At 36.6% G+C, this 72,089-nt stretch overlaps 1 protein-coding gene across 1 annotated transcript; it reads right to left on the bottom strand.

The window, feature by feature from the left end:
• Nucleotides 1-14,077: 14,077 nt before the first annotated feature.
• LOC129247152 (uncharacterized) lies at nt 14,078-43,125 on the bottom strand. The gene is made up of 6 exons (XM_054886112.1): nt 42,984-43,125; nt 42,575-42,667; nt 42,041-42,132; nt 19,103-19,273; nt 18,835-18,987; nt 14,078-15,251 (listed from the first exon to the last, which is right to left on the bottom strand). Exons 1-6 carry the CDS (start codon nt 43,081-43,083, stop codon nt 15,177-15,179), a joined length of 684 nt encoding a protein of 227 aa, XP_054742087.1. The 5' UTR covers nt 43,084-43,125; the 3' UTR covers nt 14,078-15,176.
• Nucleotides 43,126-72,089: the final 28,964 nt, after the last annotated feature.

Below are 72,089 nucleotides of genomic sequence, written 5' to 3'. Positions count from 1 at the left end.
TTCCGATGTATTGGTCAACTGCGGATCAGCGGTTCGCCCACAGGGACCGGAGCCAATAAACGGGATCAGTTCTGCAGGAATCATGAAGTGGATCAGCGACTATGTATGCAATGTACATGAAGAGCGATGGTCCAGTCTTGAACGCTACAGAGCTGCAAAGTGTTTTGTGACAAGCCCGAACAGAAAACTGTCGAACTTTCTTCTAGATCGGTATTAGTGCTTGTGCCCTGATCAGCACCATGAGATCAGCATATGACCATCATTGGAATAATTGCGGCCCCGTTTTGACTGTCTTGCTTAGGAGGAGGCGGATAGCACTGAGCATTTTCTTTGTGAGTGTGTTGCATTTGCTAGAGCAAGACTCTGAATTTTGGATTCCGATGTAATAAGAATCAGTAAATTTCGTTCTCTCGAACTGATTGATATTTTCAGATTTACCAAAGAATCCGGAAAATTATTAGAGGTCTATCTACCTCTATTTCTCTATTCTAGCCAATCTTTTTCCTACTGTCACTTCTCTCATTTCCTTCTTGACTATCTACCCTTTCACTTTCCAGAGCTTTAAATACAATTCGCTTTTTAGCTTGAGTGTTTTAGGAGTTACCAAATCTCTTGGTGCTTCCTGGCTCGTCTTTTCAAGTTTCAAATTATCATTTCAAGTTTTAAGTATTTTTATTCCTTTAAATGCGCAAAACATCCCTCTTTAATTTTCTTGACTTATTTGCCTCCTTTTTTTGTTTTTTTGTTTGTACAACACAAACCACAAAACGGAAACCGGAAAAGGTGCGAAGTCGGTTGTATTGGCGGCACCTTAAAATGCCATTTAGCGTCATATAACCAACAGCAGTCAGCAAGAAAAAACACAAAACAAAAACTTAAAAAGAAGGTAAACAGAAAGTCAAAGACACACACACACATACACGTATTTCCTCACTTCTTACAGGCAGGAGGACTCGCCTCTACCAACTTGCAAGCCAATGGCGCGGTCAAAATCCAGTCAGTAGTTGGCAAGAGGGCCTGCACATGACAAATTATTGCTGCCGCGCTTTGGGACTTTAGCGGCACGTTGATGAGACTCATTAACTTTTATGCCGCGATGGTTAGCAGTGACGCGAAGCAGATGTCAGATAGGTATGTAGGTATTTGTGTCTAAAAACTTTTTTTATTTTACTTTATTCAAAGGTTGGTGTGAAAGCAATCTGTCGCGAATGACAGGATATAAGAGAGTCAATGGGAGCGAGAGTGGTTATCATAGACAAGTTGGTTATTAAAGGGGTAAAATTACCGTTGGCAAGTTGTGCTTTCTAAACGAGGTCAGAACACGCAAGACAACAATTGAATAAATTTACTAGAGTAGTGCCTCAGTATTAGTGGAAGAGAAGCGCAGTGTAGTATCGCTGAACCGTAATTACATCGCACATTTTAGTTAACTTTAGTAAAAGAGTAAATTATTTAGTGCGCGTGGCTCATGCGCCCACACAGTTGCTATACCAAAATATTGCGCTTTTGTTTAACTTTTATTATAATTTTTTTTATATATTTTGTTCATTCACCCCCTATGCTGTCAGTTTGTTTTGTCATAATTTTGATTGAGCAGCAAAATAAACATGACAAAAAAAGAAGCAAAATAAACAAAATTCGACACTTGTGATTAATTACTATTGGGCCTTCTGAAGTGACTTCACTTAGTCACTCTGACATTGCACATTATCTGTTGCAAGTACAAGTGAACAAATATGTGTATGTACATATATAGTGATATTTTTTTGGAAAGGGTTGTAAGTGCGCTTATTAAAATCGATTTGCTCAAACTTATTCATTTGGGTTGTGAGTTAATATGCAGGCATGATTTTTGCTTCACAAAAGTGTATATTTACTAATATTTAATGGACTTGTATTCAATTTTTACTGCTCGGAAAGTTTTACTATTTCAGAAAATTAATATCAGTGATTTCGTATATTTTTAGATCAAATACTTTTCAATGCTATTCCAACTTGTGAGCGAGAGAAGTATGTAATCAATGACCCACAAGCAATATAGTAAAATATTTTCATCAATACAATAAAGTTAATTTCACATCCATAAAAGGTTTAGGCTAGGCACCTGTCGCATGCCCCACAAACTTTAGGAAAGTAACTCCACATAAACTGGTGGACGTAGCAGGTCACACAGTAGGAGGAGAACAAAGCATTACATGATTTTTAAGGAATTCATCACCATTGTTAAGTAGCGATTACAGCCCAGGATGAGGCTTAGCCTCGTCGACAATCCTCCTCACGATGCATAGCAACAGGACTCCATCTCCTAACTCGTAGCTTTTTCAGGTCGGCTATGACTTGGTCAGGCCAGGTTAACCTTGAACGTTCTCGGGCCCGGGTCATTAAGGAATTTGTTGCTAAAAAAGATTTTTGAGAGCGGCTGTCCTCCACGCGCACAGTGGTTTCAAACCATAGGATTGGTATTTTAGGTGTTTAAAGGAATTAAAATTTGAAAAAGTCGAGCCAAGAAGCACCGAGAGATTTGGTAACTCCTAAAACACTCCAGCTAAAAAACGGATTGTATTTAAAGCTCTGGAAAGTGATAGGGTAGATGTAGAGGAGGAAATGAGAGAAGTAACAGTAGGAAAAAGATAGGGTAGAATAGAGAAACAGATAGACCTGTGATAATTTTCCAGATTCTTTGGTAAATCTGAAAATATCAATCAGTTTGAAAGAACGCAATTTACTCATTCTCATTACATTGAAACCCAAAATTAGGAGCCTCACAGTGAAAATACTCAATTCTATCCGCCTCCTCTAAGCAAGACATACAAATCGGGTCCTCAGTGATTCCAGTGGTGGGCATATGTTGACCCCTTGAATTGTGTCCTGTTATAATTTCGACCATCAACCGAACGTCTTTCTTTCAAATTTTAGAAGTAAGTTCGACAGTTTTCTGTTCGGGCTTATCACAAAACCATTTGTAGTTCTGCAGCGTTCTATACTGGACCATCGTTCTTTATGTAAATTGCATACATAATCGCTGATCCACTTCATGATTCCTGCGGAATTGATTCCGATTATTGGCTGTGGTCCCTGTGTGGTAACCGCTGATCCACAGTTGTCCAATTCATCGGCAATTTCATTCCCTTGAGCACCGCAGTTTCTTCGAACCCATATAAGTGCAAGCTTATTCTGTCTTCCCTAAGTTCAGCAATTAGTGGTTGTATCGTGTTCTGTATAGTATGTTCACACTCCAGCACTCTTAACGTAAGACAGCGCCGACTATCGGCTATTGACTATTTAGATTTGCCTTCATTTAATCATTTTTGATGATTCTCAAATTGTCATTTTATTTTACGTGCGGTTCATAAAGACGGTATTTTGACAAGGGTCTAAGGTCTCAACAAACAGATTATAATTTGATTCATTTGAAGCTAGAAATTTTATTAGTCTCCACGAATAGCCTGCTTTCTGTCGCCTTCAGGTGTCGGCTGATCTTCCACGTCTGCGACTCCCTTGAGGATTCCAATCCAACGCGACTTCTGTGATGTCGTCCAAGGGTTTAGCCATATGTCGGTGTTACTTATGGTTTTAGCCCAGAATATTCGCCAGATTTTAAAAAGGCTGCTTTTCTAAGAGTGTTGCCACCTGTTGGAGAAATTAAATTAAATTAATAAATTTGATCAAACGTTACAAACCAGGTGTCAAATGAAAAATGGCTTAAGAGAGTTTAATTTTTAAAGTATTTTTTAAAAGTGTTGCCACCTATTGGATGAATTAAGTTCAATTACAAATATAATAATAATATAAATTAAATGTACCAACATGAATGTGATAGGAAAGAGGTTTGAAAGATCTTCGAATAAATTTCTGAATGGGACTGCCATCTGTTTAAAAAATAATTGAATATATTAAATAATTGATAAATAAAGTAATTCAGAAAAGCAATTTAGATAGCTTAATTTAGCAAATATTTTTTAAGATGGTTGCCACCTATTAAAAAAGTTAAATTAAATTAATTAGTTCAATAAAATACTAAAATAAAGAAGCCAACTGATACAAGTTTTAAGAGCGCTTAATTTCAAAATAATTTTGAAGATGGTTGCCACTTATTAAAAAGTTAAATTAAATTAATAAGTTCAATTAAATACCACAATACAGAGGTCAAAAGAAAAAAGATCTAAGGGAGCTTAATTTAAAAAACATTTTTGGGGGTGGTTGCCACTTGTTAAAAAAATAAAATTCAATTAATAAGTTCAATCAAATACTAAAATACAGATTTCAAATGAAAAAATATTTGAGAGAACTTAATTTCAAAAAGATTTTCGGAGAAGGTTGCCACCTATTAAAAAGTTAAATTATATCAATAAGTGCCATCAATTGCAAGAATACAGGTGTCAAATAAAAAAAATTTTAAGAGAGCTTAATTTCAAAAATACTTTTGGCGATGGTTGCCAGCTGTTTGAATGATTTGTTAATCCGACTCAAGAAATAAGTTAACTGAATTGCTACCATATGGGTGCCAAGCGAGAGAGGTATGGAAAATTTTGATTTTGAATATATTTTTGATTAGGGTTGCCACCAGTTAAAAAATTAAATTCAATTAAATGAGCATACTAATGAATACGATTCGGAGGCCCCTCAAAAGTACTGAGGATATAATACCTGATGTATAAGAAAAAGCATTTTAATAATGTCGTAGAAAAAAATTCTGGTTAAAAAGTTGAAAATTTTAATGAAAGTTTGAATTTTTTTTTAATTTTCTACAAAATTTTAAACTTTGTGTTATATGGTTTTTGTTGTAGTGTGAACTATTTTCTTTATAAAATATTAGTGGTGTGTTTATTATTTTGCAACGAGGTGTATATGAGAAGAAATCCTAGTGGTACGAATTTATAGTCATTACGGCAAGTCTAGCTAGGTAGGTAAAATGGCAAGACTGCCACAGGCACCCTTCAAGTAGCACTTACGTGCCGTTTTGATACCATAATGTGGACCTGTGCAAAGAAAAATTATTGGAAAGAGAAAGCCTTCTACAGCCATCCAGCGCTGTTGATGTAGTGGAGGAGAGAAAAGGGATCTAGGCTAGGCTGCTCTACGGCAAGTCTAAAAGAAAAATAAAAAAATTGCTATACGAAAAGTGAACGGTAATTTATATTTATCATTGTATTGTATTTTGCTTTTATATTTATATTTATCACTTTGCTTGATTGCTCTAAGATGAACATCTGAAATGACAGGTATAAGAGCCATTTATTCATTAGGTTGAGTACTTTTGCTCGGGAAGTTTAGGGAAAAAGCGCTAATCGCAAGCTATTTCAATAAACTATTTAATATATCATTAATTATTTCATAAGAAATTAAGGTGCATGAAATAATTACAATACAACGATTTTTTTCTATTTCCAATTGAACTACTATAGATTTTTCCTATAAGCTCTGTATTAGCTATTTAGATAAGGCCTCTTGCTTCCTTAAAGGAATAAAAAATTATAGTTTATGAAATATCAAATTTACTCTCCAAAATCAGCTACACATTGCCATTAATAATCTCTCAGAATAACATACATATTTCGAGTGTTTATCAAACCCTTCATTTACGAAGTGTGTCTACCCCAAATAAGTGCCATCCCCAATCCAACTAAAAAAAATCACATTACACACATTCCACAAAAATCGCATACAACAATACCACAGCATTGATTAAAGTGCAAGTATTTTTCTCATTCCCTTAAAATGTTTATACTTAATTGCAAGAGTAATAATAATAAGAAAGTGAGTCCTTCAATTACGAGTGCTACCGATTGTTTGCCTTCATTAAAGCGAAGTCAAAATTAAACCAAACAATAGACCCGTGGCGACGGCACGACACACTGGGACTATAGAAATCGAAACAAAGAAATTAAAAGATGAAGGCGAAAATAAAATGGGAAAAATAAGAAAAATAGGCGTTTAAAATACAAGTGAAAAATTATTTAGAGAAAAAAAAGCGGAAAAACGGAAAGGACAATAAATCGTGTCCTGTGGTGAGCAACGCGACAAGTGTACCTTGCCTCTCACCTCGCCACAACATACATTCGGCTTGGCTTTGTTTACGTTCGCTTTGTTGGTTTTTTTGTTTGCTTGCTTACTGCGCTGCATGTCATCAGAAATTGAAAGTGAGTGAGTCTACAAGTACTTCATAAATGTCATCCATAGGCCATCACCAACCCTTCGATGCGAATCCGAATTCATTTCGTAATTTCATGCACATTGTGGCTGTTTAACGGTTTAGCACATTGCAATCACGATACGTTATTTTGATGGGAAGGCAAGTATTGAGCAACAACAACAACATTGAAATGCTAACATAAACTTGTATCCATGTATGTGTGTATGCATATGAACACCATAATTACTAAACTGAGGAGAATGGACTTTGGCAACCATACTAGCAATTTTGATATTTTTTTAGTTTTTTATTTACATTTGACTTTTTTTTGTTTTTTTTTTTTAATCTATTTAAATTTCTCATTTCTTTAAACTTAAATTTAAAAAATTTATTTTTAATTAAAATATGATAAATATTTATTAGTTTTAGTTCTCGCTTTACTTTATTCTACTTTTCCTTCTTTTCTCTTTCATTTTCTATTTTTATTCAACCATTTTTGTTTTTTTTCTCTTTTTGCTTTTTTTATTTTTTTACATTCATTTAATTTATCTTTTTTATGAAAAAAAAGCATTAATTTAATTTTTTTATTTTTGCTTTTCGCTTTCATTTTTGTTTTATTCATTTTATTTTATTTTGTTTTAATACTTAACTTTTTAAATTGATTTATTTCTATCCTTAATTTATATTATTTTATTTTATTTTATTTCATTATGTTTTTTTTTTTGTTTCCCTTTTTCATGCATTTATAGAAATTGCTGCCATTTTTAATAAAAAAAAATATTTTGTTTTATGTTACTTTATTTAGTTTATTAAGTTTTGTTTTTTCGTGTTTTTTTTTTTTGTTGGTTTTATGCCTTTCTTTTTCAATTCATTTTATTTTATGATGTTTAATTTTTTAATTTTTATTATTTACTTTATATTATTTTATTTTATTAGGTTTAATTTTATTGTGATTTTCGCCCTTTTTTAATCATTCGAATTCATTTCATTTTGCCTTTTTTCTTTTATTTAATTTTTTTATTAAATCATTTTTCATTTCACTTTATTTTCATTTAATTTTGTTTAAACATTTGCAATTTCAATTCTTAAATTTTTGTATTTTGCTTTTTTTCTTTTGCACTTTTCTTATTCATTCATTTTTCATTTCATGCTTTTCATGTTATTTAATTTATATTAATTATTTTTTTAGTTGTTTATTTAATTTCCTTTCATTTTACCATTAATTTTTTTTTCTTATTTATTTATTTTTTTATATTTTTTTCTTCTGTCCTTTTTTATTCATTCTTTAACTTTTTATTTTATTTAAAAATCTTTTTAGTTTACTTTACATTACTTGTATTTTAATTTATTTATTGTACTAGGTTTTTTAGTTTTTTATTTCGTCATCTTATTTTTTAATCATTTTTTATTCCATAATTATTATTTCATTCTATTTTTTGTTCTTGTTATATTTTGTATTTTGAATTTATATTTAATACTATTTTTTAATTTTTTTGTTTTGTTTTATTTTATTAGGATTTTTTATTACAATAATTTTTTTATTTCTTCGTCTTTGCCTTTTTCGTGTTTTTTATTTTTGAAATTTCATTTCATTTCTTTAAACATTTGCAATTTCAACTTGAAAATCTTACACTTTTTTTATTCATTAATTTTCCAGTTCGTTTTTTTTCATGTTATTTAATTTGTATTATTTATTTTTTATTTATATTATTTTATTTTATTTAGTCTCATTTTATTTCATTATGTTCTTTTTAATTTTCGGTTTTTTCTTCTTTTCTTCTTTTCTTTTTTCATTTATTCATTTATCTTTTCATTTGATTTGACATTTTTTTAGTTTACTTTATATTATTTTATTTACTTTTATATTTTTTTGGTCTTGTTTTTTTTATTTTTAACTTATATTTATTATTATACATTTAATTTTTCTTTGGTTTTGTTTTATTTTATTATGTTTTGTTTTAATTAATTTTATTTTTTTTATTATTGCCGTTTTCTTCTTTTCTTTTTTTATTCAATTATCTTTCACTTCATTCTGTATAAAAATTTTAAATTCTTATATTTGATTTAATGTCGGTTTATTTTAAATGTGTTTTTTAAGTTTTTTATTATAGTATTTTTTATTTAATTTAATTGAATTCTGTTTCCTGGTTATATTATTTATATTTAGTTTTTCTTGTCATATTTTTCATTTTTATTTTATTTTATATTCATCGCACACCACAGTATCCGATCTTTCCTGGTCTTTACGCCAAGTAAGTGTTATTGTTGTTGTTTTTGTTTATTTTTTTCTTGCATACGCACTTGCCTTACACTTGGCTTCTTTATTATTCACTCATTCTTTATTATTACTGACGTCAACATCTATTCTTTTGACTGCGAGTTTTAGATTTCATTGTCCTGCCCCAAGCATAATTCCACATACTTCCTTCCCCTGCCTTTACAAGCTTTTTATGACATGTTCGTTCGCCTGTCCACACAATTAGGACTTGAGCGGGACAATATTCGCAAATGCCTCACTCACACACTCACACACTCTCCCACTGTCACTTTCCATTCGAGTTGAGTGATTTCAATCTGTCACATGAATTCGTATTATTTTGGACATTATTTGCTTGATTCCACCCTTGAGATGATTTCTTTGAATTAAAGTCCATATGGCAGGATTAAAAAATCGTGAAAGCAGAAAAAACACACACACACACAAAATATTTAAGAATAATAGTTGTGATACAAGAGCATGAAGGCATTCATTGCGGGCGACATACGGACCCCTGCTGCTAGTTAATTAATTGGGAGGGGTTAAAATTACGCCTACAGTCAGGGCACGACGATCTGTGATAATTATTCTGTAGTTATACTTACTTACATAGCTGTGAAATACACAAATACCAACTTACTGAAAAATCTGTGTGTGTATGCCATGTCATTAAAATGGTTTTGTTTAAAGTAAACACCATAATTTTTGTAACCACCTGTGGGAAAAATACCAGAAAAATGTATATGGGGAACACACAGTTTCTCAGTATGATAAATTCCTCTGCCCGATATATCTGTCACCTATGGACGAATGGGTGAACGCAGATTTCGAATCCAAGTCCTAACTTCGAATGCGATTAACGAATGCGCCATTCTCATGGCTCATTGATACTAAATTCCATATACTATGAACGGATATTGGTTTGTCAGCCGGCTATTGCGAGCAACTGAAGGTACTAATAGTTAATGATTCTCATGGCTCATTGGCACTAAATTCTATATTGATCCTTAGAAAACTCCTTGCGATATACCATATTCGTTGGTTCTACAACTGAAAATTGCTGATTTTAGCCGCTGTGCGAAGACCATGTGGTCAGAGTCATACCTTAGATTTCATCCAATTGTGATGATTCCCCCTCTACAAGGCATAAAAGGAAGATGCACCTAAGCTCTTGGACCTAATATGATGCCTTACTTAGTTTTCTTTGAATATCCAGTTTATCAACTTTTGATGATTAGATTTCTAAAGTTCAAAATCAAATAAAAAAATATAGCAGGTACTTACCCTGGTGTTAAAGCTAGAAGCGTTTTTCTAACTCGGAATAATAAAAACACTTTTTAGTTGCGTTTTACTTCAATTATATTTTCAATATACCAAATGTGGAATATATACTCTTTTTGAAAGCATCGGTTGGTTTAGCAGTAAGTAGACGATGACGATGACGAAGATTGGTGAATGGCGAAAACGAAAACGAAGAGCAAGACGGTGATATATTGTTGTGTGATCTTTAGCTGCAACCATTGAATAATATATAATTATAATATAACGTCTCAAAACTCTTACGCAGAATCTTTCTCTCAAACACTTCAAGGGGCGCCTCATCGGATGTCGTCATCGTCTAAGCTTTTGCGCCATACGATGGAACGGGGCATGATGAGAGCCTTATAAAGTGCTAGTTTTGTTCGTTGAGCGAGGACTTTACTACTCAATTTGCCTACTTAGTCCAAAGTAGCAGTTGTTGGCAAGTGTCTGATGCATATTAGCTCGACTCTCTGAAGATTGGTGGATCAAGGTGAGGCACACAATTTAAGCAATCTAAGAAGTGTTTTGCTGTTTTATGTTGATAAAAGTTCAGATCGGATTCAGAACTCTCCCCATACTGAACCTTATCATATTTCTGAATATTAACTAACTAATTCTTATATTTTATTTAAATTTAAACAAAATCCTTCCTTACAAGAAAAACTAATTCAATATTTTATGAACTCAAAATCCGTACCAAACTGAAATAGTTTTGCTTTTAATCAACATTCTACAAAATTCAACTAAACAAAATACATTTAATTATTCTACACTCGGAATAGGGCAATAGGTGCATATGAATTGGCCACCACTATATGTCTTGACAGTTATTGCCTGCTGAAAATGTCATTGACAATTTTCCACTTGAATAAAAAAACTTTGTGATTGTGATCCATGGTGAAAAGATTCTTAATGGTGTGGCCAATATCAGACCGTTAGCCGGCTCTCAGCAAATTTGACAGAATCAGCTGATGTTTTGACATAAGCAGGGTAATGAATCTGTTTGTTTACGAACAAACTAAGAATGTTTTAGTGATATCCAAAAACAATTAACACAATATAACTTCGTTGCTATCTGGACAACGACTGGTTTGACGTGTGTGTGAATACATGTGGCATGTGAATATTCGGATGGCGAATCCCCCCGTGACGTGGCAATCGAAGTTCACCTCACAATTTCGTTTTTCACAATAGTTATTGGCCAAACCTGGTAAAGCTATCATCCTTGATTATGACCCTTTCGGTCTCCCTATGCGTTCTCGGAGCTGATTCACCACGTTTCGTCTGCTGTTAGCCGCCGTTGTTATACTTACAGCTTCTTGTCGTTGTTTGCTGTTGCTTACCGCACGTGCGTAACATGTAGGGGAACATTTCAACAGGTTTCTCCTTCCAACGAAATTGAAGGAATGGTATTATTTCAGTTCTCATGGTTGGCTTGAGGGATGAAGTGGTTCGTTGGACAGCAAATGACTTGCCAACCAGAACTTTATGTTATTTAAATGTAAATTGCAATTTTAGGCATATCTATGAAGTAGTGTTTGCTACATTTTAGATATTTTCAGGCTTACCAAATTAACCTAGCCCAACTTTTTTGCTGACTCCATTTCTCCAAGTTTTATTGAAACAAAACACATTTTAAATTTGTTTTAGCACAATTTTATATTTATTTTCATTTTATTTTTGATTTGATTTAGTGAAAAGTATAAAAAATATCAAGTGTGTATTCTCTTACAGTAAGAATAAAAAAATATTAGATCATCAATTAGTATCGATTATCGATTATCGCATAAATTTTTTATTTTTTTATTTATTTTTAATTTTTTTTTTTTTGTTTGAATGAATTTCACAAATTCATTAACAAGAAAGTGTAGGTATATATGCATGTGTGTTTGTCAATATTTTATAGTTTTTAGCGGAAACAAATAACTTATAATTAAGAAACAAATCAATGTTGACAATTACATTATAGGAAAATAAAGTAAGTAATAATAAAAAAAATAAATAATGACAATAATACTCGATGCAAAAAAAAGGAGAGACAAAATTTCGATAGCAAATACTAAGTAGGCACAAATGAATAATTAAATAACACATACACATGAATAATAATATAAATAGGAAGGCTGTATATAGGAGACTTGAAGATGAGCAAAAACATCACATACAGACAAAAACTTATGAAAATGCTTAATATTATATGTAGCAAGAAATGTGTGAGCAATAAGTAGTTAAAGCAAATATTTATTACTTTACTTATATATAAACGTTGCGAAATATGTATAGCACACTACAAGTTGATCATAACAAATGTGTTATTAAAAAAAATTTTTTTTTTTGAAAAAGAGCTTTGCTCTTGGACCACTCCTCACGTGCGCTTAGGTTCCTATTTCACGCACATTCTGCATTGAGGCGGAATGAATGAAAAGATATTTCTCTACAACTACATATCTTTGGGCTGTTGATAAAATAACTTATCTGACTTTATCAGGTTGTTGCTTTTGCATTAATAATTAGTGGTCTTATATTGTAATATTTTGCCTTTAATTTCAAATTTATTGAGATGAACTATTGAGCTAAGACTAGGCATAAATAATAGTGTGAATTCTGCACTAGAACTTAGCTCTGTCGTGCTTAACAGCTAAAAAGCGCTAAATCGAGTTAAGCCATTTTAACAAAAGTTCACTGATGTATGTTTTAAGTATTCATATAATCAAGAGTAATTACCATAAGCAATAAAAAGCATATAACTTTTAACAGTTAATGGAAAATTATGTTTGCAAGCTTCATTTTTTTTAATAAAAAAGAAGTTCGTCAGTTCTGATGTTAACGACATAAATTTAAGTTATGTTTCTTGAACCAAATTTAATAACGAAAAAATTTTTTTAGGAAATCCTGTTTCTTTTTTTAGTGACAGAAATAATTTTTGTTTTTTAAGAAGAAAATTTCTTTAAAAAATATTTTTTAAGGCATTCTTTTAAAGATAACTTAAAAAAAATACTTTTTTGTCAGAAAAATATTTTTTTCTTTTTATGAGAAATAATTCTGTTTTTTTTTTAAGAAAATATTTTTTGTTTCATTTTTTTTTTTTGTAATATTTTTATTTTTAAGAAATAGTTTGTTTTAAGGAACTTATTTTTTAAAGAACTATTGCTTTGAAGAAATATTTTTTTAAGAACTATTATTTTTTTAAGAAATATTTTTTTATGAATTATTTCATAAGAATTATTTCTTCTTTTCTTATGGCCAGATTTTTCGATTTTGGACGTGAATTTAAAACATTTCTATTATAGCTTACGACTTGAGCTTCCCTTCTTATTAAAATTTAATTCTCTCTCGATTTATGGATATAACCATTAAAAACGGATCCTCGAACAGGACAAAAAAAGGCCAGACACGGGTGCCCAACCCAAAGTTTTAAGGAAGGTTTCCAGCGTAGGTTAAAGAAAAAATTTTGTTTACGAAAATACTTTTTTTTTATGAAATAATTTTTTTTTAAAATAATTTGTTTTAAAGAACTAATTTTTTGAAGAAATATTTTTAAGAAATAGTTTTTTTTAAGAAATAACACTTTTTTCATAGAAATCATTTTTCTTTTAATAAAATAAAAATTTGTTTTAAACAAATAATTTTTTTTAAGAAATAATACTTTTTTAAGAAATAACACTTTTTTTAAGAAATAATTTTCAGGCCAGACTTTTTCGATTAAGGATGTGAATTTAACATATTTCATAGGTAACGACTTGAGCTTACAGGTAGCTTCCTAAAATTTCATTCTCTTTCGATTTATGGGCATAACCTTTAAAAAAGAATCCTCGAATAGGTCAAAAAAGGCAAGACCCGGGTGCTCAACCGAAGGTTTTAAAAACGGTGTTCAACGGAGGGTTAAAGAAACATTTTTTTTAAGGAAATAATTTGTTTAAAAAAAGACCTTTTTTGTAAGAAACAAATTTTCTTAACGTAATTTCTTTTTAAGAAATATTTTTTGAAAGAAATAATTTGTTTTAAAAACTAATTTTTTTAGAGAAAATATGTTTTTAAGGAAAATATTTTTTTGAAAGACATAATTTTTTTAAAAAATTATTGTTTTTTTAAGAAATAATTTTTTTAAAGAAATAATTTTTTTAAGAAATAATGTTTTTTAGTGAAATGTTTTTTTCTAATTTTTTTTTTTAAGTTTAAGTGAAATATGAAATTAGTGTCAAACTTATATGTATGCTATACTTTTTGCGTGCAGTGTATACACTTATAATATTTATTTCAAGAAAATATTCCTTTAAAGACATAATTTTTTTCAAGAGATACTTTTTTTAAAGAAAATATTTTTTAAAAAATATTTTTTTCTAAGACATAATTTTTATTTAAGAAATATTTGGTTTTATAGTTTTTTTTAAGAAATATTTTTTTAAGTTTAAGTGAAATATGAAATTGGTTTCAAACTTGTATGTATGCTATACTTTTTTCGCGCAGTGTATATTCATATATCGATTCGAGAATGAGCAAAATTAATGGTTTGAATTAAATGTAGTCTTTGTTAAATAGCGTATTTAGACATGCAAACATAAGGCGTATAAAAAATATTATGAGTAAAAAACTACAGTTATAATTATATTTCTAATTTAGTGCATAAATAATTTACGTTTTAGTGACTTAAAAGCAAAAACAAATAAACAGGAATCGAATGTTACAAAGTTCAAGTACTTATTGATTGCATTCTTCTTATTCTTTCTCGTCCTTTCCTTCTTCTTTTTCTTCTTCTTCTTCCACTTCATTACAAAAAGCTGTACGTAAAAACTTTACTATCACGTCATTCCGGGTATGTTTTGGTTAATGTGTGTATATTTATTTGTGTAAAGCAAAATTCTAAGATGTCAATAATTTTTAAATTTTATCGCTTCTTCTGCATTTTCATTATTTGTTATTACTGCTTAAATTGGTGCACAAAGTTTTTTAGTAATATTTAAATTATTGCGGTTATTTACGAGCCTACAAATTTATTTTTCACATTTTTGTTTGTTCTACATGTCGTCGCCCCCTATGCCAGAGGCAAGAATGTGCAAATTTCACTAGCTTTTGGATGTTCTTTGTTATACCAAAACTGAAAACATAAATAATTTTCGTCAACAGCAATTAAAGTCTTCTAATTTTCACAGTGCAATAAGCTTTCAAACTTGATTGCCCAGCATATCCATTTTTGCACATTCAAGTCTATGCCAAAAGGGGGGCGATGCGTAAGTATGCATGTTTGTGTCATTTGGTAGTAGAAGTGGTAAGTATTTCATTTCTTTTTTTTTTCATTTTACTGCTACGAATACGTGTAAGTGAATGTAAATTTTGTTTTTCTATCAATTGGGAAGGCAGTCAAGGATCGTTAAAAATATTCTTCACAAATGACACTCGAAATTGTCAACGCGAATATTTCGATCCAGTCATAAGCGCCGTGTATATGTATTTATTGATTTTTTTGTTTTGTTGTTTTTGATACGTTTAGGTCTTCTCTTTGAGCAAAGCGATTAGATGGTTCTTCTTGGCTTTCTCTGATTTACTATACTCATCCAGAAACTGTATGCAAATGGGTTAAAAGGAAATATATTAGTAAAGGGTCATATTTTTATTACAAAAAAACAACAACAAAACCAGAAATTACAAGGGAAGATACATACATATATACGCGGTATATTGTGCTTTGAAAACTGAATTTTGCTTTGATTGCAAGTTCAAGTTGAGAGCTAATATACAGTGAGCAAAAAAAGTTTTGGCACAGTGCGTTTTTTGCATGATTCGCAATATTTTGCCAAATTTTCCCCCTAAATTTTGTATAAAAATATGACTAATGTCGCAACAAAAGCAGCATACTTTTAAGTTTCACATTTTATACCACTTAAAAAAATTCTCCAAATTCTCAACAAAATTTCATACTTTTTACTGAGAATTTTTCATTTTTATGGTATGCAGTTTTATAGCTCATTGAATTCTAGTGTGATTTTTATTATTATTTATTAAAGGAAGGTAATTTAAATAAATAATTTTCTTTTAAGAGATATTTTTTTAAAGAAGTTTTTTTTTAAGGAAATGTTTTCAAAGAAATAACTTTTTAAAGAAAATTTTTAAAAAGACAATTTTTGTGAAAGATATACATATTTTTAAGAGATAATTTCTTTTAAAGAACTCATTTTTTTAAGAAATTTGTTTTTTCAATAAAATATTTTTTTTAACGAAATAATTTTTTCAAAAATTATTTTTGTAAAATATATATTTTTTCAAGAACTAATTTTTTTAAAGAAATATTTTTTTCAAAGCAATAATTTTTTAAAGAAATACTTTTTTAAGAATTTTTTTTCTTTAAGAAGTATTTTTTTTTATAATTTTGCTTTTTCAGTTTCATAGCTCATTAAATTCTAGTGCAACGAAGTGCCAATCTGAAGTTGGTGAAAACTCCGCTTGATTTTTTATTAAGGGAAGGAAATTTTAATAAACATTTTTTATTTTTTTCAAGAAAATAGAAAATATAGAAGTGTTTTTTTTTTAAGAAATATTTTTTTAAACAAATAATTTTTTCGAAAGAAATATTTTTGTAAAAAAATAATTTTTGTAAAAGAAATATTTTTTTAAAGAAATAATTTTTGTGAAATAAATATTTTTTTAAAGAAACAATTTTTGTGAAAGAAATATTTTTTATAGAATTATTTTTTTAAAGAAATATTTTTTATAGAAATATGTTTTTAAAGAACTACTTTTTTTAAGAAATATTTTTTTTAAGAACTAGTTTTTTCAAGAAATATTTTTTTTTTAAATAATTTTTGTAAAAAAAATACTTTTTAAAAAAAACTATTTTTTTAAATTAATATTTTTTGTTTATTTGTTTTAAGAAATTTTTTTTTTATAATTATTTTGTTGCAGTCTTATAGCTAATTCTAGTACAAGTTTGAATATTTTTTTAAAGAAATAATTTTTATGAAAGAAATATTTTTTAAGAAAAACTATTTTTTTAGAAACTATGGAGGTTGAATTAGTTTTAAAGGTTTTTTTCGAAGATTTGGGGCTTTATTGTGAAAAAACGGTACAAAATATTTTATTCGAAGTATTGGCCATCGCTAGCTACAACTTTCGCCCATCTTTCGGGCAATTTCCGGATGCCGTTTCTCCAAAATTCTGGCCGCTGCTTAGCTATCCATGACTCAACCCATATTTTGGTAGCCTCGTACGAGGAGAACCGCTGGTCCGCCAAATCGAGACTCATATGCCGGAACAAATGATAATCGGAGGGAGCTATGTCTGGACTATACGGCGGGTGGGGTAACACTTCCCAGCCAAGCGTTCCAAGGTATTTTTTGACAGGTTGAGCAAAATGCGGCCGAGCGTTGTCATGTTGCAAAATAACCTTGTCGTGCCTTTTTACCGTTTCCGGCCGTTTTTCTTTCAATGCCCGGCTTAAACGCATCAATTGCAGTCGGTAACGATCCCCCGTGATTGTTTCGCCCGGTTGGAGCAGCTCAAAATATACGACGCCGACCTGATCCCACCAAATGCAGAGCATGATTTTCTTGCCGTGAATATTCTGCTTGGCCGTCGACGTTGATGCGTGGCCGGGCAAACCCCATGATTTTTTGCGTTTTGGGTTATCGTAGTGGATCCATTTTTCGTCGCCAGTCACCACCCGATGCAAAAAACCCTTCCGATTTTGTCGCTCGATCAGCAATTCGCACGTAAAAAATCGCCGTTCGACGTCGCGCAGCTTCAACTCGTACGGGACCCAATGTCCTTGCTTTTGGATCATTCCCATCGCTTTTAGACGCTTGCAAACGGTTGATTTATCAACGCCCAATGATTCAGCAAGCTCTTCTTGGTTTACCAATTCCCCCAATTTCGCGTCCTCGAACTTTTTGGGCTGGCCAAGACGCTCCTTGTCTTCGGTGTGAAAATCACCACTTTTGAATCGTCGAAACCAGTACTCACATGTTGAAATCGACAGAGTATGGTCTGGGTAGGCCTCCTGCAGCAATTCACGGGCTTGGGCTGTATTTTTTTTTCAAATTGAAGCAGAAAAGCAAAGCTTCCCGCAAATTGCGTTTCGACGGCACGAAAGTTGACATACTCGGAGCACGAAAACACTGCGTTGTTTATACTTCAGCGAAATGACAGATACTGATAAACAAAGCCTAGGGATGAGGCTTTGTCATGAATATATATTCAGTATTGCCAACGCGATAAAGTGATAAATAGCGCCATCTGTGTGTCACCTTTAAAACTAATTCAACCTCTAGTTTTAAGAAACTATTTTTTAAGAAAAACTATTTTTTTTTCATTCTTTTTTTTTTTGGGAAAATTTTTTTTATAATTTTTTTTGCACTCATTTAGCTCATTCAATTCTAGCGCAAGTTTGAAGTTTTTGAAAACTCCGCCTAATTTTTATTATTTTTTTATTAAGGGAAGGAAACTGGTGGCCATCAGCAGTAAGGATAGGATAGAATAAATAGCTGGGGCCTACTTGGACAAAGAATTAAAAATTCGTCCATTGTGATACCACACAGGAGAAAAGCACAGGGCAAAGAACCAAACAGGTGGAACAAGGAAGAAGAGGTTTGAATTAGCGGATGATGACCACAGTGGTTTATTACATTTGCGTTAACCGCTGCAAGCTACTGAAGAAGTTCACCAGGTGTGTGATATTTAAACCAGAAATATCCGCAGGTGTAGCTAAAAAGTGAGAGTTCAGTGTCTGAATCGTTGCCCAACGAGAGCAGGGCAGCTAAGAAGAAGGTGCTGAAGAAATGATTCCATCTCATAATCCAGACAGCTTCTGCAGAAGGACTTTGGCACATCGGCACAAGAAGCACCCAGTTAATATCTACAACTGGTCTGCAGATTGAATCTCAACAAAAGTACTTACAAGAAAAGCAAAAAAAAAATCGCGCAAATGTTGAGTCAAAGACAAGAAACATAGCCGGTAAATGACAACAAAAAAAAACAATTTTAAATCGTGAGTAGCGTATTTTCCATGCGCTACCATAGCTCATAACAGATCTTCCCTTATAATAAAAAAAATATTAAAAACGCGTATGTGTATATGTATCTTCCCTAGTACCTATAAGGGCATACATAAATAAGTATGCACGTATTATTGGTAATTATTTTCATCACTTACTTCTAAATTAAAATCACGTGCTATCACATTGCGAGCATTCTGATTTTGGAACGTTATGGTGACTAAGCAGGGATAAACGACCACATTCAAATGTTCAGGTAATTTGGTTAAGCTCTTAATTATAATGGAACATTGCTCTGAGGTGAGTAGATCCTTTTGCGTTGGGAGGAGATAATAGTAACGAAAAAAAGGCAAATGCCGAAAATCAAATGTAAGTAAAAATTTTAAATATTAGCAAAAAACCAAACAGCTAAAATTAACTACTTACTTGATTCTTTTTGTTGTTGGCACAGAGGAAACCAATTGTCGCTATAAGATCAATAATCACAGCCTGTGTCTCACTATTTTTAGCCGCCGAACACTTATTGCCGCAATATTTGAGCAAAATGGTGACAACATCGAGGAATTTAAGTGAGAGCGTTTCACTGGACATGACATCCTGTGGGGAAGAAAAAAAGAAAAGAAATGGTAAATGCTAAATATACTAAATATGTATGTATAAACATATAAACAATATATAATTGGCGCATACACCTCTCTTAGGTGTTCGGCCGAGCTCCTTCTCCTATTTGTGGTGTCCGTATTGATGTTATTTCAAAATGTAACATAACATTCCACATACATTCATATGTTAATAATGATGTTGGAGATATTTTGTATGAAATTATTCGTCATTATTGAAATATAAACTCTCACTTAAAAGCTAAGAGCAACCTAAACTAGGTCTCAGAGAGAATCCAATTGCAGATGTACATATGTCTGTAAGTAGCGATAACATTAGGATAAACTACAGTGGGAACGTATGCATGTGGGTATAAATAAAATTAGCATTAATAAAGGTTCACGTTAACAGAAGATTGTATTAATTAAATGACATAAGATTAACAAAGGTGAGTATGTACTAAAGGTAAGTATTAGGTGCGCATCTAAAACCTCGCTGTTTGTCAATAGATGCCGCCAGCAGTATGTGCTAGTCGATTCTAACATAACCTAAACGTCATAAACAAAGCTTAGACATTTGGCAAATAAACTGCTTCGACACATTAGTGATTTTTTTTTGGTATCATATACTTTTGGTTTTGTGAAAATGTCTGATTTTGTGCCGAATAATCGTCATTGGCGGGAAGTGTTGATTTCCTGCTTTCATTCGAAAAAAACGGCGGCTGAAGCGCATCGAGAGCTACAAAAAGTTTATGGAAATGCTGCTTTTAAGTGAAACAACGTGCCGAGATTGGTTCCGTCGCTTCAAAGACGGTGATTTTAATGTTGACGACCGTCCGCGTGAAGGAAGGCCAAAAACCTTCGAAGACGCTGAATTGGAGGCATTGCTCAATGAGGATCCGTGTCAAACGCAACTTGGGTTCAACTTGGGTTCCTTATGAGTTAAACCCAAGAGATGTTGAACGTCGTTTTTCGCCTGTGAACAACTGCTCCAGCGGCAAAAAAGGAAGGGTTTTCTTCATCGCATCGTGACGGGTGATAAAAAATGGATGCATTACAGCAATCCAAAGAAAAGAAAGTCATGGGGACTGCGCAGTCATGCTTCTACGTCGTCGCCTCGACCGAATATTCACGCTGCGAAGGTTATGCTATGTATTTGGTGGGACCAAGTTGGTGTTATTTATTATGAACTGTTAAATCCAAGCGAAACTATCACTGGGGATCGGTATCGACTTCAATTGATCGATTGAGCCCAGCACTGCGTGAGAAGCGGCCGTAATACGCGGAGAGGCATGAAAAAGTGATTTTACAGCATGACAACGCTCGGCCTCACGTTGCCAAACCCTTTAAAACCTACCTGGAAACACTGAAATGGGAAATCCTACCCAACCCGCCATATTTTTCAGATATTGCGCCGTCCGATTATCACCTGTTCCGATCGATGGCACATGGTCTAGCTGACCAGCAGTTCCATTTATATGAAGACATCAAAAAATGGCTTGATCCGTGGATAGCCTCAAAAGAGGAACAGTTTTACAGCGACGGTATACGAAATGTAGGGAAAAAAGTAGTATCCAGCGATGGACAATACTTTCAATGCGTTGCCGACCAGTTTTCCCAATCCATTTTTCCCAAAACTTTTTTCCCAATGCTTATTTTTCCCAAAGGCAAATGTTCCCAAATTTTTTCATCCAAACTGTTTTTCCCAAGACTTTTTTCCCAAAAGTCATTTTTCCCAAAACTTTTGTTCCCAATAAAATAAATTCTTTAGAGGAGTTCTACGCAAAAATATGGTGGATTGCGTAGCCGGAGTCGGACTGATGAGGGTTATTTTTTTGAAGCGCGGCCAAAGGCCGCCCACGCGAAAAGGAGTTCTACGCAAAAATACGGTGGATTGCGTAGCCGGAGTTGGACTGATGAGGGTTATTTTTTTGAAGCGCGGCCGAAGGCCGCCCACGCGAAAAGGAGTTCTACGCAAAAATACGGTGGATTGCGTAGCGGGAGTCGGACTAATGAGGGTTATTTTTTTGAAGCGCGGCCGAAGGCCGCCCACGCGAAAAGGAGTTCTACGCAAAAATACGGTGGATTGCGTAGCCGGAGTTGGACTGATGAGGGTTATTTTTTTAAAGCGCGGCCGAAGGCCGCCCACGCGAAAAGGAGTTCTACGCAAAAATACGGTGGATTGCGTAGCCGGAGTTGGACTGATGAGGGTTATTTTTTTGAAGCGCGGCCGAAGGCCGCCCACGCGAAAAGGAGTTCTACGCAAAAATACGGTGGATTGCGTAGCCGGAGTTGGACTGATGAGGGTTATTTTTTTGAAGCGCGGCCGAAGGCCGCCCACGCGAAAAAGAGTTCTACGCAAAAATACGGTGGATTGCGTAGCCGGAGTTGGACTGATGAGGGTTATTTTTTTAAAGCGCGGCCGAAGGCCGCCCACGCGAAAAGGAGTTCTACGCAAAAATACGGTGGATTGCGTAGCCGGAGGTGGACTGATGAGGGTTATTTTTTTGAAGCGCGGCCGAAGGCCGCCCACGCGAAAAGGAGTTCTACGCAAAAATACGGTGGATTGCGTAGCCGGAGTTGGACTGATGAGGGTTATTTTTTTGAAGCGCGGCCGAAGGCCGCCCACGCGAAAAGGAGTTCTACGCAAAAATACGGTGGATTGCGTAGCCGGAGTCGGACTGATGAGGGTTATTTTTTTGAAGCGCGGCCGAAGGCCGCCCACGCGAAAAGGAGTTCTACGCAAAAATACGGTGGATTGCGTAGCCGGAGTTGGACTGATGAGGGTTATTTTTTTGAAGCGCGGCCGAAGGCCGCCCACGCGAAAAGGAGTTCTACGCAAAAATACGGTGGATTGCGTAGCCGGAGTCGGACTGATGAGGGTTATTTTTTTGAAGCGCGGCCGAAGGCCGCCCACGCAAAAAGGAGTTCTACGCAAAAAAAAAACAAGTTTGGGAAAAATAGGATTTTAATTGAATTGGGAAAAATGGTTTTGGGAAAATTGGTTTGGGAGTTATTTTATTGGGAACAAAAGTTTTGGGAAAAATGACTTTTGGGAAAAATGGATTGGGAAAAGTGTACGGTAACCCTTTCAATGATTCACTTGTAACCATTTTTTCAGAATAAAGTTGTATTTTCATCAAAAAAACAGCTAGAACTTAGTTGGGCATCTAATATTATCCGAGAAAATTGTATTAAAATGTATGTAAAGAGCGAGTCTTTTACTGATGAGTGCGAGAGTTATGCAAAATGTTAGTGGAGTTAATAGTAAGTAAGTGAGAGTTAACAGAACCTACAAGCATTGTTAGAGGGCTACAATGGGGATTTTCCCACCGATTTTGCTCAGAAATCCTAGAGAAGGTAATTTTCGACCGATTTTAATAACGGTTTTTTAATGCTCCTAAATGATTTTGGACCCGAATTTCAATTTTTTTCTTATTGAATCAAAATTCACCTTTGAATGAAAAAAAAAAACACACAATTAAAAGCGGTCGAAAATTGGATGCTGTAGCCATTTTTGAACAAAATTGGTCAAAAAACCCCAACTGTGCAGCACTCTAAAATTTTTTTTTTTAAATTATTAAAAATCTGATTATGAAATAATACCCTGTTGAAAAAAAATATTTTTCTAATAAAGATGAAGACCAAATTATAAAATCACCAAATATTAACAAACTTTGACTATTTACCTATTTTGTTTTTTATTTAAAATTTAATTTTTTTTATGAAAACAAAGTTTATTCCATTACGAAGGCCATATTAAACCAAGTTTCAAGATTTAAAAAAAAACTTCAAAATATTTAAAGATTTGCGCTATGCAGTTTTAAAGCTCATTAAATGATTTTGGTGGATTTTTTACAATTTTATTTTTTTGGCTGTGTTGCACATTGTCTCCCTGTAAATGTTAAAATTGTTGACTGAAATTCCAGGCCGACACTACCAAAATACGACGAAATCCAGGACAAAACTAACCGACAACTACTGGACCGGACAGTGTTCAGACAAACACTCAACGACATTCATCGCAGGACATTTACCACCTTTCTAAACTCCTGACCTACGAAGGCCGCCATCGGAGTCCAACCACCTATTGCAGATGAAGAGCTCCAGCTACCCCGTGAGACGGGCGTAACTTTGGCACAATTACATTCTGGATATTGTAGCAGACTAAGCTCCTACTTATCCAGAATTGACCCCGCCATAGCAAAGATATGTCCAGCATGTGAAGGCACCCCGCACGATACTAACCACCTTTTCACAGGCCCCATCAAACCTACTCACAGTATGTCAGTTGGGCCTACCGTTAGATGAGCTAGACGAAGACGACCGGTAACTACATTGTACTGACAAGGTTTAGTAAGCCGTTACAACAGCAACAACAACGATATAGTGCCTTAAACTAGAAAACGCTGTTCTTACGAGGATCAGGAAAGCAGTAGTGGTAGCCATCGGACCCATCCATCGTTGAACTTTTGCTTGTCCGAGAAAAAAAACACACTGCCACTCCTTTTCCAAGCCAAATGATATTTACAAAACAGCAATCACTGAGACTTACATTGAATGTTAAGTAGTGCAGGTTTTTTTTTGCAGCTACGTCTATTTATATGCTTAGATTTGTTAATTAAACATTTGAAAAATATCCTTTTTGTTGTCTCAATTAATTAAAACACATCTTGCAGAAATTTATTTCTACTACTCTTTGTTTTACAGACATCTGTGTGCGTTTCACTTCAGTCTGGTTATTTTTGCCAATTAAATGTTTACATCGGCAAATCCCCCACTCCATGCCTTCGCATCCGCCTGGCCCCAAATCCTTGTGCTAGCAATTTTTCCGTATGTACTCGTATTTTATTAAATAAACTTTGGTATTTGTTTTAAATTACCACAAATAGATAAGTGCACAATCGAGCGGCGTCCTAACCAAATTTTAAATGCCAAACAAAAAATGGAGAGCTTGCGCGCGCGTCCGCAAGCAACCCTCACCCACAAGGCCAGGCGTTCCTACCCTGCCTCTACCGCGTATAAATTGGAATGCGTTGAGATTGATATTTGTGTGTGTGTGTGTGTGTTTTTTTTTTTTTTTTTTGTTGGTACTGCGTGTTGGGTTGATGGTATTTGTTTAGCAGAGGCAGAGATAATTCAACGCTTTCTAGTTTTCATTTTCTGTTAGTGCCCTGCAGGAAAAGCCGTCTGCGATTATGAAAGAACTGGTGTTACTTTTGAAAATTCAGGCCAATTTAGTGAAAACCCGTTGAAAGGAGAACGCAATTGAATTACTTAACCCTGGATTGAACACCGTTGGGCACCCGGGTCTGGCCTTTTTCCGTCCTGTTCGAGGATTCTTCTTAAAAGGTTTTATCCATAAATCAATAGAAAATTAAATTTTAGGAAGCTTCCTGGAAGCTTAAGTCGTTAGCTATAATAGAAATATGTTAAATTCCCGTCCAAAGCCGAATTGCCCATTTTGCGCCTCTTTTTTCGGATAATATCATCCACGAAATTCGCGAAGGCATTCCATGCATCTTCGCCTATCATCATTTCCTCGATTACACAGTCCTGCGAGGGTAAGTTTCTAGAATGGCTGTACTTGTTTCTTGTAGTTTTTTATGCGCTGAAAACGAATCTGACCTTCAAAATGCTCCATCACGCAGGATTTTTGGTAAATGAAGCCTAAAAGGTAAAAAAATGGCCATTTTAGCCATTTTTGATAATTTTTTTTGGGATAGAAAATTTTTTTTTTCAATTTTCGACGAAAAGGTCGCATAGTACAACTCTTTGGCTTTAAAACCCATTTTTTAAAATTATTGTACAATTTTAAAAAAAAAAGTTATGACATTTTGAAATTAACAGTTTCAGTTACGCCAATAGACGTTATACCCAACGTATAGACGTTATACCCGCTTATAACTAAAACCGCTGGTTCTGATACAGTTCTGTATGAAGAAGCCACAGTGAGAGCGCAGTTACGTTGCACAGATTGTAAGGTTTTTCGTCGACATTACATCCTTAGCGAAGAATCAAGTTCTTATTTTGGCAACGCAGCATGATTTATGTGAGCTCAATAAGTTAATCTTGAGTCTGTTGTACTCTTAGGTATGCGACCACTCTTCTCGTCAGCAAACTGGCATCGAGAACTTATATATCTACTTCTAATGGGGCAAGTCTGTTGGTTAGAAAGATTAGCTCTGTTTTCGCTGTGCCCAGTTTCAATTCGCAGTCCTTTAGCCATGTCTGTACTCGGATCATCACTGATTTACCTTCCTTTGGCTTGGCCATTGTTTTAGGGTCTTAATAATGGAAGTAAATAAAGAGAAAATTCGGTACATCTTATATTTTTGGTACAGTTTGATAGTACCAGAACCGATCGGTTAAACAACTCTATATGTAACTGAGCTCTAATACCTAATTTTTTCAAGAAGAGTTCCTCTACTGAAACATGCAATTAGGTCACCTTATACCTCAAAGCGCTGACAACTTCATCTAAAGTATGAAGTTTCAGCCTGGTATTGGGTTTCTTAAGAAATGCAGATTGTTCCCAAATTTTCCTGTCATTTTTTATACGGCAATCTGCATAATGAAAACTGAAATTCAAAAAATCTGTAGGTATCACAAAATTGTAGCATTCAAATATCAAATTCATAATTTTTCCAATTATTCACTCCCTTTCAACACTTTCGCATCTAAAACCAGATTTTAATTGCATTCGTTTAGAGCTATGAAGAAAAAAATGCACAATGAAATGTCAATCGACACACTTTGACGTACATTGCCACCAAAAATACACCCGCTGCTTAAATTGGCAATTGGAGTTCACTAGCAGAATGTATAGAATAGAATCTAACGAATTTCTCTACAGGCTTTTTGTTTTGTACGCGCATGTGTGTTGATTTATGTACATAAGCTCATTGTTCTAGTTGTTGCTTTTCTCTTGTTGTTTTTAGTTGTTGTTTTTGCTATAGTACTTCTGCAAATAACTTTATTAGGTTTTAATCATGAGCAAGGCAAAGTATATTCAACGCAATTCAACTTTTGAATGGCTGACTGAATGCTTGTGCGGCTGTGTGTGTATGTACGAGTATTTGTGTGCTTAGTTCAGTTCATTTTCTGCCACAAATATTAAATATTTACACAATCAAATGAAATTTTTAGAGATGCTGCAATTATTTGCTTAGCACATAAATTTCAAATTAAAGCCACGATTACAGTTGGAACGAAGGATTGCACGCGAGAAAGTGGTTATAAAATAGAGATGTATGTATTATGTACTTTATAAGTATATATGTATGTATAATTGTATAAGTACACAAATAAGCTTGCAAGAATAATTCCTTTTTATTGGGCCTTTTGTACTTAAAAAAAAAATATTATAATATTTAATTTCATTTTTCTAATTGGAGGCGTCGCCCTTTGTCTAATGTCCTTGCACAATCTTTTTTTAATATTTTCCAACCCTCTTTTTCTATTATAAGCAACACTTAGTTTGAAAATTCATTATTCTTCAGAAGTATATCCACCTTTACCCTGCCTCATCAATTGAAATCTCTATGCGAACGCATCATACGAAACGATTTCCTTATAGTGTTTTGTGAAATTGAAAGCCACCATCCACATAATTTTTTTATTTCATTTAGACCGACAGAAATCTCACCCAGACGGATATACCCACACTAAAAATAACTATGCAAATAGAATATATTCGAAATGACAGCTTGGTTATGGCTCGCCATTGAAAATAGGGAAATAGACCACCTTCAATTAAAGTCCCTGGTGTTGATGAAACCATTTATGTACATTTGCCCACCCAGTAGTCATTTAGTCAGCGTATTTGAATGAATCAGCTGATTGACTGACGTCGCATGGGTCGCAACAGCTGTTTGTTTACGAAAAAACTGTTATTGTGTTGGTGATATACGCAAAAAAATTAACACAGCCTACGTTATGTTACTTCGGTGCGGTCTGAACGACGACTGATTAGACATGTGTGTGAAATGAGCAGGCAGAATTCTGCTGTCGAGTCCCTTGTGAGGTGGTAGCCGAAGTTAATTTCAGAATTTTGTTTTTCAATAGCCTAGTTGAGCAATATAATTAAAAAACCGGTTAAAAAAAGCCACTCTGACCTAATCTACAATGGAGAGAATAATAAGGTGGCACCGATTGTGATGCCGTTACTTTGCTCTCAGCGAATTTGACAGAGTCGCTGTGTGTGTAACGTAGCAGTTTTGCATTTTATTTATGGGTTTTAAGGGCATCTTGGTACTGACGAGGCTGAAGTCTCTTTTGACCGATTTGTTTTTTCCAAAATCAATTTTTGTATTTTTTAAATATTTACAATAAAAAGGTTAAAGCTTCCGTAATTTTGTGTCAAAAGTTCAACAAACTCGAAGGAAAACTGAAGGAGATATAGAACTTTGATCGAAATAATTCAGCTGGGCCAACTTGGTACAAGTGAGGCTTTAGGCTCATTTGACCGATTTTTTCTTTTTTTAGACCGATTTTTGTGTGTTTTGCATATTTAGAAAGGTTAACGCTTTCATAATTTCACCAAAGCTAAGGGAGTGTTTCTTTCAAGTGAATTTATCGAAAAGAAGTTTCGAACGAGGTTATTAAATTATAAAATTTCCTGATCTGGAAAAAGATTAAGCATTTTTGCAAAAATACTGCAGAAAACGCCATTTCGATTGCAACCCATTATAACCGGCTTTTTCTGACCTGAATCGAAGGTATGAATTTTGTGAATCGTTTGCTTTAACAAGAATCCTATTGAGATGAATATCGTCAGAGACGGTTAAAATTATAAACAACCACATACAGACATTAAGTCACCGTTGTCCTACACTTCGCACTTCCGGTGCTCAGCCCACAAATGAAATCGATTTTTGCGCTCTGATAGCTCAACGAGTGGTCTGGATGGCTCTGTATACTCTGCAGACTCAGCTGACTGGTCATCTGCCTCTCTTTGTTCGACCTCATTGTGTGCCATCTAAATTAGTTTGCACATTGGCCACGAGATTGGCAATTGCACGACGCATTCGTCAAAAAGATACGCAAACAAACATTTGGCATAACAAGCAAATAAACAATGCCAGTAAATATTGACATTTGTTGAAATTGGAAAGAGGTATTGAGCGACAATTGGGAGTGGAAAATGCGTCGACAGAGGAAGTACGGTTAAATTGTAGAGGAAATGAATATTGTGGGGATGAAGACTAGAAGGTGAACTGCACACGACAGCTTTGACCCCGAGGTGGTATGCGCGGTTTTGTTTTTGTTTTTACATTAATATATGTATATATTTTTATTTTTATTTTTTCTATTTACATTGCATAATTAAATCAACGCGCAACAGTAAAGTCGTATTTAGTATTCTAATTATAATAAAAATCGTGGCATGGGATGCAAAGCTTGTGAAATTATGCTCATTTTTTATAAAATTTCAAAATTGGCCTTTTATGGTTTTTGTTAGAGAATAGGCTCGACTTTTGTACAAAAATAATAAACATTCAAAAAAATAAAGAAAACTAGTCCACCAAACAGCTTCAAAAATGTTGATGTGCTATAATTTGTCGCGATCTGTATATTCTGCCACGTTCTTGCCTTTTTCATTCTGTCCAATCAGCTGTGCTGATGGCAAAAGGCATCTTTATAATCTTTCCAACGATATTCAAAACATACTACAGGAGGCCGCTTATTTTGATAGCATGGTGAAAAGATTCAGAAGCTGTGGGCAACATTAGACCGTTAACCGGCTTTCAACGAATTTGACAGAATTAGTCGATTGGCTGACATAACCAGGGCCATGACAGCTGGTTTATTTACGAAGAAACTGAGATTACGTTGGACGAGGGTGTAAATGCTTGTGAAATGATCGTGCAGAACTCGGCTGCCGAATCCCCGATTACAATATTCTTTTTCAACATAGTTATTGGCCAAACCTGGTAAATCTAGCATCCTTGCGAGTACCAGGTGACGTGGCAGCCGAGGTTGTTCGCGCAATTTTGTTTTTCACCACAGCAGATTTGCCAAGCCTGGTAATCTATCATCCTTGTTATGGTTCTTATGGTCTAATGGAATTATTGTGACAGTCATACAGCGTTGGAGTTGGACAGATCTCGTGTCTGAACATTGAGAACACATATTGCATATAAATTCTGAAAATCCACTATCGAATTTCCCCACTTCTACCCGGACAGTAAATTTTGACCAAAGATTAATATTTGTATGCTCACAACACCAGAAAAAGAACTGTAATTTTTTAAAAAATTTACACATTTAGGGAACTGACAGGGCAGAAGAGATCCTTTACCGTCTCATGCAGCTACCGTAAGCCCCTGCTTTATGCGCAATTTTAGTAAGTGGAATAATTAATGCCATCACCAACATTGGCGGCTGTTAAAAAATCAAAGAGTGCCATCAGTCTCGAGACATTCATTTGGCGGCTACTGCGCTCTATGCACAACCTCCATACCTACACTCCTTACTATACACCCCCCAGCGGTGCAGGGGTTAGAATATGGCCGACGTAATGTATGCCTGTCGTAAAAGGCGCCTAAAATCTAGGTCCACCAGTGCCTGAGCAGTATAGAAGCTCAACTGGCAGTGTGTTCGGGTACGATGTCTTACCGAAGACCATAACTCGGTACTACAGGGAACAGGAGCCCTCAGAGTTCGCTCTGACCTGTTCTTTGGGAACGGCCCTTCGAGGAGGATTTCGTGATGGACGTGGTTAAGACCTAAAGCGCGGGTAGGCTTTAGACCGATGAGGAGTTTCATTGCAACCGGGTGTCGGGACCCATAGAACGGCAGAGGTATGAGTAGGCCTCGAACCTTAGCAAGACGGTTAGTGTGTCCATACCACACTGCCAATTGGTACCTAAGTTATTTGGGTTATGAGGAATAATTAATTGATCCGTGTACCTTTGGGTGCCGTGGATTTGAGCTGTCGCCAGCAGGTACTCGTTAAAAACACAGGACTCTTTACTATAATAAAAATATTAGAATTTTTCCAATAAAAGTTGCTTTTTCTTTTCAAATTTCATTTTTGACTTAGTTCAGTTCTTAGAAACCTCCAACTCATGCCTCCAAATGGATGACCTTCTCACTCTCAAGCCATTTAATTTAGCAAAGTCTAATATTTGGAACCAAAGTCACGCTAGCTTTACTTAGATGGATAAAAGTTGCATAAAAGGATTAAAGGGGAGTATTTTATTATGAACTCTCTATCTATCTTAACCCGAATGGGTTGGTGCGTGATCACCATTCGGAATTCACTGAGAGGTCGTTGGTTCGAATCTCGGTAAAAGCAAAATTAATAAAAAAAACATTTTTCTAATAGCGGTCGCCCCTCGGCAGGCAATGGCAAACCTCCGAGTGTATTTCTGCCATGAAAAAGCTCCTCATAAAAATATCTGCCGTTCGGAGTCGGCTTGAAACTGTAGGTCCCTCCATTTGTGGAACAACATCAAGACGCACACCACAAATAGGAGGAGGAGCTCGGCCAAACACCTAACAGAAGTGTACGCGCCAATTATTTATTTTTATTTATTATTTGTAGAACTGGGGTTTACTTTGAACTCCCACCGCCAGAGCTAAAAATAATGAGACTCTGCAGTAGTTTGAGGGAAAATTTTCATTGCAAGAACTCACCACAATAATGCATGGCTCTCACGTCACATCTCTTTGGGTACAATTGGACCAAAATAAACTTAAAGACGTTCGTAAGCTTCATATTCAACTGATTAGGCTGCATTTGACTTTCTCTAAACCCACGCGTCAAATTATTACTTCGCGCAAAACTTTTTTTACTTAAACGAAACGATGAAATACGAGAGAAGTGCGAAATCACTGACGTAATAAAATGGAGCCGCAAGAGAAGAAAAGAATGGAACCAGCATGTAAAGTGAATGGGAGATGATGGGTTGGTAATATGGTGATGAAAGGTCAACTTAAAGAACAGAAAGACTGACAAAGCATTGGCAATAGTGTCGGACGCCTAGATACCGATCCGTATGATAACAAACAAATAAATAAACAATAACATATTGTAATTTTCTTCGTTGAAAAAACAGCACCTAGTCCTACAATAAAGATGAAGAAGAAGAATTAGAAGAAGGAAAGCTTTTTAAGGTGATTAATAAAGGAGAATTTGCAGAAGAAGCTGTAGATGATCGCAAAATCGGCTTAGGAAAAGTGTTTTGTAGATTGGAAGAAGCGTTGGAATATTTGTATAGGTTATCAGAGATATTACTTCTAGGGATTTATACAAGGTGGCGCACAATTAATAATCTAATTTCCTTTCTTTTTGTTAATAATTTTTTATTAAATCATATAAATGCTTCGTGGGAATTCGACAAGGTGGCGCAAAATTAATCATCCAATGTTCTTCTTGTTTTTTTTCAGCTCGTACTTCAGCTGTTTAGTTCACCAATATCAAATATAATTGACGTTCGACGGCATTTGCAAATCTTCTAATAAGGTGATTAATTTTGCGCCACCTTGCATACTAAAAATATCAGTAAATAATTGCAGCGGTTTTATTCTGTTGAACAACAATTTACACAAATTATAAATTTTTCGATAGGGTGATTAATTTTGCGCCAACTTGTATTGTATAATAAAAATAGCAGTAAATAATTGCAGAACTTTCATTCTACCTTCATTCAGCAATCCCTTTAAATTTGCACAAAATCTCTTCAAAATCTGCACTCTTCACATTTCTACTTCAATTTGATATCCCCACCTTACTCTCACCGCCAATAGTTATGCAGTCACTTCGAGCATCACAAACTGTACTCGCACATACCCTCACACACCCTTTCAAGCAAACTCACATTCATTAGCATACTTGGGTATCTCTCTTTGAATTGTAGATGCGCGCCGAAAACGCGAAAAAGCAAAATTAAAAATTTAAAATTTAAATATTTCACTTATTCGAATCTGCATTTTCAAGTGTCAATCGTGCGAAATAGTAACAAGGAGTATAATGTTTCGACAACAACAACAAATAGAACAAACTGCTGTCATTCAGTTGTATTAGAAACTTTAGCTTACTACTTATTCCGAAACAGAGCTAGAGAGGGAACCTTCACACCAAGCAAGAGAAGAAAGGAGGAAAACAGTATGCCCATGAGGAGGAGGGGCAAAAGGCGCGACAGTTGCTATTCGCGGTTCGATCGCTCGTTTACAAAGGTAAATATTTTGACATTTTACTTAGAGATGCCGCGAACAAGTGTGTTAGCATTCGACGGCATTAGACGACATTTGACATTTGATGGGATGGCACAGCAGTGAGGGATAACTACGCAGTATACGAGCTCTACACACACACACACGGGCAAAAATAAGCACCATTACTCCTGTGTGTATGTATGTGTGCACATGTTTGTGGCGGTAGCGGTTAACAAACAGCGTCAAGTATATCAGGATTATCAGTTTGTCAAGCAGTCAGTCAATCAGTCAGTCGATGTTGCATTTGGTAGCGCAATAGTGCCTTTGGTTAAGTTTAGCTTCTCAGTTCACTAACTCGTCAAATATTCAGGCTACAAATTTCCGTAGGCAAAAGCGACACTCGAGTTGCGGTGCCGGAGAAAAGGTGCTCCGTGGAAGTAGAACATAACTATTACCACACAGAATAAATTATTAATACTGCCACGAAATGCGAAATGTTGGCAGCTGAATGTAAATCAACTCGCGAAATGTACATCCGCATACAGTGCAGCATGCAAATTGTGTATGTATTTAGAAGCTAGATTTTGAACACAAAAAATAACAAACAAAACATTTGTTGAAAATCTTAAAAAACCAAAAAAAAAACACAAAAAAAAAAAAATTAGTTGAAAATCTTTTGAATAAAAAACAAAAAAGCAAAAAAAATTGAAAATCTTTTGAAAGGGCGAAAATGAGGTAACAATGTTTACGCAACGAGTTCTTCAAGCTTATCCACCTTTTTTTTTTTGTTTTTGTCGGGACAACTAGCAAGTGCAGCACTCAGACATTAATTAAGTAAATTGCACTACACTTGGATTTTCTTTAAATCTACCCAATCTCCGAAGAAATCTGAGTAGATCTTGTGGTGCCAAGGAGCCAAGATGGTCGCTTCTTAACACATCAGTGCCAAAGACCTCAAACCTGATTCGAGCGAAGGCGGGGCAGACACACAGGAAGTGGTCCCCCGTCTCATCCTCCTCTTCACAAGCTGAGCAGAGGGCACTGTCTGAGATGTCTATCTTTTCCATGTGCCTATCTTTCGCACAGAAAGTGGCCCATCATCAGTCCAACCAGCTGTCTGCAGTCGCTTCTGCTTAGTGACAGGAGGATTTGTAACAGTCGATCGGACATGACAGGTATCATCAGTTTAGTCCATCTGCAGCCTCTCTCAGCCTGCCAAGCTCGCTTGTGGGTGGTAGTTACCCATTTGCCAATCGTGACTGTGATGGACTCCACCTACTATCTACAAGATAACACAAAATTAAACATGCAACCTTTCTCTGATCTCGGAACTCAAATTATAACTTCGCGGAAAGCTTTTTAAGGCGATTAATAAAGGAAAATTTGCGGAAGAAGCTGTAGATGATTTCAAAATCGGCTTATGAAAAGTGTTTTGAAGATTGCAAGAAGCTTTCGAATATTTGTACTGGTTGCCAGAGATATTGCTTCGTAAGAAATTATCCAAAGTGTCACAAAATTAATCACCCAATTTTGCTTTTCAATCACTTTTTTATTAAGGGGGCATTCTAGTGCCAGAATTTTGAAAACATCGAAATTTTTTTTGCATATTTTCAAAGTTTAGACATTTAAGAATATGTCATTGAGAGGATTTTTTTTTTAATTTCTATTATTTCACGACTTTGGTGCCATAGCATCGGATCCGATTCGTCTTGTCTGAAAACTTTGAACGCGTTTTTCACAAAGCTACTTTTTTCGAGCTGGCGGTAAGGATATCTCGAGTTCTAATGAACCGATTTACTTCAAGTTTGAGGAGGATGTTCTTTATGCAGTCCTTCATCGGATGACCCTAGTTCGAAATTATAACTTTTAATTTAGTATTTTAAAAAAAATCGGAATTTTTGAAAAAATATGCAAAACAAAAAAAAATTTTTTTTATTTTTTTTTTTTTAATTTTTTTTCAGTTTTTTTTATTATAAAATTTTTTTTTTTTTTCAAAATTTGTTTATTTTTCAATTTTTTTTTGATGTAAACATTTTTTTTTAACTTGTCCAAGGCTCATTCGATAACAGCAACTATACTAATTAAGAATGCGTTTGATTTTTATTTTTCAGATCAGCAGGAGGGTTGCAATCATGCACGCCAGGACACCGTGTTTTTTTTTTGACCCCCTAATTTGGCTGCGCATAATTTTGTCAAATTTTAATAAATTTTTTTTTTTTGGTTAGTTCTAATGTAATAATTAATAATCAATAAACAAATGATAAAAAATGAATGGTAAAATTTTTTTTGTTTCCTTCATACGACGCTTCAAAAACTGGCGACATTCATGCCTACACTCCCTTAAATAAAAAATTAGTTTGAATGTTGGAAATCTTTATATTAACCTTTATGCGCTCCAATGCTTGACTGTTTGTATACTGATTGGCGCACGACGCCATTTCCAGAAATTATAAACCTTGCAATAGGGTGATTAATATTAATTGGGTAGCCTAAAGGTTTGGACAACAAGGTCGTACGGTCACAGTAAGATTCTCCTACAAGGACTCTCGCTGCTCAAAAACAGATCAGACTACACTGTCCCCGACCATAACTTTAAGAAAGACTTTACGGTGCGCTTTCTACCGAGAGCCGAATGGAGCAAAGGGAAGGTGATTGAAAGATACGATATCGAAATCTATACCGATGGTTCTAAGATGAACTGTGGTGTGGGAGCTGGCTTAAATTCGAAGCCGCTCAACCTATCTCAATTCGACTTCCTGACTATGCAGGCGTTTTCCAGGCAGAACTTTTGGCGATCAGAGAAGCATGCAAATCACTAAAACTCTACAAGGAAGTTGGTGCAAGAGTAGCTATCTTCTCAGACAGTCAAGCAGCTATAAAGGCCTTAGACTCCAACTCCATTTCATCCAAACTAGTCTTACAGTCTAGAAAGGAGCTGGAAATGCTTAACCATTGCGTTGAAATCACTTTGATATGGGTTCCCGGTCACAGGAACACACGGGGTAATGAGATAGCGGATGAGCTAGCAAGAAAAGGTGTGACACTGTGTGACACTAGACTTAGCAGAGGCGATGGCAGTCTCCACCCCACTGAACACAATAAAAGCATCCATTGCTTCACACTATCATGCTTTAGCCGAAAGAAGATGGAAGCAACTAACTACATGCTTTACAACAAAAAACACATGGCCGTCATACAAAATCCAAAGGACGAATGATCTGTTAGGATGTTCTCGGCCAAACAGCTCACGTATCACTGCAACACTTACAGTCCATTGGAAAGTAGGGGATCATGCAACTAGACTCAACCTACCCTTCAATCCTATCTGCAGAAGCTGTCAAGCGGAAGGAGCGAAGGAAAGTATTTTTCACTACTTATGTGAATGTCCAGGGCTATCTAGGGCACGACTCCGCTCCTTTAGTAAGCCTTTCTTGCAGCAAATTAATGAAATCTCAGGCATCGAGATAAAGAATTTGCTGCTATACTAACAACAACAACAAGTTAACAGCGAGACTTTTTATGCAAAACGATGAATTTTGATTTCACTTCGCTTTTTATCATTTTCAATATATTTATTTTATATTTTTTAATATACACCCCTCCTCTATCTCCACAATGCACAACGCGAATCTTTTATTATACGCTTTTTCTTTCAACAGACTGAAATTTGGTTCCTTTTAATGCAGATTTGTCTTTGGCAAACGGATAGCAGTCACACGCGGCAAGATGCACCGCGAATAAGTTGAACGGTATAACACATGGATTGAAAAGTCTCGGGCCTAACAAAGAAAACACGTTTTTTTTGTTCAAAATTAGCTTCATTCATCAACGTAATTTCCATCAAAAACAGTCATTCCAGCTCGTCTCTGATATATTGACATACCTTTTGCAGAACAATTTATCTTTTGCCTCATAATTCTCAAAGGCCACAGAGTCAGCGATAACCTTTCGAGCGAAATTTCCTACCGTTACTATTCACATAGTTTTTTAAAGTTGAAAAATTAAATAAATACCCACGTGGTATACCAACTCAGTTCTTCCCTTACTTCAGCAACAAATCAAGCTCATGCAAATGAACAAACCAACCAACCAATAAACCAACATATTGACAAAGTCACAAAAAAACAAATCAACAAACAAACAAAGAAGTGAATGCAGAAAAAATTGTTCAAAAGCATTCATTCGCTTCTTTGCTTTGCACTCGGAAAGTTTTTCAAACGTAAAATCGTTACAAAATTAAAATACAGAAGCAGACGATGAGGCAGAAGGAATGGCAACAAAAAGACAAATAAAATTAAAATAAAACACATATGAAAGGCATGAAAGTGAATATAAAGTTCAGGACAAATCGAAAACAGTTCAAAGTTACAGATGATAAGCACACGCACACAATCACAGCTATGCTGGCAAATAAACAGCAGCGTCTATTGAGGCAACAACTCAAACGAATTGAATTTAGGAAAAAGTTTCGAGAGTCGCTGTGGGTCTACGGGTGATATTGAATGCCACAGGTCCTTTGCTCTGTTTCGAATGGCAACCAACTAAATTGAAGTTGCAATTTCCGGAAAATGCAAAACTTTACCAAACACATTTGGTTTAAAACAAATAAAGAAATAACGATAACTTCCAATAACGGTGTTGTGGGCCAACACCAATAAGCGTGGCGTTGAAGTGAAGGACGAAAGTAAGCAATTGAACTGTCAGTGGAGCGTGTCGTGGGACGATTTTTTCCCTCGCTTGCGGAGCTATGTATTTAAATTGGCTGCAAGAGTTTTTAAAATTCAGTTGTTTTGAAAAGAAGAACTGCTTTTTGTGCCATGACAGACTTCGTATTTATGTAAAGGGCAAAATTGTATTCTGTTTTTAACGTATTTTTATGCTCGAGCGCATTACTGGATAAGGGTATTTGTATAATTTTGTTCAAATAACGGTTGCAGTTAACAGTAACACTAGAATTGATTATTAATTTGTACCCCCAAGATTTCTTCTCATCACAACAATTTTATAAAAAAAAACAAAACATATAATGCAAAGTTTAAAGTACAGGGTATGTCGATATGAAAACAATGAATAACTTTGAAATATTTTTTTTTTACATTTTTTTTTATTGTACAATTTTTTTTAACTTGTCCAAGGCTCAGTCGATAGCGGCAACTATAGTAATTAAGAATCCGTTTGATTTTTATTTTTCAGAGCTCCAGGAGGGTTGCAATCATACACACCAGGTCACCCTGTTTTTTTGGACCCCCTAATTTGACTACGCATAATTTTGTCAAATTTTAATAATTTTTTTGGTTAGTTTTTAATGTCATAATTAATAAACCGACGGCCGCCGTAACCGAATGGGTTGGTGCGTGATTACCATTCGGAATTCACAGAGAGAACGTTGGTTCGAATCTCAGTGAAACACCAAAATTAAGAAAAACATTTTTCTAATAGCGGTCGCCCCTCGGCAGGCAATGGCAAACCTCCGAGTGTATTTCTGCCATGAAAAAGCTCCTCACAAAAATATCTGCCGTTCGGAGTCGACTTGAAACTGTCGGTCCCTCCATTTGTGGAACAACATCAAGACGCACACCACAAATAGGAGGAGGAGCTCGGCCAAACACCCAACAAGGGTGTACGCGCCAATTATACAATATATCAAGTGACCACCTTTATTAGCTATCACAAACTGCGATCTTTTTTCTGCGTTTGTCATCACCTTGTCAAGCATTTCGGGTTTTATAGCGTCGATTTCGGCACGAATGTTTGCCTTAAGCTGGTCAATAGTCTGCGGCTTGTTGGCGTAAACCTTACTTTTCAGATAACCCCACGAAAAGAAGTGCGGTGGCGTTAAGTCAGGTTATCTGGGGGGCCGAAGTCGCCTCTTTTTGACACTAGCCGTCCCGAGAATTTTCGTTGCAGAAATTCAATTGTTGCATTCGAAGTGCGGCATGGCGCACCGTCTTGTTGAAACCAGTAACCGTCTAAACCTTTCTCAAACATTTGCGGGCAGACATAATGAGCCAACATCCATCGATATCGGTTTCCATCGACCATTTTATTTTCTCGGTAAAAATATGGCCCAATCATGGTTTTGGCGCAAATGCCGGCCCAAACAGTCACATCCAAAAACGATAATTTTGTTTATTCACGCTGCCAGAGAGGTTAAAATGTGTCTCGTCAGGCATTCAAATTCGCTTCCAAAAATTGGGTTCAGTGTTAAACATTCGAGCGACTGTTGGCCGTATCCCAAGCGTCGAGAATGGTCTGTCGGCAATATTCTTTGTGTCAATTGCAATTCATACGGAAACAAATTTAAATCACCCTTTAAAATGCGCCACATTTTGGTTTCACTGACGCCAAAATGCTGAGCGCGACGACGATACGACACTGTTGGCTCCTGGGCAACGCTCTCCCTCACTGCTTCAACAAGTTCATTGGAACGTCTTAGTCGTTGATGAACGACATTTTGACGATCTCCTACTGTCCCATGCTCAGAAAAATTCGACACCAAACGACGAATAGTATTGTCAGACGGTGCCTGCTTGCCGCGTTACTTTTTGCCATATGCTCGTTGAGTTAGAACAATAGAACGACTATTTTCGATGTATAGCGTCACTATTTCAGCGCGTTGTTTCGGTGTAAAGCGATCCATGGTGGAAATTGTACTGAATTGACGTATCGAAAACATGTATATTGAGGTCGATCGGTTGGTAAACGACAAAGTTCTTCAGCGTTTACATACCGAAATAAAAGATGGCGCACCCTGTATAGCATTCACCTCTTTTTCATGGGGACTCCGCTCCATTGGAAGCAACAATAAAACGATGGGCGCTGCCAAATGAGGCGGGAGCTCTAGAAAACATCAAAAAATCCACAAAATCATTTTGAATGATAGAAAAGTAAAGTTGCGTGAGTTAGCGGGCATTGTAAAGATACCAAAAGAACCTGTTGACTTTATATTGCATGAGCAGTTGACTATGAGAAAGCTCCATTCAAGGTGGGTGCCGTGTTTTCCCACTGTTGACCAAAAACAAATCAGTCACAAGCCAATCAAACCAATGGTAAAACTACATGAACTCAACTTCGAATTCTTTCCACATCCCGATTTGGATCCCAGCACTACTAGCTGTTCGCAGACCTCAGAAAAATGCTTGCTGGTAAGAAATTTCGCTCAAATGAAGAGGTTATTGCTCAAACTGAGGCCTATTTTGGGGCAAAAGATAAATCCTTCTACAAAAGTGGTATTGAAATGTCAGAACGGCGCTGGAATGATTGCGTTGTTCTTGATGAAAATTACATTAACGAATAAACCTAATTTTGAATAAACAAAAAAACGTGGTTTCTTTATTAGGTCAGGGACTTTTCAGCCCATGTGTTGCCTATGAAATAGAAGTTCACATACCGCAGATGGCTCTAGCTAAAACTCCACCTGATTAATATGACATGCAGCAAAGCGTGCAACGAAAATGGTAGCGGTGTTTAGATGGTAGCTCTATATACAAGGTGGCGCACGAATTAACCATCTAATTCGATGGTCTGCTCTGAGAACAGGTGTATGATTATATCTGTTTACAATATTCTTAATATTTTTGGTTAATTTTGTGTAAAAATTGGAATATATTATAATAAATTGTCTGTGCTTAGGAAGTCAGGTCACTGTAGAAATAAAAAAAAAATTGTTTTTTTTTTCTTGTTTAAAAAATGTCATAATACAATATGTTAAACATTACGTACTCAATTGATTAAAGTAAGAGGAAAGTAATTTTTATTGTTAAAAAATTATACTATTTTTGGGAAAAACGCGCCACTAAATTGATAAAATTTTATTTGGCTGCATTGTACTGCGTTTCTTTCAATTTTATTTTATTTTGTTTTATTTTAATTTAATTTAGTTTAATTTAATTTAATTTTATTTTGATTTATTTTAATGTTTCTTTGATTTTCTTTCATTTTAATTTTATTGTATTTAATTTTATTTTGATTTTATTTAATTTTTTATTTCATTTAATTTTAGGTTTTTTTATATAAATTTATTTATTTTTTTTAATTATTATTTTTTTTATTGGATGTGAGTTTGATTAAATTTCTTTTTTTTTCAATTTTATGTCATTTTAATTTAATTTAATTTTATTTTATTATATTTTATTTTCTTTTATTTTATTTTAATTTGGTTTTATCTTATTTCACTTTCCTTTATTTTATTTTATTTCATTTTATTTTATTTGAGCTTAATCCATCTAGGCTATTGCCGGAGATTACACATCCGGGATAAAATTTTCAAGGGATTGTGCTCTGGTGAAGCGTAGTCCAAGTTCTACGCCCATGCGATTACTATTGCTTAAATATTTAAAAATCTACGAACTATGGCACATGTGTCCAGTATGGTCGACTTCTGCATGTCCAATAAAAGGTGTTGGCAGTCATACTTCTTCAAGTTGTTTATTAAATGCTTGGGCACTAATCCAGTAGAAGATATAATTATTGGTATTATATTAACTTCCCTCGCTTTATACATCGGTGTAAGTTCTATGGCCAAAGCTACATACTTCGATATTTTAGCGGAGTATGTGCTTTGGATGTTGCGATTAAGGGCCACCGCTATATCGATTACTTCGATTGTTTTATTTATCTTGTCGAACAAGATGACGTCAGGTTTGTTGGCAGCTGCGGTTTGATCTGTGGAAATAAATCTGCCCCAGTACAGTTTAAAATTTGCATTTTCCAATATTGCCTTTGGTTCATATTTAAAATACAAGACTTCTGCTTGTAAGAGACCGTGTTCTATCACAAGTTGTTGGTGGGGGATCTTTGCTATATTGTTATGTCTCATGACATATTCACGGGGGGTAGTACGCTGCATCCAGCAAGTATATGGTCGATTGTTTCACCATAAATGCCGCACCTTCGGCACCTATCTTCTATTGCCTCGCCATGTATTGACCTTCGGAAATTTCTTGTTGGAATAACTCGATCCTGGATAGCGATTGCGAAACCTTCTGTTTCAGAAAATAATTTTCCTCTTTTTAACCACAAATTGGATAATTGTGCGTCTATTCATTCCATTTCAATATAATGGGGATGGGCACCGTGAATTGTCCATCCAAACTGGTAGGTTACTCCGGCAGTAAGAAATTCTGGGATGGCAGCTATATTCTTCAGTAGCTCGTTGTAGCATCTTGCGAGTGCTTCATGCATTACTGAGAGCTTTTTAAGCCTTTTTAGCTCTTTTCTTTTATTTTCTTTTCTTTTATTTTCTTTTTTTTCTTTTCTTTTCTTTCAATTTAATTTAATTTTGTTTTATTTTATTTACTTTTCTTTATTTTATTTTGCTTTTCTTATGAATTTTTTTTCTTTTTCTTCTCGGTTTTATTTTTAGTATTTTTTTATTTTTTTTACATAAACAAGTATTTTAATCAATTTTATATTATTTAATTTTTTATGCTTATTAATTTTATACTTTTCAATTTCGTTTTAATACAATTTAATTAAATGCTTTGTAATGCTTTCTATAATCCACCTAATTTCTTACATATCATTTGCGTCAAATTTAATTTAAGTTCTTAATTGAAATTTCTTCTACTCTATACCAAACTAATCCACCACCTTTGCTTACCTGAAACGTCGCCAAGTCCAGCACCGCCATAGAGACCAATAGATTGAAAGTAGCTGCCGCCAATGAAACTGTGCGCGATGGAATGCATTCACCTGCAAAGTGTCCGAATTTCAGAAAAGAAAAAAATTTAAACAGAAGCATTACAACAAAACATTGCAGTGGAATGCAACTCTTTCAAGCCCTTCATCCACAGGCAACATTTGCACTGCCCGGATATGAAGCTAATAAAAACATAAAAGGGTTAAATGACTAATTTCCGCCTTTGCTCGTATCTCACGTTCCTTTACAAACATTCGACAAAAAGTCAATCAACCGTAAAATGCACTTTGCACTCGATTAGAATGTACTGAGACGAATGATTGTGCGAAAGATGTGAGGCAGTAGAGATACGACTATCAAAAGCAATGCTGAGTGAGTAATGAATCACAGCCAAAAAGTGTAAAAAAACGTATCGACTTTCCACTATCCAAAAATCTCAATTAATTTCCCAATTTTTGTTTTTTATTACTTTTTTTTATTGCAGTCGCTACTTACCGATTGGCACAACACACGCATAAAGCATTGATACTGAACCAAAGAGCTCCGTGGATTTTGCCGCGCTGAGGAAACGCGTCGTATCTGTGGGTCCTGCAAAAGATTGAAACCGCAGACATTAATGTAAGTGTGTAGGAAAAAAGTTATTCAAACATGCATTTATAGAAAACTATAAAACAAATTTGTACGTGAAATTAGTCAGTAGATGTTAACAAGCACTAATCGCCGCCATAAAGGCTCTTTTAGCAGTTGCAGCACGTCTCCAACTACATGCAACAAATGTAGAAAATTTATTTATGTATTTCTCGACTGCTTGAAACCACGTTGCAGCTACTGGTGTTTAAAAGTGGTTAAACGATTTTGATTGTTTGTTGTTGCGCATTCTCTGCCGCCTCCACTTGTGACTCACCTGCTGGACAAACATCAATGAAGCGCGTGAGGAAGCCAAGCGTGGCCAATAATGAGAGTACCACACTTTGATGGTTCTCAATGGACTCGCGTATCTTCATACAGCGGCGCGACAGGATTTCTATGAGGCCAATGATAACGGCATAACTGGAAAGAGGAGAAAAGAGGAAAATTAAGTAGACTGCTGAAGAAATTTTAAAGAGAAATGCAATACGGCAAAAAATTGTATATAAAGTACAACTCGCAGAAGGCTGGCAAAAATCCTCCACTGAACCCGCCCAGAGGGTGCCGGCTGGTAATAGGTACCACAGTAGTCCTGAAATAGGAGGTACCTAGCTAAGTTAATTATACAAAGTTTGGTGTTCGCTACTCCTCAATAGTACAACATCATTCGGAGTATCTTTAGCATGGTCGGGGGTAAAGGGCTGGATCAAGGTGTAATGCGACCCGTGCCGAGGATCTGTCAGGCTGGGGGCCCTTTTCAAAAATAACTCAGTCGTAAACGGAGCTTACGGATACCTGGCGCCCTCCGTAATAGCTAGCCTTACCTACGTAACTGGAGCTATGCGTAGGCGGACTTCTCCTTCTCCAACACTCGTGGGTCCAAAATGAATATTGGCAAATCAAAAAATAAAAATTCCAGGGAGACCGGTTCCTCCACTAAAGGACCGGAAGGAGCTTCCAGCTCTGCAATAAAGGCAGCGTCCTTGACGAGCCTCTCTTCAGCCCCAATTGCGACTGAGGCCAAGCCTAGTCAAAATTCGGGGGCTAACAAATCTACGGCTGGTAATTTGGTCCAGCCAAACAAGCAACTGTTGCGACAACCGAAAGTTGGTCGCCAAGATGAGGTGACTGCGACCTCAGTCAGCGCTAAAAGCAGTTCTCAGGTCCAGAAATGGCCTACAATAAAAATTTCCGACCCGTCAAAAGCTGGGTACCAGGAAAGGCGCAATGCGGCCAGGTTACTCACTAGAGTACACTCAACGCCACCAGCTGGGGAAGAACTCACTAAGGAGTTGCAAGAAGCGATCGAGTGGGCGAAGGCGGTACTACCCAATTTCCAGATTGAGCGTCCGGTGCATCCGGACATATCTAAGCGTCAGAGGTCAGCCGAGGGGGACAGCTCGCAGGCGAAGAAAATGAGGCTGCACAATGTCACGCCACACAAGTCTTTTGCGGAGGTTGCAAAAAACCGCATCATTATAGGCGTTGTAGACGAAAACGACCCTGAAGGAAAAATCCCCAAGAACCAGTGGAAATGGGTGAATGCTGCGCTGACGAAAGTAGCGATGGAAGTTATGACCAGCAACCCTGGGCCTCCTCCTTCCTGTACAGATGCAGGGTGGTATCAGGGGCAAATAAAGATAGTTGCTTGCGACGACGAAAGGTCGGTGCAGCTTTACAGGATTGCCATCTCTAAAGTTGGTGAAGTATATCCCGGTGCCAAGCTGGCGGTGGTCGAGAAGAAGGAAATTCCGTCTCGCCCAAGAGCAAGAGCTTGGTTACCAACTACTCCATCAGAGCCTGAGGATATCATGCAGCTGCTAAGAGCATGCAATCCTAATCTTCCAGCTGACAAATGGAAATTTGTCAAGTCTTTTGAGGAGAAGTCAAACACCGAGGTGGAGTCGAAAAGAGCCACTATGCAAGTCATGCTACTGCTGACTGAGGACTCACTAGAGCCATTGGCGAAGAGCGATGGCGAAGTCAATTATGGCTTCTGTAAGATCAAAATCAGGACATACAGAAGCGACATGTTAGGCCAGCTTGCTGATGATGAAGAGTCGTCTAGCGAGATGGACGTGCACGAAAAGGAGTCAATAGGCGATGTCGACAGTATTGGACACGCTTCTTCTGGGGCGGATTTGTCAGAAGACTTTGCTAACCTGTTGTCGGAGAAAGAGCTCCTGGGGGAGGTAGACGCAGACGTAACCAATGAGGCTCCTTCAAATAAATCTGCACCACAGTAAAGCAGCTACAGCAGCCCTTGTTGAACTAATGGCGGTAGAAAATCCTGACATTGTCCTCATTCAGGAGCCATGGGTGAGACAAGGGCGCATATGCGGATTGAGGGCTCCGCACTACAAGCTTTATGCTGCCAGCTGTGCAGGTAAAAGTAGGACATGCGTATTAGCTAAATCTAAACTTAACGTTTTCTTAATCCCAAAATATAGCAATGAAGACTTCACGACGGTAAGCTGGGAAGCAGGTGACATCGAATTTCGTATGGCGTCGATGTACTTGGCCCACGAAGAACCCGTACCACCACAACTGTTGGTGGATTTGATAACGGACAGCGAAAACTCCAAAAGCAGACTAATACTGGGTGGTGACGTGAATGCACACCACTCTGTATGGGGAAGCTCGGATATCAACGAACGTGGTGAGTTACTTTTCAATTACATTTTATGTACTAAATTGCTGTTATGTAATCGTGGGAACGATCCTACTTTTATAATCAGGAATCGTCAGGAAGTTCTTGACATCACCCTAGTCTCAGATTGTTTAATAGATAAGGTGGTTCAATGGAGAGTATTAGAGAAGCACTCCTTCTCAGACCATCGCTATATTGAATTAATATTAGAAAAAGAAATCCCTCAACCTACTAGTTTTAGGAACTACAGGAAGACCAACTGGCAGATGTATAATTACGAGTTGGAGAGAAATCTTCCCGAAATTCCCCCTTACTATCCAGAAAACGAGGAAGAATTAGATAAGCTAGTCAATTTGTTTACCGGAACATGTTGCAAAGCGCTAAATAAGTCTTGCCCTCTTGTCAGGCACAAGGGGAAGATAAAACCCCCATGGTGGTCCTCAGAACTTAGCCTTCATAAGAGTGTATGTAGAACACTATTTAATAAGGCGAAATACTCTAATTCGGAAGACGATTGGAACTTCTATTATGAGCAACTCAAAGTCTATAAAAAAGAGTTGAGGAAAGCAAAAAGATCTTCATGGAGGTCGTTCTGTGAGGATATAGAAACTACAGCGGAAGCTTCTCGCTTAAGAAAGGTCTTGGCTAGATCAACGACATCTATTGGCTTTTTACAGAAGCCAGACAACGGCTGGACGACTTCTACCAAGGAGTCGCTAAGTTTACTATTAGATACTCACTTTCCGGGGAGCTCTGAAGTCTATAACTCGGGTCCTACCCGAACTTGCAACCCCAGAGTATCAGAATTTCAGATTAACTCAGATATCTCAGACATAATCAATGGAACTAATATTACTTGGGCTATAGGAAATTTTAAGCCGTATAAATCGCCAGGCCCTGATGGGATAATACCGGCACAACTTCAGCAGCCTCTGGCTCATATCACAAGGTGGTTAGTAACCATTTTCAAAAGTACTCTTCAGTTAAATCACATTCCCTCAGCATGGAGGGAGGTTAAGGTCATCTTTATCCCGAAGGCAGGTAGAAGCTCGCATACCAAACCTAAGGATTTCAGACCGATTAGTCTATCATCCTTTCTACTGAAAACATTAGAAAAGCTGATCGACTCAGTTATCAGGTACAGCGTACCCCACTCACGTATTTCCAAATCGCAACATGCCTACTGTAAAGGAAAATCTACAGAGACGGCATTAAACTCGCTGGTCACATCAATTGAAAGCTCATTTGAGGTTAAAGATTATTCACTGGCAGCCTTTTTAGATATCGAAGGAGCTTTTAACAACATCCTGCCTAAGGTCATAACGAACACGCTGTCAGACCTGCGCATCTCCGGAACCTTTGTGAATTTCATTGAACAGTTGCTTACGAGCAGGTTCGTGAATTCGACGTTGGGCTCTTCGGTGATGCGCAGATCTGTCTGTAGAGGTACTCCTCAAGGCGGGGTGCTTTCTCCTCTTCTGTGGAATCTAGCTATGAACAAGTTGTTGCTGGATCTGGAGGAGAGGAGAATTAAGGTTGTGGCCTACGCGGACGATGTAGCTATAGTAATAAGGGGGAAGTTTCCAGACACCCTCTGCAGTCTAATGCAAAGAACCTTAAAATATGTGGATACTTGGGCCAAAACATGTGGTTTGAGCCTGAATGCGGCCAAAACGGAACTAGTGTTGTTTACAAGGAAATATAAAATTCCCGACTGCCGGCCTCTGACACTCAACGGAACTCTTTTGCTGGTCGGTGAAAAGGCCAGGTACTTAGGTTTAACCCTTGACAGGAAACTTTCATGGAAGCTGAATGTTCAGGAAAGAATAAAGAAGGCTGCTACGGCGCTTTATTCCTGTAAGAGAACTGTAGGCTTAAAATGGGGACTAGCCCCCAAAATAGTTCACTGGCTATATACGGCCATTGTCAGACCAATTATGACCTACGGAGTCCTGGTCTGGTGGCCATCCCTTGATAAGAAAACTTCCATTAAGAAACTAGATAGTATTCAGAGGGCGGCAAGCCTCAGTATCACTGGGGCGCTCAAAACAACGCCAACTTCGGCTCTAAGTGTTATGTTGCATCTACTACCAATTGACCTATATTGCAGACAACTGGCCGCCAAAACGGCTCTAAGATTGAGGGAATCATCGATGCTCAAGACAAACAAATGGGGACACTCGCGCATACTTGGGATGTTTCCAGGTATTCCTAATACCACCGACTTTTGTGACTCGGTGAATACATACCTAGACAGGCCTTATACAGTCCATTTTCCATCCAGAGAGGACTGGGTGAATGGGTTAACAAACAACGAAAACGTGGTTAGTATATATACGGACGGCTCAAAACTCAATGATCAAGTGGGAGGTGGTGTATATTCGGAAACTATTTTCGCCAATTTTTCCTTTCGCTTACCTGATCATTGTAGCGTATTCCAGGCCGAAATCCTGGCAATCTCAGAAAGCCTTTTAATGCTAAATAAAAGCGTAGTCACTGTTAGAGATATCTTCATTTATTCCGATAGTCAGGCAGCTCTGAAATCGCTTCTATCAAGCAAACACTCGTCTAAGACAGTAAAGGAGTGTTACAAATTATTAACAACACTTGCACAGTACTTTTCTATTAATCTACTCTGGGTGCCAGGACACAGTAACATTATAGGTAACTGTAAGGCAGATGAGTTAGCTAGATTAGGCTCCTCGCTCCAAATTAGTCAGGACAGGCTTGACATACCTATGCCCCTGGCAACATGTAAACTTTTGATAGACAGATACACCATTAGTGCTGCTAACTCCAACTGGAGGCAGTTAAACACCTGCGCTATAAGTAGGCTAGCGTGGCCCGAATGGAACATGGGTCGAACTAAGAGTCTACTTAAGTTAGGCAGGAGGGATCTAAGGATTGTCGTAGGTGTCCTATCTGGGCACTGTCTAATAGGAAGACATGCCAGTAGATTAGGGGCACCATCTAATGACTATTGTAGAAGCTGTCAAGATATAGAGGAGGTAGAGACAATCGAACACCTTCTATGCGGGTGCATGGCTCTGTGTAGAAGGCGGTGGAGATTGCTCGGTTTCGCTTATCTGGACAGCATTGCAGATGTTGCAAATCTCAAACTATCTAGTATAGCTAGCTTTTTAAAGGCCACACAATGGTTTAGAGAGGACCAAGTTGAGTAGGATAGGACAGTTCCGGTGGTATCACAAGGGGCCTCTAACTGGCCTAGGTGCGTCGTAGGACAGCCACTTCACCTAACCTAACCTAACAACTCGCAGAAAAACTATAGTACCACAACATTTTGATCAGCTATAAAACTGCGTACCCAGAAGTTTTCTGAATATTCGATTAAAAAGTTGAAAACTGTGATGACAATTTTTTAAAATTTTTGAATTTTGTGAATGTTGTACCAAATTTGGAACTTTGATTTATACAATAAAATATATTTAAAAAAAATTTAGGTGTATTGCGAATATTATAAAAAGATAAAGTGGCTTAAGTATGTGAGCAAATATTTTTTATTTTATTTTGAATAAAATATTTTTCAATTTTCGACAATCACAACTTCCGATAATTCACCACAGTATCTTGATCAGTTTTGCCTACTTTTCCTTTATTTTTGTAATTCTCATTAATTTTTTGCAAAAATATAGTTCATTCTACAACAATTTTCTTATAAATAAGAGTTATAAACTTCGTACAAAATTTCTAAAAATAAAAAAAAATTCACCCAAATTACGAACTTTTTAATCAGAATTTCGGGCATAAGAGGCACAACTCCGCGAGTACTAAATCTTTTGTAAACAAAATAATTTTTGTAAAATAAATAATTTTTTATGGGTAATAAGGCATATTATTGACGGGAATAAGGCATGGGTCTATGAATATACATCGAAATGTATTCGATTATCAGAATGGTACGAGTATAATCTTCAGTGTCACTTTCATTAGGTCAGCTTCAATCCATTTCCATTGGGTTTTTACAATCATACCTTCGTGATGGTTTTCATCCAAAACTCCTATAATGATGCGGTCTTTCGCAACCTCCGCAATGGACTTTTTGGGTGTCACGCCTACGATTTTGGGCCTTTTTGCATTAGGCTTACTTTCCTCCAAGGATCGTTGTCTGTTTGAAGCAGATTGCACTGGCTTACAATCGGGGCTGAAGTCGATTGCTTTCGCTCTTTCAATTGCTTCCTTCAGCTACTGTGTGAGCTCATTTTCTTTAGGCTGGGTTTCATTCACCCTCCTTAGTAGCCTTGCAACGTTTCTGCGATCCTGGTAGCTCGCTTTCGCTGGATCTACCATCCTCATAAGTGGCAATCCTTCGGTACTGCAGCTAGCAGTAGCTGTGCGTCCGGCCGTGACCGTTTTTGCGTGTTGAATCGCAATTGACTGCAGGGCTAGTGCACTTTTGCTTGTGCTAGGACCTGTAGGAAGTACGGCTGATGTAATAGTTGCTGGCTTGGCTTTAACTATAGCTGTCACTAATTGTTTTGTTCGACTTATTAGGCCGATTTGTGGTAGTTTTTGCTCGGTTTGCGGAACTGGTCGTTCCTGTCGGTCTGTTAGGAGGAGGATCGATCTCCTTTTTTTGTTTGGACCATTCATTTTTGAATCCACTAGTGTCGTAGAAAAGATGTCCGCCCGTGCATAGCTCCGAACTACACGGAGGACGCCAGATATACGTAAGCTAACTGGTTATTTATGAAAAAGACTCCAAGTCTGACAGATTTTCGGCACGGGTCGCATTACACCTTAATCCAGCCCTTCACCTTCGACCATGTTAAAAATACTTTGAGTAATGCTGTACTATTGAGGAGTATCGAACCGTAGTACCCTAACTTAGTAACAGGGTCCAGCACTCCAAGTGTAACCAATTAAAAATACTACAAATTTAGTTTGGAAAATTACTTTTATTCAATTCAAAATAAAAATGTGTGAAAAGAATACAAAATTAAGAATCAGTTTAATTTTGCTCGATATGACCACCTTTCGCCTTGACTATGGCCTTGAGACGGTCCAGGTGGCTTGCAGGTATTTTGGCCCACTCGCGGAAAATAACTTTTTTCAACGCCTCGAGACTCGTGAATTTTTTAGTTCGGACTTTGCTCTCCAAAATGGCTCAAAGAGTATAATCCATCGGATTAGCGACTGGTAAATTTGGGAGCCATTGTGTGGACGTTATGAAGTTCGAAACGTTGATTTTTAGCCACTCACTCGAGCTTTATGAGACGGTGCCGAATCCTGATGAAACTACCATGGTCTGCCACCGAAATGTTTGTGGCCCACGGCTTCAAAGCAACCTTCAGAATACTTTCCCGATAATACTTCGCATTTACTTTGACGCCAGACTCTATGAAAACGATTGGAGGGCGCTCATCTACGGTTACAGCGGCCCAAACCATTACCTGTGGGGGTGCTGCATCCTGGTGGCCAATCGATGACACAAATTCTCGTATGAACGATCGGTGAAATAAACTCCATCATTTTGGGTGTTTACGAATTGCTCAATTTGAAAAATTTTCTCATCAGAAAACACAATGTATGGAAGCAACTCCTTCGCTTTCTCAAGTCTGACTTGTTGCTCCTTTGGTGTGAGATCATGCGCTTTTTGGATCTTGTAAGGCTTGACTTTGAGATCATTTTTCAGTACGCGGCGGATGCTACGGTCAGATATTTTCAGTTATTTCGCCATTTGATTGGCACTTCGTCGGGGATTTCGCTCAAGTGCATCAGCTGCGCGAGCGGTCTGCAGTTGGTTACTCTTCGAGTTCCGGACTCTGCAAGTATCTCCTAAAATAGGGCAACTGTAGTGCTTATTTCCAGCCGGCACCCTAGCGTAAGGTTCAGTGACGGATTTTCGCCAATGCTTAAGGGTTGTGTTAATTGGTTTATTTGATTGCCGTCGGTGATCCATTCGATACTACCACCGGCAAGCCAAACAGTAAATAATGACGTGATTCGCTATGGGCGCGAAAAACCAAATGATAGAAAAAGTTTCTTCGCCTCTTGGCAGACAATAGAAAACATCAGAGGGTGTTTCTGCAAAACAAAAAAAAAACACAAAGTCACCAATCATGGCCCGATTCGGCCGTTTCTTGTCCTCAAGATACAAACTAAGACTGCGATTTGATTTGAGACAACTGAGGTGATAAAGGAGAATTTACAAATGCAGCAGGTGATTGCTTGATGAAAAATGCTTTGAAGATGACCAAGGCGGATTGGAATACATGGACATTTTAATTGGTTTTTCTGGATAGTTTTCGTAGAATACATTTTACCTTAACCGTTACAAACTTTGGTAACCACCTTAGCGCACTAAAAAATCTGAAAAATCAAATTACGCAGTCCAAATATTTTACGAATGGCAAAATACAATTAGAACCGCACTTTTATCAGAAACACCATATAAAGTCACTGAACCAAAAAAAAACATAAGCATAGTTCTTTACTATTATCAATGGACACACTAACAACTCGTACAGTAAAACTGTGAATTAAAAGCAATAAAAATGTCAACAACTGCCAAAAACTCTTCCGTCAGTAGCAGTCCGACAATAAAATGTGTGGAGAAAAATCTGGGCACAAAAAATGAAGCCAACAGCTTGAAGCTCAGGCAACGCAACAGATTTCAAGCACGCAACAGGAATGTGCAATTCTCATAATGGCAACACTTTTGAGTACCGTTATAGCATAAACAGCACCTCTGCCCACTAACTTACACTGCGCTTACGCCCCCCTAAACACCAAATGACGCGTACGTGTTTTTAAGTAGCGTGTGGATTTGACACTTGTTAAAATATTTGTCTCTTAGCCAATGCTGGCATAGTGCACACACATACATATACGTATATAGAACATACATACATAGTATCTACACTCTTCAGCAGCAAGCAAGCTACCATAATCGTGCTTGAGAAAGGCGACATGGTAGTTATCCCTTTTTCCCCAGCTATGTGTGCGTGTGTGTGCTTGTATGCGAATGCCTTTTACTGCTCGAGTGGGTGACAAAAACAGCAACGAAATGGCAAACAAATATAAATATGTGAAGAAGAAAAAATATCATGGAAAATAAAATATGTGGGATAACTACTGAAATGACGAAATGAAATGAAAGAAAGCACCGGAAAAATCCAACCGAATCGCGCAAACAAACTGTTACAATTCACACAAGCGCCCGGGCGCACAAACACACAGCGAACGGAACGACCAACAAGAAGGATACACAAGGATGCAGCAGACATTTGGGCAAATAGAGAACTTTGTGTACAACGAAAATCAAAAAACAGAAAAAAATAGGCAAATAGAGAAAGGCGCTCGCATTGCCAGTTTGCGCTTAGGCAGCAATTTGAGTAACACAACATCAACAACAACACAAGGTGGTAGTGAGACAACAACGACTCATCAACACGACATCGACATCGACACGTCAATGACAGCAAAAATGACAAGAGCAGCCATTGGCATGCCATGGCGTTATCCTCCTGCCTTTGCTAAGAATATTTAACGAACGTGTTTTTTCAGCTAACAAGGATGTTAATTCTATTTTGTTTACTTCGCTACCATACAACACTTGTGTGCATTTATTCTTGTGCGTGTGTTAGTGCGTCCTTAGCTGCTTCTTAGTTTTCGCCCCTTTTCCAATTGCGCCGCATTGTAACTCTAAACAATCCACTCGATTTTGGTACAGGGGTTAGATGACTTGTTTATTTTTGTTGCCACTACACTTCAGCTGCTGCAACTGTTAGCAAACTTTGCGAATATGGCAAGTGCATGTGTATTTACCCGATTGCACGAGAAAAAATAAAATCTAAGATATGTATTTTCATATGTATGTACGTAAATACGAGGGTGGGTAGTAGTGGTGGGACTATTCGAATAAAAATTATTCGAATAACAAAATCTTTTATTCGAGAGGTATTCGTAATTCGAATAATATTTATTCGAATTTTTTATTCGTTTATTCGAAAAATGCTATTCGAATACCTCACTATTCGAATACCTGACTATTCGAATACTTCACTATTCGAATATTTTTGGTAAATATTTACTTAGATTAGCGGACTACTAATCGGTTTCTGTACAAGTGCATGTACCTATGTATGCAAATTCAAAAACCACGCAAAGGCTTATATTAAATGAAAATACTACCAACTTTTTATTGTGTCGGCGCTTTGTTTTTGTTTCATATCTTGGTAAATATTTACTTAGATTAGCGGACTACTCTTGCTTGAGGCGTGAAATTATTTTCCTTTAGGTTTTTTGCTTTTCGCAGTACTATTATATGCACATACACATACTCATATACTCTACCTGCTACTGACTGACCTAAGCCCGATAAACGAGTGCAGACAGTCCTACGACCATGCATACGCTTAGGTAACTGGCGATGAGAAATATATAGATGGACATTTCAGGCAAACTTTTCTTTGGGTTGAGTTTAGTTGGGGGAATTTCGATCGCTTATGTATACATATTTCCTTTGTATTTCTTTAAATCCCGCGCTTAGATCACTCATTAACAATCAAGAACCTCAAGCAAGAACGTTCAGCCAATCTAATCGTCAATCAAGACAAATAAAAAAAATAATAATAATGCCCAGAAGCAAAGTTTGGCAACTTTTTACAATCGTGGAAAATACCGGTGGGGCCTCCTGCAATTATTGTGGTGATATGCTGAAACGTATGGGATCCACCACTTGTTTATGGAACCATTATAACTTTAAGCATAAACACAGTTATGGAGTTAATAATCAACCGGAACCTTCGAGCAGCCGTGCTACAGATGATTCAGAAGAAATTTTGCCTCCAAACCGGAAGCGGCAGTCATGGGTTAGTACTTCAACCAGCAGTTCCACAAGTATTACCCAAGACCGCCAAGAACTAATTACCCAGGCGTGAACGAAAATGTTAACAATGGATATGCTGCCGACATCCTTTGTTGAAAATGAAGGATTTAGATTGTTAATGAGAGAAAACCATTATTTCGATACGTTATCGTATAATACGATACGGACATAGAAAATGTGAAATCATATTTCTCCATACAATTTATATGGGAAATTGAAAAGTGCGATGCGGGCCACCCTAATATTAATATTAAGGCGTCTAAACACAAGAATTGTTACGAGGGAAAACCAAATATTTTTCACTATGGTTAAAAAATCGAGAAAAACTGATTAGCACCATGAGAAGGGCCAATGTAATTTTTATATTTTTAAAAGCATTTTCTCCCTGATATAAATGAATATATAATGAGGTATTCGAATAGTAAGGTATTCGAATAATGAACTATTCGAATTATTTGAAACGAATAGTATTATTCGTTTTATTCGAATATTATTTGAAAATAATCCCACTCCTAGTGGCTACTAAATACGAAATATAAAAGATGCATGCGCAAATGTCAACGACCGCCAGCAGTTTAAAGTGGAGACTTCTTTCTCGAATACGGTATCTCGCGCTTCTGTAAATACAACTAGCAGGGTTCTTATGGGTTCTTACTAAACAAATTTTCAGCATGAATATATGTATAGGGTTTTCCAAGCAGAGGTGTTATTTTGATATTCAAAGAAAAGTGCTATTTTTTAATATATGTAAATTATCGGATGATTATTTCATTATAAAGAGGAAGGTATGCCGGTAGTAGGCAAATGACTACCACGATCACGCTTACAGGACAATATCCCTTTCATGAAATTTTCCATAACCGAATTGCAAAGTGGCTGCCCTATGTCCTCGACAACCTCACGAATTCCACCTTTGAGGTCTTGAATCGACTCTGGGCTGTTGGCGTAGACCTTCTTTCTTTCTTTCACGTGGCACCAACGAAAAAAGTCACAAGGTGTTAAATCACAAGATCTCGGTGGTCAATGGTGATCACCTCTTCGAGAGACAACACGATCCGGAAACTTTTCTCGTAAAAGATCAATGGTTTCCTTGCTTGTTTGGCACGTAACGCCGTCTTGTTGAAAATTAACGTTAACATCAATACAATCCAAATCCGGCCCAAAAAGTCGTTAATCATCTCTCGATAACACCTGTTATTGGAAAACCCTATAGGAATGGTAGGCAATGGTATGAATATATTTCTCTTAATTTCTGTGCTCTCTGATGCGGCATAGGGTCTCCACAAACGCTTCCAACGGTCACGATCCTTCGCGATGACTTTGACTTATTTGAAAGATTTCTCTGCAGCTTTAGGTTCTTTTTCGAGAGCTCTCTTCCAAGTGCACCTGGGACGCCCTTTTTTGCCTTGGGGGTTCCAATCGAGTGCTTGCCTGCATATAATGTGGGATCCTTTCGAAGAGTATGACCAATCCACCTCAACTTTCTCTGCTTTATTTCAGTCTGCTTATAATTCGCCCAAAGCTCTCTGTTGTTGATTGTTCTGGGCCACCAAGTCTACAATAAACGTCTTAAACATTTGTTCAGAAAAACTTGCAGCTTATTTGCGTGCAAGTTTCTCATAAGCCAGGTCTCACAGCCATACAAAAGAACCGATTTTACATTAGAGTTGAATATACGCTGTTTGTATGTGTGGAAATCCATGTAGAATTCCATATCTTGTTCAGCTGAGCAAACCTGCTACGAGCTTTTGCGATTCTACTTTGTATGTCGTCTGCTACACCTCCGTCCGTAGAAATTACACTTCCCAGGTAGGTGAAGTTGCTGAAGTTCCGCGACATCCATCTACAGATTTTGAAAGCACGACACCAAAAAAGACTCAAAGGTGAACGATAGACTTCCATTATGTTGAACCCTGCATTTGACGCTTTCAATTAGCTGGATGATTTTCGGCGCAATGCCTCGACGATATAGGGCGTCCCAGATACATCCTCTATAAAAGCTGTCAAAAGCGATGCTGTAGTCGACGAAAACGAGATGTAACACCGCAGCTCTTTCCTATGCGACATCTGGGGATCCATTTGAAAATGAGACAGAAACCCATTCGTAGTATTTTTGTAATCCAAAATAGTTTATTTATAATTAAATTGTCATTAATACATTTAGGTTATGTCTTCCGACGAGGAACACTTATTTTTATATGCAGACTTTTGAACTTCCTTTCTGCATAGAAGTTTCCACTGAACGTTTCTTAAAAATACCTACTATCAATTCATCGCGTTCACTAATGACATTTTTCACAGTTGCAATTAATTCAATAAAATATTGTATAAAAAAATCACTACGGCAAGCGATTCGTTTTTGAAAAGAATTTATTCAACTTTTTTTCACCCTCCCTTGTGCACCCAGGTCTGGACAGACTTTTTCAACTTTGGACGTGAATTTAACATATTTTTATTATAACTAACGACTTCAGCTTCCTGTTAGGCTCTTAAATTTAATTTTCTATCGATTTATGGGTATAACCTCTTAAAAATAATCCTCAAACAGGACCAATACCAAAGTGTTCAAAGAAATTTTTAAAAAAGGTGTCGAAAGGGGCGTTAAACGTTCGTTAATCTTGCGGCACTTGCCAGTCGCAGTGTACTTAAGAAACTTCTTCTTTTGTTTTTTTTTTTGCTCAAGCAAGAACCTATAGAGATCTCAACAATATCCAAAAGTGAAGCCCTCAAACACCTTTGGCCATGGCGACTACATCCATTAATTTACAGATCTACACGTAGACTATCTAACATCGCTAAAGTGTTCCGGTATCAGAGCAAGCATGGAAGTTCTACATACCAGCTCGTTGACCTTCTCCTGCAATTCCACAAGTTGTCAGGTACCCAACAGTGCAATGCTGAGTTTTTTCTTACTAGTGTTTTTCTTGTAACTTCAAGATATATTTCGCTCTGCTTTTTGGTGCGTAATAGTCCCACTCAAGCGGTACGACGCCAGTGCTAACTCAGGTTAGTATCGTTCGAAACTTTCCCGTAAATGCAGCCAAACAAAAATTAGTGAGAAGTACACGAAGCGTTTCGAGGCGGTATTTTTATGCACGCATTCGAAAGGGCGGAAATTATCTTACCCCGCGGCTGCAAAAGCGATAAAAAATCAAAAAGGTTTGTTGTGATGTGGAATCAGCGGTATAAGGTGTAGAAAAATGTTGATGACCTTTCCGAGCCCGCCTTGATGCGGGTGACGACAAAAAAGCAGAATAAAGTGATCGTCCAACTTTTTAAGTGGGCCCCTTCTTTGCTACTACACCAAGCACAATCAGTTCATGCTAAAAAGGGAATAGATGTGAGTATCAACACCATCGAACGTCGACTGAAGGAGGCGAACATATCCTACCGCCCCACATCATCAAAGCCACTGCTCTCAGAAAAACACATTGAGAAACAACAAAAAAAGAAAATGGCGTCACAGTAATGGACTGGCCTAAATGTGTGGGGAATTATGAAAACACATCTTGTCGAAAATATAGTCCAGGATTTAAAGCAACTCGTGCGTCAAGTTCGCAAAATCTGGTACTCTTTGTCGACGAGCTACTCAGAAAAGATTCAAAGCATGCCGAGAAGATGTCAGGCTATACTCGACAACGATGGAGACTACACAGCCTATAAAGTAATTGCGACTCGTAGTTTTGTACATACTATACTTTCATAAAATTCAAATTGCAAATATATATCTTTTATACTTCATGAATGATCGCGGTTCTATTTCTGACACAGACTGTACAAATCCGATTGGACAAAGCCTCAATAATTGCTTGAATACTGAGAATTTAAGGATCTCTTTAGCTTTGAGCCTGGTTTGCAATCGGGAATGTGATAAATACTCAACACATCATTGGAAAATAATAAGGAGATCAGCTTTCACAAGCATGCCCTCTGGAAACTCAACAGCAAACTTTAGAGCAAAGCTCGCCACAAAATACAATAGCAAATGGCAGCGAATATAAAATACATACAAACAAATAAAGTGAGTAAAGGGAGCGTCAAGTCGAGAAAATGATGGGAATCCTGCTTGTTTACCTAAAGGCTGTAGATTTTCATGCAACTGACCAACGAAGCCCTTCAAAGGGAAGCTGTTGTTTGTGTATGCTGTCAGATCGACCACTCAAACCATGCGTTCACTCACACATGCATACATACATATTTGCGTATGTGTTTTTTTGCGAGGAAAAGAGTGAATGAAGTAGGGATACTCTGTTGATTTAAGAAAATTATTAAGGATATTTTTGTGGTGCTGATGAGTTTGCGTTGTACTTTGTTTGCTTTTTTTTTTTTGACAAGCAAAGTGCCACATAAAATCTACGAATGTATGTGAATAACAGGGCGCTAGAATACTAGAATAAACATTTATGTGTATGTAGTTGAATGATGCAGAAGGATGCTGGACACCAGACATAGATTATGGAGTAGGTGGTTAAGGCAATAAATTTGTTGGGTTTGTGGGCATTTAGAAGCGTTTGTGCGTTTGGGTGTGTGTGTGTGTAGAAAAGCTGTCAACACACAAATGGACACGTACGCTGAGTAGTTGACATTGGCGCATGACGGAGAACTCGAGAGCATGAGGAATGATACGAATGATGGATACGTTTGGGCTTCGAAGTTAGAGCGTAGAAAAGCAGCATAGAAAAAATAAACACAAATAAAAGGGCAACTAAGAAAAATACAGCAGAAAAGTAGAAAAACTGCTGCGCAAAACGAATGGACATGTGTTTGCGTACCCAAGCAAACGATTCACGCCCGCAGAATATACACATACATACATATTATATGTGCGTATGTATGCGAGTGTAAGTAAATAGGCTTCCACACAATGCGGGCGAAACAGTTTGCGATCCAGTTCGAGGCAGTGCTGTTGCTCCTCACTCCAACTCCTCCACTGGTGTCAGAGATTGGGATTGAGTAATGGACACTTTTATTTACCGTGCGCTTTATGCCACTTTTATGTGTCAAAAAGGGTCAAAATGGATTTTGTTTAATGTACAAGTAGATGCGACCTCGCAGCAAACGGAGGACGCAGAAGAGGTGCAAGTAAAGTCACACAATTTATTATTTTGGTTTGTCATGGCACAGTAATCAGTCATATTATTGAGAAATGGAATAGTAGAAATAGGTTCTACTCCACACCCCAAAAGAAGCTTGAAAAAATAACTCACCCATAAAAGCTATTCAAGCGCTGTGGTGGTGGCCCATTTCAAAAAACAAAAAAAAAACGCGGGTGGAATACGCAACTACTCTAGCATCCATTGTTGTTGTGTTAATATTTACGTGCGTCAAAATATTTGCACACAGCAATTTTCTATACTGCGTTTATTTGCTTGTATTGTGTTGCCATCAACCACATGCACACACACACACACACATACAAGCACACTTATTTGCTAACAATTACTGAACATCACAATCGATTTTGCTCTGGTTGCCACCGACGAGTGGACCATGAATCTGGCAAATTAGTGGGAGGCGGCGTTGGTGGTCCGCGTGCAAGTGGTTAGTACCGCCTGCGGCTCAAGTGCTCCACCTCCGGTCCTCTTTACCCTTTTCAGCTGATTTGTGCTGTGCTGATTTTGTGGTAATTGATGATGTTGATGATGATTTCGTCATTGCGCTTAGAATCATCCTCATTCATTGAACTCATTCAACTCATTTACTCATTCATTTGTTATGATAAATCACGCATAAATATTGTTTGATTTGATAGTTTTAGTGCACAAATCAACATCACTAATTGAAAGGATAATAAAAACAAGCAGTTGTTATTTACTTTCGGTTAGTTGTTGTTGTTGGTTGATATTTATATGTATTTTTGTTTACGCAAATTTTAGTAGCAATCCTCCAATTATCTATTTACCATAAGAATATCACATTTCTGGTAATTTATAAGTAAGCTAATGCTGATGGGATGGATTTGTAAATAAACAATTTTTGTATTAATAAAAAAGAAGGATTTGTTTAAAAATACTCTGACTCTCAACGTAATTAGAAAAAGTATGCGTATATGATGAAGGTAATTTTTGGAAGCTGTCAAAGGACTTTTTTCTTGTCCGATAAAATATAGCAGGCATATGACCAAATATTTGAAATTAAATAAGAGACATATATAAAACACAAAAAAACACAATTAAAAAAATAAAAAAATTAATAAACATAAAATATATATGTAAATATATAATAACCAATTTGAAATAAGAAAATATATAAAATTACAAACAAATATATAAAAAAATACAATAAAAAATATAGGAAATTAAAAAAATATATACAAAACAACAAAAATAAAGAAAATAAAAATATATAAAGTAAACAAAAATATATTTATATTAAAAATATATACATATATAAAAACAAATATAACTACATAAAAATAAAACAAAATATATACACAATAAAAAAATATATATGAAATAAAAAAAACATTAAATTAAAAAAATATGTTTATATAAAATATACAAAATAAAAATTAAAATAAAATAAATAACTTATACAGGGTGGGCCAAATAAGATCTACTAATGTTAAGCACAAATAACTTTTTTATTTTTTGGCATATTTATTTTTCTCTTTTTGTAAGGTTATAATTGAATTGTTGGAAATTTATTATAGAACTCTACCGCAAGACCACTAACAACGACTACAATACGCTATATTTTACACAATTACCCATACAAATTGATTTTTTAAATAATGTTTTGATGTCGGATGAAGCGCATTTCCATTTAAATTGTTGTGTCAACAAACAAAACTGTACATTGTGGGGCTCTGAAAATCCAAGGGCAACACACCAACATCAGATGCACCCATCTAAATGTACTGTTTGGTGCGGTGTTATGGCCACTAGAGTTATCGGTCCATATTTCTTCGAAAATGAGGATGAAACGCCGGAATCGATTTCAGGAGCTTCTTACAGAACATTGATTGAAAATGTTCCAATGGCGGAGCAGTATCCTAATTTGTGGTTTCAACAAGATGGAGCAACTGAGCGTACTGCTAGGCAAACTATGGACCTGCCTTAGTGCCTTAGTAGATCTTATTTGGCCCACCCAAATTATTTGTTTAAAAATAAAATAAAAATATATAATAAAAGAAATACATCCTAAATAAAAAAATCAAAAATTCGAGCAAAAAAGATTAAAAAAAAATATATATAAAATTAAAAAAATGTATAAAATTACAGAAAAAACAAACAAAATACAAATATGAATAAGTTCGTGCGGTTTTTTCGAAATTTGAAACTTTATTGACGTAAAATGGTTACAAATTTAATATTCAAAGTATTGTCCATCGCTTACTACTCCTTTTTCCCATCTTTCTGGCAATTCACGGATTCCCTTTGTGAAAAATTCGGTCGGTTTTGCCGCAATCCACGAATCGATCCATTTTTTGACTTCATCGTAATTACGGAAGTGCTGGTCAGCCAGGCCATGTTGCATCGATCGGAAGAGATAGTAATCGGATGGCGCAAGGTCTGGACTATACGGCGGGTGGGGTAGGACATCCCATTTGAGCGTTTCTAAGTATGTTTTGACCACTTGTGCAACATGTGGCCGAGCATTGTCATGTTGCAAAATAACTTTGTCGTGTCTATCGGCGTATTGCGGCCGTTTTTCTCGCAGTGCTCGGCTCAAACGCATCAATTGTCGTCGGTAGACATCCCCCGTAATCGTTTCATTCGGTTTCAGTAGCTCATAATACACAACACCCAGCTGGTCCCACCAGATACACAGCATAACCTTCAGGCCATGAATATTCTGCGCCGACGTCGATGTTGAAGCATGGCCAGGGTATCCATACGTTGCCCGATGTTTTGGATTGTCGTAATGGACCCACTTTTCATCGCCAGTCACAATTCGATGCAAAAAACCCTTTCTTTTGTGCCGTTGAAGCAGTTGTTCGCATGCCATAAAACGGCGTTCAACGTCTCTTGGCTTCAATTCATACGGCACCCAATGGCCTACCTTTCGGATCATTCCCATGGCTTTTAAACGTTTGGAAATGGTTGATTGATCAACTCCCAAAGTTTTTGCAACCTCTTCTTGCGTTTGAGCCGGATCTTGATCGAGCAATTCCTCCAATTCGGTATCCATGAACTTTGGCGGCGCACCCTCGCGTTCTTCGCCTTCCAAGCCAAAATCACCACTTTTAAAGCGTGCAAACCACTTCTGGCACGTTCGCTCAGCTAGAGCATGCTCACCATAAACTTCCACCAAGATACGATGACTTTCGGCTGCTTTTTTCTTCATATTAAAATAATGAAGAAGAATTCCCCGCAAAAACACATTATTTGGCACGAAATTCGACATTTTCAAGTGTGGTAAAAATATTGTTGTTTACGCTTCAAATAAAAAACTTATACTGACGTTTGTGCCTTACGACAGTAGCTCTCCAATGAATGTTTGGAAATGTGGATCGATGGAATAATAATCAAGTTACGCCATCTGTTGTAAAACCGCACGAACTTATTCATAGTCCATTGTATAAAAAAATAAGAAAAATACTCTAAAAATTATTTATATTTAAAATTAAAAAATTGTATTTAATAAAATATAAAGTTATAAAATAATACAAAAATAAAGGAGATATAAAAGCAAAAATAGAATATAAAAGAAAAAACAAAACAATATACTAAAAATAATAAAATAAAACAAAACAACATGAGACAAAAAGATATGATATAAAAAATATTATTGTAATAAAAAAAAAACACTTCAATGAAAAATAATAAAATAAATATTAATAAAAGCAAGTTTATAAAAATAAGAAATAAATATAAAATAAAAGATATATAGAAAAAATAAACAAAACAATATTTAATTAAATAATTTAATATAAACTAAAACAAATAAAATAAAAAAATAAATTTAAAAATAGAATAAAATATAAAACACAAAACTTAACCAAAATAAGTATAAAACTAAACGAAAGAAAAAAAAATTAAATAAAAAATGAAATAGTATAAAAATAAAATATATATAAACGAAAAATGAAAATTCTAAATAAATACAAAAAAATATATAAAACTAATTAATATTAACTAAATAAATACAATAAAATAAAACAAAATAGAAAGAGACAAAAAATATGATATAAACAAATATTATATTTATACAAACATAATAACAAAATATTAATCAAAATAAAATATAATAAGTGCAAAACACAATATACATAAAAATAAAATAAACATAAAATAAATATAAAATAATATAAAATTAAAGATATAAACAAAAATAAAATAAATATAAAACATAATAAAATAATATGAGGCAAAAAAAGAACAGCGCAAAACATATTAATCGAAATACAATAAAATAAAATAAACAAATATAAAATAAATTAAATAAAAATAAAGAATTACACAATAAAAATAAAACAAAGCTTAATTTAAAAATGGTTTATAAGCTAAAAAATAAAAATATATAATATTATATAAAAATAAAATAAAACAAAATGAAATTAGACGAAAAAATATTATAAAAATATATTATTTAATCAAAATAAAATAAAATAAATAAATACACAATAAAAATAAAATAATATCAAAAATAAAATAAAACAAAATAAATAAAAATAAAAATAAGATTATTAATGTTACTATTATTTTGAATTATTATTAAACATGGTTTATTATAAAATAAATATAAACTAAAATATATAAAATAAAACTAAAATTAAAACCTTCTTTGAGCACCCGTGTATGCCCTTCTTTCGTCTTGTTTGAGAATCCTTTTTAAAAGGTTATATCCATAAATCGAGCGAAAATGAAGTTTTAGGAAGCTACATGGAAACCTAAGTCTCTAGCTATAATAGAAATATGTTAAATTCACGTTCAAAGGCGAAAAGTTCTAGCCAGGCCAACGGAGGGATATTAATAGGTACAAATAGAATAAATAAAAATGAAATAAAATAAAGTAAAATAAAATAAAGCAGTTAACATAAAGTACTACGGTTGTTGCTATTTACATTTCTGGAATTCAGCCATTCCACTGGAGAGTTTGAGATATTTTGCTATAAACTCACTCAAAAAGTTTTGATGTGCGAGCGCAAGGATGATAGATTACCAGGTTTAGCCAATCTGATATGGTGAAAAACAAAATTGTGAGAGCAGCTTCGGCTGTGACGTCACCGGGGATTCGGCAGTCGAATTCTGTACGTTCATTTCTCATATACTCACACACTCATCCGCTCATTTCACATGTACTCACACACACGCGGTCATTGTTCAGGCGGCAACAAAGTGACATTATATTTTTTCGGAAATCACAAACACAATCTCAGTTTTTTCGTAAACAAACCGTTGGCATGATCCCGGTGACGTCAGTCAATGAGCTGATTCTTTAACTGTCTGATATTGGCCACACCTTCTGCATTCTTTTCATCATGGTGGAAACCATATTAGTGTTGTTTACAGTTAGTTCAAAATTAAACAAAAATAAAAATTGTCTTTCAAAGATTTTGATAAACGGGTTCCCATATTTTAAATCCAGATATGTGCTTTAGTACACAGACGGGCCAAAGATCGCTAAGGAAACGTAAGCAGCTATTACAAGTCTCACCCAGGCACCAAACTTTCCATCACAATGGACAAATATCCTGCCGTTTTTAAGGTTGATATCAGCCCTGCTGACATTTGGTTGCTCTTGACTACACTTTCAAGTGCTCCTGTTAGGCTTCTGTTAGGCTTGTATCTATACTGAGAACGATCTTCCAATTCGGTTTTCTATCTTGAAGATGACAATACGTGCGAGGGTTCAATTCCTGTGCAGTTGTACCTATAAGCTTTAAGAATTAATCTTTTGGGCAAGCATAATAGCCGTACTTTTAGATTGCAGTATCTCTGGGTTCGACTTAAACCAATTTTCTAGTACGTGCCTGCCCTTATAGGGCGACATCAATACGCACCCCATAAATGAGAGAAGAAGCTACGCTTAAATTAATGATTAAATCTGCTTTTAAAATGGAATAACGACGCGAAGTAAATGGCACAAGAATGCGGAACTGGCAGCGAAAAACTTAATTGAAGTCTGGCATTGGAATTACATAAATACCAAAAAACTTATAAATGCGCAATCACACATAATTTTCACACATATTTACATACATACATACAAATTATATAAAAAACATGCCCTTACATATTGCAAAATACAAGTAAATCCTTGAACGCTTGCAAATGCGACGGCAAAGAAAAACAACTCATATTCACAAGCAGGAATATTTACGACGAAACAGCTGAAGAAAAACAACAAAAGTAAAAACAAAACGAAAAATTAAGGTTTAATGCGAGAAGCGTGGCAGTAATTTGCATTCACACAGAATAATTTCGACAGGATCAACACCAGCAGAGCGGCACACACGCGCATGCACGCATATCTGACGAGCATACATTTGGGCGCACTGAGCGAATACAAGTATTATTTATTTATGTGCGTGTGTATGTGTGCATGCGCTGGAATAGTATTTTTGTTTGCACTTGATATTTTAACTTTAGCAAAGAGAAAATTTTGCGTAAATTAAAAGAGCTCAAGTAAAAGAAGAATGAAATAACGGCACAACTGCAGACGAATGCAAAAAACTTTGATGTTTGTTTGTGTAAATAAAGTGGTGCATGACTGGCGCACATAGTAAATGATGAAGGCGATTCCAGCGGCTGAAAGAATGTGCAATAAGAGAGAAGATGTGGAACAGAAGGAATGTACTTTTTGGACGAATTGGCTATGAATCTTTGAAGGGAAACTTATTTGCAGTGACTTGTGCAGTATTCAGTAGTTTTATAACGCGGGAAAAACTTTTTAAATTTTCTTGAGATGGATAATTTATAGACATTAAAAAGACAGAGAAATATGTGAAATATTATTTATTAATCATTTAATGAAAAAAAATAAAAACAACTTTAAAATAAAGTAAATGGATTATGATAAAATTAAAAAAGACAAATGAAGGTAATTATCAACCACTGGCATCAGCCTGGTAACGGACGTTCAGAGCATGCTGATGATATGGAGGAGTCACTTCTCAAAACTACTAAATAGTGACGACGTGAACACTCCCACCAATGGAGAAATTGATCCGAGTAGTGCAGGTTGTGATTGACGTTGTCGATGCTCCACCGCTCGACTATGACGAGGTATTGAGAGATATTGTCCAGCTTAAGAACAATAAAGCTGCAGGGGCGGAACGCCTGCTGGCATAGCTTTTCAAGGTCGGAGGTGATGAGCTAACGAAAAGCATGCAAATACTCATAGTAAAATATGGTCCGGATAAAAGTGCTCTGCTCAATCTACAAGAGAGGTGACCCCACAAACTCAGTATCGCATACAAGGTAGTTTGTGAGAGGCTGAAACCTCTCGTTCACAGGCCTGGTAAATCTACCATCGACCTGATATTCACATTACGCGAAATCATAGAAAATACCCAAAGAAGCAGATCGAGACTCACTACCACCACCTTTTCTTGGATTACAAAGCTCATTTCGACAGTGTGATAAAGGATCACCTGCATGTCGCCATGTCTGAATTTGGCATTCCCGCAAAGCTCATCCGACTTTGTAGGATGTTGCAAGTTGATGACGGCTTTGCAAGTTGATGATGGAGAAAATTATTCGCTCCGCCAATATCAACGTCTCTGGTACTATTTTCTATAAAAGTGTCAGGCTGCACGCACGCTGATGATATTGATATTATTGGCATTAATCCGCGGGCAGTCAATACACCTTTCCCCAGTCTTGAAAAAGAATCCCGTCGATTGGGTCTTGCAGTCAATGAGGGCAAGACAAAGTACCTTTTGTCAACCACCAAAAAGTCAACGCGTATTGGCCAGCAGATTGCGATTGTCAATTACGAGTTCGGCGCAGTCAAGAGCTTTGCCTACCCAGGATCCAGCATTAACACCAACCTTAGCAGAGAGATTCAGCGAAGAAAACCGCTTGCCAATAGGTGCTATTTCGGGCTCAGTAGACAATTGAAAAGCAGAGTCCTCTCCCGTTGAACGCAAAAAAAACGCTCTATGACGCTGAGTCATGGACATTGACAAATACCGATGGGCGGTTATTAGGACCTTTCGGCAGAAAAAATTCTACGCGTGAATGATGCATACCGAATAAGATTGAACCACGTGGTGCGCACCGACTTCGACGTAGTGAAGAACATTAAAATTCAGCAGCTTTCTCTGGCGAGGTCACGTTGAGCGACTGGACCATAGCACTCTAGCAAAGAAAGTGCCCTGGTGGAACTCGCAAAACAGGACGACTTCATCTACGTTGGAAAGACCAGCTCGACGACGACCTGACCGCCCTTTGTGTTTCTAACTCGTGTCAACGCGCGCAACACAGAGGCAATAGGCGCAACATTTTGGTAAGGCCAAGACCGACCATCGGTTATAGTTGCCAGTTAAGTAAGTAAGTTATGAACGACAGGGAGAGTCATGCAAAACAATGAATCATTCCTTCTAGAAGAGCATCATGCAGGCTCTTCTGCATAGAGAAGTTTTACGAATACGAAAGACTCACTGGATACCAAATGGAATATTGTAGTTTTAGTTATCATTTCGAGAAAATTAGGTTTACTAGAAACGATTATCTGTCTGAAACACCAGAGCTCAGTCTCTGCGAATGACGAAGACATTCTTGCAAGACGAAATCTCACTCACCTCGATAATTCGGCTCTAAATCCATTGGAAATATAGAAGAAAAAGCGCGAGGAAGTGTTCAAACTCATCAGAAGCTTTCAATTACAGGCTCGCGGTTAAGTGCAATGGACCACATCGAAGGTCCCAAAGCACTTTTGTCCAATACAAATAACTTAGAAACTAACTAACCAAGCGCCACGTAATGAGAATGAACTCATCCAGAGCACAAAGCAAAATTGTTAAAGCTAAGCCATTTTGAAAAAAAGTAAGCCGTGGACTAAAGTTAGGAGAGTCGAAAAGCTGAAGAATGGCCAAGAAGCTGCTGATAAACGACTCGAGACCATAAAATGCCGGGTCAGGTCAGTCAGTGAGAATCTAGAGCGGCTGCAAAATATGCTTCCTCAGCTTTTATGGCCTCATCATTTAATCAAAAACGCTTTCCATACATGCATTATTTTTTAGGTCTGGAAACAGATGGAAGTCGCTAGTGACCAAATCTGGTGAATACGCGGAGATGTTCCAACAATTCGAACTTTAATTCATAGATGTAACCCTTTGTCAAGATGATTTTGTGAAAGAAAATATTTTTTTTCTTTAGCAAACTGTGTCTTTTTCACGAATTTTTTCCTTCAGCTCGTCTAAAAGGTTACAATAATATTAAGAATTTATTCTTTCAGCAGTTGGGAAGTAATCCACAAACAAAATTCCTCTCGCATCCCAAAAAACTGATGGTAAATCGTGCTTATCCGATTTCTGTACACGAACTCGTTTCGTAGCCGAAGTACCAGGTTCACAGCACTCTTTAGCCTGTTGTTTTGATTTAGAATCATGGTGATGGACCCAGGTCTCATCCATGAATCAACGCACAAAATCGAAAGGATGAAGTTGTGAAAAAACTCTAAATGTTGCTGGGAAACTGACATTCGTATGTGATTTTTCACAGCTTTCTGAGACTCAATGCTTCAGTCAAAATATTGCTTACGGGGTTAGGGGTAGTCAGAATTTTCAAAAAAATGGATTTTTTGTTTTGCATTTTCTTAAAGTATAATATCTTAAAAATATTGTGTGAAAAATTGAAGTGAATCCGACAAATACTTTTCGAGTTATTCAACAATTAACAAAGGGAGCTCGGGCGTTCCGGAGTGTTCGTATGCTGAAAAAATGGATGATGCACGTATGAAAGTGGCAGATAAGCGCGGTAACGATAACACTCGGGAAGGTAGAATGCTACGTAGGCACCAGCAAATCGATATTTTGGAAGCTGCTATGACGACTGAAGGACTATTATATGACCCAGGAATAAATGACACAGTGTGAGTAATTAAATAATTCGTATAACTCTACATAAATCGATAGCAAACCTTTAAATGCGTTTTTCTCAAAACTATATTTTTGAACTCCATTCGAAAACCTGATGGTTCATACACCATTTCCAAATCGGAAACGTTTAATGCTCTACTCGAAACCCATTTTCCGGGTAGTAGAACTCTCTCTGAAGTTGAGAGTGACATGAACAATAACGGTGGCAACGGTGGAACCTCTAGGTACAGCTGGTATATTGCTAGTCGGATAGTGACAAGGGAATCGATAAGGGTTTCCTTATTTTCCTTTGAGAACTTTAAGTCCCCTGGACCTGACGGAATACATCCAGCAATGCTTAAAAAAGGAGGAGACAGGCTGATTGAGGCCCTGAAAAGGATCTTCACAGCCTGTCTTGCATTTGGTTATATACCATCCCAATGGCGACGCGTAAGAGTAGTATTTATTCCGAAACCAGGAAAAGATGACTATTCCCTAGCAAAAGTTTTAGACCAATCAGTTTGACATCGTTCATGTTGAAAAGTCTGGAACGAGTGGTGGAGAAACATATTCGAGTGGGGGTATTGCCGAGAAGTCCACTTAGTAGAAATCAGCACGCTTACCAGAGTGGAAAATCATGTGAATCAGCCTTACACGATCTTGTTAGCAAGATTGAAGCTGGGCTGGAAGCTGACGAATACACAATGGGTGTGCTCGTGGACATTGAGGGGGCTTTTGATAATGCCACTTTCGGCTCGATATGTTCTTCTGCCGAACGACACGGAGTTAATCAAGCCATTATAAAATGGATATACTCCATGCTCTCTGAGAGGCTGTCAACCGCTGGTGGGAGCAATGACGAGCAAATCAGAGTCAGGGCTAAGCAAAGATGTCCCCAAGGGGGTGTTCTTTCTCCGCTGCTGTGGTGCTTCGTCGTAGACTCTCTATTAGTGGAGATGCAGGAACTCGGCTTTCACGTCCAAGCATATGCGGACGACGTCTGTGCGCTAACATCGGATAAATCCTTAAGGAGGCTTTGCACGAAAGTGCAGAGGATTCTTGACAAAATCGATGATTGGTGCATGAGACAAGGTCTTTCCGTTAATCCGAACAAAACAGCCATAGTCTTGTTTACGAGAAAACGGAAATTGGATGGACTCAGTCTTCCAACACTGAAAGGTGTGACAATTGGTCTTTCCAACGAAGTTAAATATCTAGGAGTAATCTTGGATAAGAAGCTGACTTGGGAGACACACGTTTCACTGAAGGTGAATCGTGCATTGAAGATTTTTCAGCAATGCCGTAGAGCCTTTGGCAAAACTTGGGGTCTGAAACCTGCTGTGGTCCTATGGATATACACGGCACTTATCAGACCAATCATCACTTACGCTTCTGTGGTCTGGTGGCGACGGAGCATGGTTAAGTCCACAATCCGGGAACTATACAGGCTGCAAAGAAGTGTATGTTTATGCATCACGGGTGCCATGAGTACAACCTCTGGTGATGCCCTAAATGCTATGCTTGATTTGCTCCCCCTGGATCTTAAGATACAACAGGAAGCAATAAAAGCAATGTGTAGACTCCATAAATATGGTTTCTGGCACGAAGATGGAACTTCGGGACACAGAGAAATCTTTAAGTTGCTGTCGCAGCAGTATCCACTGTTTTCGGCACATAAAGATGACCTGATACCCACAGTTTCATTTGGAAGGAAATTTGATGTCACGCAATGGAGCAATCCAGAAAGCATACAGGGAGGTTTGACGGATATTTTCTTTACCGATGGGTCCAAGACTGAAATAGGGTCTGGAGTCAGGCTGCATTGAAGGCCCTGGAGAACGCGAAGCAAACCTCAAAGATTGTTCAAGAATGTAAGAAGAAGCTTAATTCTGTCGCAAGACAAAACAGGCTTGTACTTATATGGGTTCCGGGACACTCCGGTGTTCAAGGAAACGAAATTACCGACGATTTGGCCAACCGTGGATCAGCGGTGCCCCCACAGGGCCCAGAGCCAATAATCGGAATCAGTCCCGTAGGAATCAAGAATTTAATCAACGATTATGTAGGCAATCTACATAAAGAGCGATGGTCCGGTCTAGAACGCTGCAGAACTGCAAAGTATTTTGTGACAAGTCCGAACAGAAAACTGTCAAACTTTCTACTAAAACTTAGAAGGAAAGACATTCGGTTGATGATCGGCATCATTACAGGACACAACCCATGGGGTCAGCATATGGCCACCATTGGAATCATCGAGGACCCGGTATACCTGTCATACTTGGAGGAGGCGGATAGCACTGAGCACTTTCTCTGTGAGTGTCCTGCCTTTGCTAGAGCGCGACTACGAGTATTGGGTTTCGATGTCATGAGAATGAGTAATATTCGTTCTCTAAAACTGGAGGATATTTACAGATTTGCCAAAGAATCTGGAAAATTCTCACAGGACTAACTATCTCTATCTCTGTCTCAATTCTTTCCTATCTCTTTCTCTGATACTTTTCTCCCTCCCTCCTTGACTATCTACCCCCTTTCCAGAGCTTTAAATACAATGGGCTTTTTAGCCTGAGTGTTTTAGGAGCCACCTAATCTCCTGGTGCTCCTTGGCTCGACCTTTTCAAACTCAATTCAAATTCATCTTTGTGAACTGGTGATCACCGTAACTTAAAAACCGCTTGGTAGATTTCAATAAAATGTATACTGCTTTTAAAAAACAAAAAAAACTCGTGCCTGGTCGAAGGATTTTTTTTCAAAATTTCGGTTTTTTTCTCGAAAACCTGAAAAATATTTCCTGAGGCCGCCATATTGTTAATTTTGAAAAAAGTCCTCGATCAGGCACAAGATTATCCTTTATAAAACTAATTTCTCTTGTCCGATTGATTTTAGATGAATCTCCAAGGACTTGTGATGATCA

The sequence above is a fragment of the Anastrepha obliqua genome, chromosome 5, assembly GCF_027943255.1.
Source record: "Anastrepha obliqua isolate idAnaObli1 chromosome 5, idAnaObli1_1.0, whole genome shotgun sequence".
NCBI classification, from domain to species: domain Eukaryota; kingdom Metazoa; phylum Arthropoda; class Insecta; order Diptera; family Tephritidae; genus Anastrepha; species Anastrepha obliqua.
The sequence above is the reverse complement of the archived record's forward strand: the minus strand, read 5'-3'. Positions and strand labels throughout refer to the sequence as shown.

Excerpts from the sequence above, each read along its gene's own strand:
- LOC129247152 (XM_054886112.1), bottom strand. The coding sequence starts at position 43,083 with ATGAAGATACGCGAGTCCATTGAGAACCATCAAAGTGTGGTACTCTCA. Across the intron at positions 42,668-42,983 it reads CATTGATGTTTGTCCAGCAG|GACCCACAGATACGACGCGT; the intron begins GTGAGTCACAAG and ends AATCTTTTGCAG. Across the intron at positions 18,988-19,102 it reads CCAACAACAAAAAGAATCAA|GATCTACTCACCTCAGAGCA; the intron begins GTAAGTAGTTAA and ends CCAACGCAAAAG.